This window comes from Xyrauchen texanus, chromosome 14, assembly GCF_025860055.1.
Source record: "Xyrauchen texanus isolate HMW12.3.18 chromosome 14, RBS_HiC_50CHRs, whole genome shotgun sequence".
Taxonomy (NCBI): Eukaryota; Metazoa; Chordata; class Actinopteri; order Cypriniformes; family Catostomidae; genus Xyrauchen; species Xyrauchen texanus.
The window spans coordinates 39,016,982-39,074,923 of NC_068289.1; the positions used below are offsets into that span (position 1 = coordinate 39,016,982).

The 57,942-nt window shown below is 40.2% G+C and overlaps 1 long non-coding RNA gene across 2 annotated transcripts; it reads right to left on the reverse strand.

Annotated features, from left to right (window-relative positions):
* Window positions 1-11,546: 11,546 nt before the first annotated feature.
* Window positions 11,547-32,288, reverse strand: LOC127655392 (uncharacterized). Of its 2 annotated transcripts, none has more exons than XR_007972034.1 (3): window positions 32,166-32,288; window positions 19,664-19,731; window positions 11,547-11,845 (listed from the first exon to the last, which is right to left on the reverse strand). It is a non-coding gene; the product is annotated as an uncharacterized LOC127655392 (long non-coding RNA). The 2 variants fall into 2 exon arrangements; XR_007972033.1 differs by lacking the exon at window positions 32,166-32,288 and adding an exon at window positions 26,495-26,617.
* Window positions 32,289-57,942: the final 25,654 nt, after the last annotated feature.

The following is a 57,942-nucleotide window of genomic DNA, read 5'->3' on the forward strand; positions in this document are numbered from 1 at the left end:
ACTGTTTTTGGAAAACAGGATGAAAGGAACAAATGACCAAAAAAATAATCAACATCCTTAATAGTCAACGCTCACATGTATTATATGATCTATAATATAGTTCATGTCTAATAACCAGATTTGGGTGAACTAACCTTTAAATGTTACTGTACACTGCATCCTATGAAGTGTGCACTAGTCAGAAGAGATGTAGCACCCTCTGCTGTTCACAGAAAATAACTTGATTCTGAAAGTTTTCTTAAAGGATCAAGAATTCCCATTATTTCCAGTCATGCCAATGCAGCTCCAATCTTCTGGAATGGAGAAATACAGATTTCTCAAAAACATGTCAAGATTACAATCAAATCTGACAACACTAAGCTGCTTTACCTAAAATGACACATTATTTCCCCGGCTTGTATAGTTAATGCGCATGCGCGTTCTAAAGTTGATTGACAGGTGATGTCTGTATTTAAAAGGTGATTAGCTCTTTTACATGTAAGGCGGGACTTTCTACAGCCGTTGACCGTTGGGCGCTCAGAACTTTTTGTATGGGTGTTCCAATTTCTCCAGAAGTGGCCCGTCTCTGCTAAATCATCTCTGGCTGGAAGTAGAGAGAGGAAAGATATGGAGGGGAGCACCTGAGCGTGAGAACCGGTGGGCCTCTGACATCCTGGCATATTCCAAAACTGAGTTTTGAACTTGTGGGATTAATGTCTCTTATCTACTCTTGAAGTAGTCCGGAAACGGCCGATGTCTCTTCATCGCGCATGACAATTGTAAAGGTAGACTGTCACTGTAGTTTTAGCGCCTTGATGCGGAGAGAAATGCGTGCTGGTGATTGGTTCATTTTTAATCAGCGTGGGCTACGTTGAAATGTTGCTGCTCATGGTTGTTGCATTGGTTTAACCCTTGTGCAGCCTTCGGGACATTTTTGTCTTTTTCATTTTAGTTTTTTCGATCATTTTGGCCGTGCTAATGGCAACAACATACATTTCGCCAAAGGATTGTATTTTGGGGGGGGACGTTTGATATTTCCTATAATACATCTATAACACACTGTGAACACAAAATAGTCACACTCGGGACATTCAGGACACAAAGATCCCCTTTGAAACCCATTAAAACTGCAGTATTTGATCCCAGTGCCATTAAAGCATAAAATCATGAATTCTATTATATTATGTTCATTCTGGAGTCCTGGCTTCAAAATAAAAAAATATATATATACTCCTCCAGATGGCGCCATTTTTCTCATGTTTATCCTATGGAGCTTTTCCCCTATTCACTGTTTACTGTATTATAGAGACCTGCAGGACAACTGAATACATGATGCAGATACAAGTGTGTGTGTGTCTGTTTGTGTGTGTGTGTGTGTGTGTGTGTGTGTGTGTGTGTGTGTGTGTGTGTGTGTGTGTTTGTGTGTGTATGTGTGTGTGTGTGTGTGTGTATTCTCTGTTTACTGTATTATAGAGACCTGCAGGACAACTGAATACATGATGCAGATACAAGTGTGTGTGTGTCTGTTTGTGTGTGTGTGTGTGTGTGTGTGTGTGTGTGTGAGTGTGTGTGTGTGTGTGTATTCTCTGTTTACTGTATTATAGAGACCTGCAGGACAACTGAATACATGATGCAGATACAATTGTGTGCATGTGTGTGTGTGTGTGTGTGTGTGTGTGTGTGTGAGAGAGTGTGTGTCTGTGTCAGTGAGATGTGTGTGTGAGGTGTGTGTGTGTGTGATAGAGAGTGTGTGTTTGTGTGTGAGATGTGTGTGTGAGGTGTGTGTGTGTGTGTGAGAGAGAGAGAGAGTGCGTGTGAGAGAGAGAGTGTGTGTTTGTGTGTGAGGTGTGTGTGTGAGAGAGAGTGTGTATGTGAGAGAGAGTGTGTGTCTGTGTGTGAGGTGTGTGTGTGTGAGATGTGTGTGTCTGTCTGTGTGTGTGTGTGTGTGTGTGTGTGTGTGTGAGATGTGTGTGCCTGTCTGTGTGTGTGTGTGTGAGGTGTGTGTGTGTGTCTGTGTGTGTGTGTGTGTGTGTGTGAGATGTGTGTGCCTGTCTGTGTGTGTGTGTGTGTGTGTGTGTGTGTGTGTGTGTGTGTGTGTGTGTGTGTGTGTGTGTGTGAGATGTGTGTGCCTGTCTGTGTGTGTGTGTGTGTGAGGTGTGTGTGTGTAAAACAACAGTGGCATTATGTAAGCAAACTGGTATTTAAAGGGTTAAATCCTGAAAATGAATGAATATTTGGTAGTTATGATCAGGACTGATGTTGGTTAAAAAAAAAATCATTTAAAGTGTAAAATAATATTAATATATAATATTATTATGGACGTTTTTTGACGCTGACATTTTTGTCCTCTAAGGTCCTCTGATATATATATATATATTTATACACTCCCTATAACCCACAATTAATGCAGTAACACTTTTCAAAAATATTATAAATCATCAGATATATCATTAAATACATTATATTTAATTTTATATTATGTATTTAATATTTTATCAGACTTCAAAAGTGATCCGATCGAGTGTGTCGTTTGAGTCTGAACCAGACGAGATGTCCCGTTCATGAATCAATGCACTGGTAAACTCATAAACAAAATGATAAAACGAAGATCTGCTGACTGACTGAACAAGAGGAGGAATATCTGTTCGTTCAGATCGGCATGTTAGTCAGTCGGGATCTATTCTATTGATAACAATACTCAGAAGCCCCACAGGACAAGTGTACAAAATATTGATGATAAACCAATGTCGAAATTCAAAGGATGTGTTGTCCTTCAACATGAGCCTGTTAGAAGAGATGATAAAATCTGGAGTATAGATTAGGCAGGCATGTTAACATAAGCCAACACAAGCACAACAGATGGCAGAGGAATATGTTTGTGTGCTCCACTGAAGGAAAGAAACAATCAGCTTTGATATTATACTGCACAGCTGTGTCTCCTCTGCGCAGGGGCGTAGAGGCCATTAGACATTTGTTATATATATATATAAATATATTATAATAATAATACAGATAATTAAAGGTGCAGTATGTAAGATTCAGAAACCCTTGTTATTAGTGACACCTGTGGCCGTTAAGTGAACTGCAGCCTCGTGCAGTGACACACTCCATAGTGACGCGAGCGAGTATCCAAAACTATGGCGTAATGTACAAAGAGCCTGAACGTGATCCACCGACATCCTGCTGACAGATGAGGCAAAATTTAAAATTACACTTTGTTATGATTGTTTTACTACAAACTTAGACTAAACTAAAACTACTTATCTGCTAACACAGCACACTGATATACACATACAGCCAGGGCTGGACTGGTAATCTGGCATACCGGGCATTTTCCCGGTAGGCTGACGCAATTTGGGCCCGATCAGGGGCGGACTGGCCATCGGGAGAAACAAGCGGGCCGGTGGGTCGGCTGCGAAACGGGCAGAATGGGTCACGACAAGCTAAAATGAGCCGCCGCGTTGTGCAGAACGGACCAAAAAACGGCGCCGCGATATGCAGAAAAGTACAGCAATCCTTATGGCACTATATTTCACATGTTTGCAGTTATGTAAGTTTACCTGTCGTATAAAAATAAGCCAATTCAGGGTCGGTTTTGATACCCAAACTCGAACGAAGGTCCCTCCAGGAATGAAATGCCCTGCCGATTCAGTGGATACATTTTTTATTTTTTTTTGGCTTATACCTCCTGCACACTACATGACTTTCAGAGATGTCAGATCGTGGTGCCGTTCACATTACACAGCTGTCTGTCTTGTCACTGAAGTCGTGGCGTTTTCAAATAACACGAGGAATCGGCGACAGGGGTGAACACATTAAAAGACTTTTCACTATTGACGAATCCCCGACGACTCTTCCTGAAAGGCAAATTACGTTTCACAACAGAGTACACGCGAGAAGTGATACGATAGATGAAAACAAATGCATGATCATATGCTGTGAGAATATGATGTGTATGTTTTTAATCATATATTTTATTGGTTACAATATGAAAAAGAATTGCCGATTTCTCTCCCTCTCTTCTCTTCTCACCCGGTTGTGGGACAGTTCAGAGGAAACATCAAATAGTCGTTGGTGCTCCTGCCAATGTTCCTCTAATTTATCCTCCATTTCTTCAGTCCAATGAGTCTTTCTTGATACCGCAGCCGCTAGTTGATTTTCTGTTGCAGGTACATCAGGACTCCTCCCACTGAAACTTCCCGCCCCGTTTCTTGCTCTCTCATTGGCTGTAGCTCAACGCTGCAGTTGTATTCAGTCAAAACACATTTCACATTGCACGGTTTGGAGTCGCAGACTGGTCCAGATATGTAACATTCTAGATATCTCGCGACGCGTCGGCGCTTCTCTCAAATCGCGTATTTTGATAATTCATACATTGCGTTCGGCGCTCACGCGAGCGAGCTCCGATTTCCCTACGATTTCGGGCTTTTGTTGGCGATCTCCACAAAACTGTCGGCGAGTGAAAATCAGGCCTAGAATCATGTAGTGTAAACTCGACATTACTCTGAGTTTGTGAAGGAGTCGGTGTTGTGCTGGGAGTCAAATCGGTTCCGTTGCATCATAAACGTACCGTTTTTAGGTCGCTGTCAAGTTAATGAAGTTTGAAACTTAAAAAAACACGTCTTGAGATCTCTGCGTTTGTATTTGCGCTCCATCAAGCTGTTTTGAACACAAGAAGGCGTCCTTGTGCTGTCTGCTGAAGGGTTGGTTTGCTCTCTGTATGAGCTGCTCATTGCCTATACAGTGAGTTTCGCTTACTGCCCCCTGGAGGACACAGGTGGTACTACAAGCTTGTATTGCTCAGGTATAGGGAATATTCCTTATCACGATCTTGGGACATGAATAATTGCGTACATTTGTGTATAAGTAATAGTACTAAATTAACGTGCTAAATCTACAGCCCTAATTTTAGCCTTTTAAAAATGAACAAATCATTGTATTCAATAAATCTATATGTAAGGGATAATGTACAGTCAGCTGGTTGTTATTGCACAATCAACCCTGACAGGGTGATCAGTGAAAGATTTTGCTGCTGAATACTCCACCACTTTGCCACACAATTACTGGTAAGTGAAATGTAAACATTTACCAGCCAGTTGCCAAATGTATACATTTTTAGTTAGGCGGCGGGAACATAAAACACATGGACAGTGCAGCCGCGTGCACTCTCTCTCTCTCTCTCTCTCTCTCTCTCGGACTGGCGCCTCCAGCTCCCCTTTATCTCGCTCTCCCGCTGATCAGCTGATTCAGCGTTGGACGTGCACCCCAGCCACGCCCTCCTCCTCATCACATACACTACATTGTGAACAGGAGGTCTCATCCAGGTACTGAACGGGCTCAACGCTGGCTTAGTTTTAGTGGGTCCCATTTTAGAGCTATAGAGTGATATGGCTGATATGTGTTTTGGAATCGGTGAGGATTTAGCTTGAAATCAGGGCAATTATTCCAGTAAAAGTGTGAATTACCTTTTTTTAATGAGTGTGAGGAACATGTCCCCCACGTCCCATTTGGCTGCTACACCCTTGCCCCTGTGTGCCATACTGCAAATCTGTAGCCTTCCAACAGAAAACATGTCTGCCAGCCCGGATTAATCACATGGAACTATAAAAGACAAAGTCAAATTTCCAGTGTGAGGAAGAAAAAACATTTAAATCTCCTGTCGGTCATTCACAATAATGAATCATTTAAAACACTCATTATGAATGAAAACCGCTTTCTGAATCGGAGAACATGAGTGACCTTCTCCATCATTCTGTCACTCTGAGCCAGAAACACATTTTGAGTTTTATGATCGGAAGGAAAAAGGAAAATCTCGGCTTTCTGTTTCTACTCCAAATGTGTTTCTGGGTCAAAGTGATGATGGAGACGGTCACACACTGGGAAAATAGCAGTCCATTTCACACTTTAAAGAGCTCTCAGTAAAAAAATAAAGTAAGAAAAAATTTTAATAGATAATGAGATAATGAATATAGATAATAAAATATAATATATTAAAATAAAAATTTTATAAAAAAAATTATCATAATAAAAAAGATTATACATATATATTATTATTTTATATATATATATATATATATATATATATATATATATATATATATATATATATATATATATATATATATATATATATTACACAGGTATATATAATAAAATATAATATATATAAAATAAAAATTTTATAAATAAAAAATTATCATAATAAAAAAGATTATACATATATATATTATTATTTTATATATATATATATATATATATATATATATATATATATATATATATATATATTACACAGGTATATATAATAAAATATAATATATTAAAATAAAAATGCAATAAAAAATAAATACAAAATAAATAAATAATACAAAAAATTATAATATATATATATATATATTTATTATTATTATTGTTGTTATATATATATATATATATATATATAATATATTAACATAAAAAAATTAATAAAAATAAATAATAATCATCATTAAAAATATATATATATATATATATATATATATATATATATATATATATATATATATATACACATACATACACAGGTATATATAATAAAATATAATATATCAAAATAAAAATGTAAGAAAAATAAATACAAAATAAATAAATAATAATACAAAACATTATAATAATATATATCTTATTATTATTGTTATTTATATATGTATATATAATAAATATAATATTTTACAATAAAAAATGATAAATGTATAAAAAATAAATAACTAATAATAATAATTAAAGTATTATATATATATACATACATACATACATACATACATACAGGTATATATAATAAAATATAATATATTAAAATAAATTTCTTTATTAAAATACAAATTAAATTAAATATAAAAATAATTTTAGTTAATGGTGAAATAATTAAATTGTAAAATAATTAAATATATGCTATAAATTGCTTTTAAACAATTTGAGCTCATCAACATACACAGCTGTGTTTGCATTTAGAAGACAATTTTATCCTTAGCAATGGACAAATTAGGCTTTTGAGTGGCCGTCAATACAGAAAGGTCTCATTATGATATTAAACCAGTTTCTGACTCTAAATCTGAGAGTGACCTGCTATATCATTCTGTCACTTTGACCCAGAAACACATATTTAGTTAAGTTCGATGGCTGATCGATGGATCGGGTCATATATGGAGCAAATCGAAGCCTGTTTCACACTTTTAAGGAATGTGAAAATATATCTATATATTCAGTCGCTGGTAAAATGATAACTGACTTCATCAGAGCATACAGCTATTGAACGGCAGTCAATAGAGAAAGCTGCTTTACTCAGAATGGTGTAGGTGTGAGGTCAACCAGCACGGGAAGGGTGGATTGAACCTTCAATTGTCATCGATGCTTCTTTCCATTAATGGAGTCTTTATTGAAATCATGTAAGGATAGAAATTAACTATAAAAGTATCACTCAGTGAACATTCATCAGGGCTTTTCTTGGCAGCGAGGGTCTGTGTTCTCTTCATCATAACTTTAAAGTGCACACTGCATAGAAAACATGATTTAGCAATAGAGTTCATGATGCCAGCAACACTTTTGCATCAGAATGTCTTAAAACCTCATACCATAAAATATGCATGTTTTAAAACCTCATGGTACTTCAGTAAATGAGACCCAGTGCGATATGTACTTTTAGTGATGCAGACCACCCAAGAAAATGATGTTCCACCCGAAAAATTCAATCATGACTGATGCTGTACTTACATGACAACATTGCTCAAAACACGATGGAGAAGCAAGAACACCCAACATCAGCATTATAACATTGTCAGACTCGATGAGTTCATCTGTAGCAGTTTTCTCTTCAAATAAAGTCTAATTAGTTTTCTTTCCATCAATCATGTTTTCTTGGGTGACTGTTGTAGAAGACTGAACTTACACAATATATATATATGTGACATTCAAGACTTCACTAAACAGTTGCGCCACTTTTGCACGTGGTATTTCAGCACAACCCCCCCTCAATCTAGTTTAATCAATCTCTGCATCTTGAGTATTTAAACTACATCAATGTCTTTCCATTCCACTCACAGAAAAAGATGATTCCTGTCGGTCATTCACAATAATGAATCATTTAAAACACTCATTATGAATGAAAACCGCTTTCTGAATCGGAGAACATGAGTGACCTTCTCCATCATTCTGTCACTCTGAGCCAGAAACACATTTTGAGTTTTATGATCGGAAGGAAAAAGGAAAATCTCGGCTTTCTAACCATTTGATTATTCTGTTTCTACTCCAAATGTGTTTCTGGGTCAAAGTGACAAAGTGATGATGGAGACAGTCACACACTGGGAATATAGCAGTCCATTTCACACTTTAAAGAGCTCTCAATGAAAAAATAAAGTAAGAAAAAATATATATATATATATATATATTTATTTATTTTATCACATTTATTAATTTATTTTATTACATTTATTTATTTAATTTAATTAAAATGTAATTATTAAATTACATTTTATAAAATAAATAAATTATTAAATTTATTTATTTTTATAAAATGTATTTATTTAATTTTATATTAATTTAATAATTAAATTTAATTATTACATTTGATTTAATTTAATTTAATTAAATAATTAATACATTAAATAAATAAATAAATTAAATAAATGATATTTATTATATATATATATATATATATATATATATATATATATATATATATATATATATATATATATATATATATATATATATTATAATTTATTTATTTATTTTAATAAAAATTGTATTTATTTATTTTACATGTACATGAAATCCTTAGCCATTTACAAATGAGGCTTTTGTATGATAAATTATGTTCACTATAGATTGTGCTTCATTCACAAAACTCCTATTAACGCCCGAGGAAAGCAGGCTGTGAGTTTTATTCACAAAATAAATGTTGTTTCCAGTTTCTATCGATCGTGGCAGTATTAATTAATCTTCTACTGAACATAAAGTCATGAATATTTAATAACATTCACTTTTCCAAGAGAAGAACTCCACAGAAAACAATGTGTGAATAAGATGTTTGAGCGGTTTGAGCATCTAAAACACTAGACAAGAGGCGTCCCGCATTGATAACTATCAAGATACTGGATGGACTAATACTGGACCGTTGGCTACTATGTACCAGTTGACTATACATGTACATCTAAAAGGAGAGTGAATATATACTGCACTATTTGGGGTAAATTGCCCAACTCACTACCTTTATTCACGTGCGACCTCCACGTGCGACCTCCACGTGCGACCTCCACGTGCGACCTCCACGTGCGACCTCCACGTGCGACCTCCACGTGCGACCTCCACGTGCGACCTCCACGTGCGACCTCCACGTGCGACCTCCACGTGTGACCTCCACGTGTGACCTCGTGTCCACATGCGTGGATGTTGTATTTTGGCTTCACTATACACAACGTATAATTTACATTTATTTAATCCGACTGATCTCAGTTCAGGAGACTCTGTGCTGTCAGTCATGAGTCATGTAGCAAAACAACAAACCGGAGATCGCAGAGGAGTTTTAACACTGAAACCTGTTTGAGTCTAAAGATTAGAGTCTCTAGTTTCATCCAATATGCCATTTTAAACATTTCAGCGATTTATTGCGAAATGGCACGCTGATAAACACAACGTACACTACTGTGTACTTTAGCACATACTTTCCTTAGAAATCCTAAATTTACATTGAGAATAAATCGGTTCATCCAAAAGCTGAAAATGTGTCTTTCAGAGGCTTTATATGGAGTTATGATGAAAATAAGATGCATTTCAAACTGTTCTGAGACCAGTGCAGACAGACAGCACACTGGAGGTTAAGTCATGCACTAAATAGGGAGCAAGGGAGCATCCTATATCTCTCCTATAACTGTTCTGAGACCAGTGCAGACAGACAGCACACTGGAGGTTACGTCATGCACTAAATAGGGAGCAAGGGAGCATCCTATAGCTCTCCTATAACTGTTCTGAGACCAGTGCAGACAGACAGCACACTGGAGGTTAAGTCATGCACTAAACAGGGAGCAAGGGAGCATCCTATATCTCTCCTATAACTGTTCTGAGACCAGTGCAGACAGACAGCACACTGGAGGTTAAGTCATGCACTAAATAGGGAGCAAGGGAGCATCCTATATCTCTCCTATAACTGTTCTGAGACCAGTGCAGACAGACAGCACACGTTAAGTCATGCACTAAATAGGGAGCAAGGGAGCATCCTATAGCTCTCCTATAACTGTTCTGAGACCAGTGCAGACAGACAGCACACTGGAGGTTAAGTCATGCACTAAATAGGGAGCAAGGGAGCATCCTATAGCTCTCCTATAACTGTTCTGAGACCAGTGCAGACAGACAGCACACTGGAGGTTAAGTCATGCACTAAATAGGGAGCAAGGGAGCATCCTATAGCTCTCCTATAACTGTTCTGAGACCAGTGCAGACAGACAGCACACTGGAGGTTAAGTCATGCACTAAATAGGGAGCAAGGGAGCATCTTATAGCTCTCCTATAACTGTTCTGAGACCAGTGCAGACAGACAGCACACTGGAGGTTAAGTCATGCACTAAATAGGGAGCAAGGGAGCATCCTATATCTCTCCTATAACTGTTCTGAGACCAGTGCAGACAGACAGCACACTGGAGGTTAAGTCATGCACTAAACAGGGAGCAAGGGAGCATCCTATATCTCTCCTATAACTGTTCTGAGACCAGTGCAGACAGACAGCACACTGGAGGTTAAGTCATGCACTAAATAGGGAGCAAGGGAGCATCCTATAGCTCTCCTATAACTGTTCTGAGACCAGTGCAGACGGACAACACACTGGGGGTTAAGTTATGCACTAAATAGGGAGCAAGGGAGCATCCTATAGCTCTCCTATAACTGTTCTGAGACCAGTGCAGACAGACAGCACACTGGAGGTTAAGTCATGCACTAAATAGGGAGCAAGGGAGCATCCTATAGTTCTCCTATAACTGTTCTGAGACCAGTGCAGACAGACAGCACACTGGAGGTTAAGTCATGCACTAAATAGGGAGCAAGGGAGCATCCTATTGTTCTGGCATGCACTGGATAAAGCTCCTTCATCAAATCTAGTTTTCTGGAGGTTTTTATTCAATGTTATGTCAGCAGAACGATCCAAAACACTTTAAATCTCTCACAGCCTCGTTTTCATTCCTGTCAAAAATTAAACACGGTCCATGTACTTTCAGTTAACACGTTGCATTTTATTGTAAACATTTGTACATTGATATAAACTGTAAATATAATCAATAAATGATTATTACTCTACAACACATTACTTTGAATGTTTGATGTTGATCAATAGAGGTCAGTGTTTCTACATCTAATGCACTTCAGCCACAAAAATGATCATGTTTGTTCTTTAAAAAGCAATACGAATTGTTTTTGTTGATGACTACAAATGTTCTCATCAATATGTGTGAGCATTCATTTTGTTTACTATGAACTTTATCTAAATAAAAAGTTTAAATCAACTCTTCTGTAAACCTTACAAATAACACGTCCTCATGCCCAGAAGAAAGTGTTATTGCTCACGGGTTGCTCAGAAGACTTAATGTCGTTTTTATCTGATTTGTCTCAATGTTTCTACTAAAATTCCCCAGGTGAAATCAAAATGATTGGCCATTTCATGAATGTCAGCTAAAAATGAGAGGAATTAGAACGGTCCAGACGTATTTCCGGATCCTTTCAATAAAGTCTCTTTTTCAAGGTACGTCAGTCCAATTGGCGGCTGTTTTTGGCCATTTGTTTTTGCTCCAACTCGCGCCGGGGTTCCGGGGTGAGGGTCCGGACTCTCCCTGCTCCATTCCTGGACCTGTAAAGACACCAGCAGGTAGAGACCGGACCAAAATATTGTGGCAAATCCGAGCACAGTCTGAGACATGCTGAGATTTTATCTCATTGTTGTCTTGGAGGAACAATAGAGACATTAAAGAAATCTCTGTTGTGTGAAGGTTAAACCATGTGTTGTATCAAATCAAAGGAAACATTAATTAACCAAACACATGAAGTTAATCATAAACAGGGGCGGGTGGCTGGTGGGAGCACCGGGTGGTTTCCCGGTGGGCCGCTGGGTAATTTGGGCCGGCCCATTGCTGTGCAAGTACCGGCCCATCCTACAGGCGATATAGGCGGCCGCAGACCCCATTACAGAATGATTATTAAAAAAACTCTATAAGGTAAAGCCAATACAACGGCTTTCATTTAGAAAAACGGAAATGACTTTTATTTTGAAATTCCTTACACATCATAATGCATTTTCGTATGTGCGCATTAACTCGCGTGAACATCATTATTTGACAAACAAATCACAATAATTGTGACAACCAAAGACAACTTATGAAGTACAAGATGAGCTCTGAATAATCATTAAATGACAAATAACTGCAAGTTACAACAAATAAAATACAAAATAAAATAAAAAAACAGCAATCTATAGCAAATCTGCAAACAGTAAAGATATGAGCAGTACATTCTACATTAATCATTTGCATAATTGATTCATACCGCAGGGAGCTGAAGTGTGACTTACTGAATAATGTTCACACCTGATAAAAATGTAGGAAATAAGTCATGAAAAATATTACTTTGTGTGTCTTTGAGGCTTACTTTGTTTAAAGGATAGTAGAAACTTCACTTTTTCTCAAGATTAATCTGGAGAAGGAGTTAAAACACTGCAGATATAAAGACAAACTCACATAGAGTGAAAATATGAGCAATTATTCTGCGAAATATATGCAAAGTTCTACACTTTAAGAGGTGTGTTTATTTTGTTTTGACATGACTAGCAGTCAATAGAAATGTCAGATTTTTTTTCAGTCAGGTTTTAATTTATTATCTGTTGGTATATGATAGAGTCCATGATGCCATGTATCATGGACTCTGGGACAAGATGTCCAGGACCACTGGGAGAAAAACAGCCCCAGAACATTAAAGATCCAGCACCATGTTTAACCATGGGCATTGGGTACTTCTTCATCTCTGTGTGCGCCAAACCCATCTCTGGTGTTTCCTGCCAAAAAGCAATTTTTTGTTTCATCTGACCACAGAACCCGTCGCATTTGAAGTTCCAGTAGTGTCTGGCAAACTGAAGATGCTTGAGTTTGTTGTTGGATGAGAGCAGAGGCTTTGGCCCTCCCAAAAAACTGGTGATGTAGATATTATTTTTTAGACTTTCTGACCCCAAGACCCAACTCATTTCTGCAGTTCTCCAGCTGTGATCCTCGGAGATTCACTGTGTGTGGCGGCAATATAGACACACGTCCTTTTCCAGGCCGCTTCTTAAGATCTCCAGTTGATTGGAACTTGTTAATTATTGCCCTGATGGTGGAAATGGGTATTTTCAAAGCTTTGGCTATTTTCTTATAGCCACTTCCCATTTTGGGAAGCTCAACAACCTTTTGCCGCACATCAGAGCTAAAGTGTGACTTGCTTAATAATGCTTACGCCTGATAAAAATTCAGGAAATAAGTCATGAAAAATATTACTTTGTGTCTGTGTGAGTCTTTGAGGCTTACTTTGTTTAAAGGATAGTAGAATCTGGAGAAGGAGTTAAAACACTGCAGATATAAAGACAAACTCACATAGAGTGAAAATATGAGCAATTAATCTGCGAAATATATGCAAAGTTCTACACGTTAAGAGGTGTTTTATTTTGTTTTGACATGACTAGCAGTCAATAGAAATGTCTGATTTTTTTCTATACAAAAATTTTAAATTGAGCCGGAAAATGAAATCACTGAGCCGGTGTGTTATGTTGTGGTGTGTTGCTGGGACGGGTTTGGTTGGCCGCTCCGGGCCAGAAAGTCCAGGGTCACTTTTTAGTCCCAGTCCGCCCCTGATTATACAGGTCAATATACAGACCAAATCAATTTATTTCCCACAGAAGCAGAACGGCTCTTACCTTCTACAAGACAAAATACTTTCTGGATGAAGACTATCAGATTTCCTTGGAGAGAGACTGTGGGTTATTATTATATTGAATTATCCGTAGGAGCCGGTGAAGGTGGCCGATAACATGGACTTCATTCTGACCTATGAAGTAGCGAATGTCACGGCACTGAAACGCTGAGATGTTTCTCCTCTCTGCTCAGCTGCTGATCGTTCAGAAACACAATGAGCTCTCGCTGGGCTCAACGTTCATGTCATTATCTAATAGCAACAACTGTGAAAGCACAAGCCTTTGAAACTGTTGGACACACCTACTCATTCTTCATGATTACTGTTATTTAATGAAATAACACAAATGGAAATATGGGAATTCTGCAGTGACCAAAATGTGAAACTGTCTTATATGTATTTGACCACCGTTTATCTAGATCACAAAGTTGTATTTGTTGTTATGTTTGTCTTAATCCATTTCTATTTATCTTTCAGGTCCACAGAAATCTTCTGCAATTAAAGGAGTAGTTCACCTAAAAAGGAAAGCTTTCGTTATTTACTCACCCTCATGTCGTTGCAAACCAGTATAATATAATTTTTTCTGGAAGACAATAAAAAGCCATCATAGAAGTACCATTAAAGACTCATAAAAGTGTTTTAAAAGTAGTCATGCACTATAATGCAAGTCTAATCAAAGAAAACTATTATTTATTTATTTTTCTTTCCAATTTGTAACGCCCAATTCCCAATGTGCTCCACGTCCTCGTGGTGGCGCAGTGACTTGCCTCAATCTGGGTGGTAGAAGTCGAATCTCAGTTGCTTCCGCGTCTGAGACCGTGAATTTGCGCATCTTATCACGTGACTTGTTGAGTGCGTTACCGTGGAGACGTAGCTGCATGTGGAGGCTTCACGCTATTCTCCGCGGCATCCACGCACAACTCACCACACGCCCCACCGAGAGCGAGAACCACATTATAGTGACCACGAGGAGGTTACCCCATGTGACTCTACCCTCCCTAGCAACCGGGCCAATTTGGTTGCTAAGGAGACCTGACTGGAGTCACGCCCTGGATTCAAACTCACGACTCCAGCGGTGATAGTCAGCATCTATACTATCTGAGCTTGCCAGGCCCCCCAAGCGCCCTTTTTAAGAGCGCAATCATTAGGCACAACTCAATGCATTAAGTCGTGAGCGCAAAGTCAGTGAAGTTTTGGTATTTTTGGGCAAGCATGCGCCAAAGTCTAGGCGCAAGTGGGTTTGGCAACACACACATCATGACTACTATTTACAGTGATTGTATCGGAACGCACGTCACTCCTACCGGTCGATACTGATTATGAAATAATAAATACATTTATTGAAACACAGTATCATAAATTAAAATTACACTTCAAACATAACAAAAATATAATAAAAATAACTAAATGGTCAATAAAATCATACTAATTCCAAACATTTTACTCTCTCCAAATTCTTCCACCGGCCCCTTTTGCAGTGACTTAAAAATCCCTCAACGACAACAGGTAGCAAAATATGAATTAATTATTGATTATAAATACAATTGCACATATAAACATAATGCTAATAATTGTAAAATAAGCAATAACCTTTAGATAGTTTAACACAATCTCATAATTATTCACAACAGTGATTGAAGAGACTTAATTTAATGTTCAAATACATTTTCATGATCTGAACTTTATCACCACCTGCTGGTGAAATCTCCAAACTGCAAATGCAGGAACTGAATTTAGACTTTGCGCCGAGTTAAGACGTGGTATTGAAACGTCTTAGCGCAACATCCAAATTATTAGGAAGATAGCGAATTGCACTTTGAGCCACTTTATTTACATTCAATACACACACAGTACAGTAACCTCCCTCCCACCCATGCCCACCCATGCCCACTTGTGCTTCGCGCTGGCACGAAAAATCGGATAACGCGTTGCACACGGTTGTGGCGTGTAGCGCTGTGCTTTGTGCACTCACGAAAATAGTGCTCTAATTAAATTCTATATTTGTTTTTTAATTGAAACATGTAAAAAAATACTCTTTAGCTAAGTATTATTTGTGATAATGTTATCATGTATCAATCCTAAAATAGGAAACCTTGTCATATTTACTCGCTAATTTGAGTAAATTGTACTTAACTTTTCGAATCTGGTGTTCCCAGCATGCTTAAATAACGAACGAGCTTTCATGGTCTCACTGTTTGCAAGTATATTTTCACAACTATTATTGAAGATTTTGCCATTACCTTTGGTATCGTCTTGTTTTGTTACATCTGATGTTCATTTTCAGACTCAAAATTATGCATTTGTAATAATAAAAACCGAATCTATTAATTGTTACCATCATTGCGTGTTGAGGTCTTCATGCACAGCTCCGAATTGAGATCCCGTTGCTTGTAACGCAAGGTGACGTTGTCTAATTATGTTCCTCCCTTTGGAAAGCTACCATATGTCAATAGGTACAATATATAATGTGTTAATAATAAAAGTTAGCTTTTTTTTATAGTCAAGACCAATAATTACCATTATTACTGCAATTAAAACAAACCATTATAACCACTGGTGACCTGTAATGGATCAAATGTGTCCCACCAAAACATCATAACTTACGCTAAATCACAATTTGTTCAACTTGAAAATACTAAATTAGACTTTCAGATCGAATTGTTGTTTTCTGATTGACTGTTTAACTACTGCAGTTTCCAGTCTCTCTAGAGGAGCTCTCGTGCATCACGTCCACTTATTTAAATTGCCTTCTAAAGGCCAGGACTTGGATCAGAACAATATCCTTTGGCTTTGGCTCTCTGGCCCCCCTCTATCTCATTTATTTTTATGCAGAGTTAGGACAGCGCTTTGGCACTTTTCCACCGTTAAGGTAGGCAAGAGGCCCGGCTCCTGAATGCTTATGATGAATCAGTCGATTTCAGTTCAATAAAAGTGCACAATTGCTTCATTCTACTCCATTTGGCTTCGGCAGGATTTGTGGGGTGACGGGGGGCACCCCATTCTTTTTTAAGTAAGTCATGTTGTTTGGTTGAGACAATATACACTAGTGAATAAATAATGAAATGGTCTGCATCTAATTACTGCACAAAAGCTTTATTATAACCACAGGTATGTCTGCATATCCGTCCTTAAAGAGAATTCCAGGGGAAACTCGACGGAAATTAATTGACTCCAAGATATTCAGGAAAATGCAGGAAGGTCTCTGTGCAGATACTTTCTAGAATGTTTACATAAAGCTGGTAAGTATTTTGTACTGATTATAACTAGACAAGTTCATTCCACTTTTGATGGTCAAGAAGGAAGAAACTTCTAGATCTCTGGACAGAAAGGCCCCCTTCGTGTGGAGAGTTCAGAAATCTATCCGTCTGGAGCCCAGCTGGACAGCAGCCTGCAGTTTGGTATTTGGAGAAACTGAATTAGATTCTGGTAGCTATGTTTTACTATTTTGACCTAGGCCAGTAGGGTGAGATCTTTTGGGGGGGTGGTTGACCCTGACCCTGACCATTAGGGTGGGTAAGGTACTCTTGTTTCGCCATCCAACCAGGGAAGGGGGTGTCAGATGTTTCAAGGTGGCTGAAGGAGAATCTAACCCACCCTATCTTTTAGGGTAAAGATTGGGTTAGGGTTGGGTTTAGGATCAATACAGATGTAATTTAACGCAGGTGCTTTAAATGTAAGCCGAGGCAACTGGCCATCGGGAGAACTGAGACTTTTTCCAATGGGCCAGCCACGAAACAGGGCCACGATATGCCAAAGTGGGCTGCGATATGCAGACGGAAACAGCAAAACACATTGCCACAACGCCCCCACCCCCCCTCGGTTTTTGTTCCCAGTCCACCCCTGAATGTAAGCACAATGCTGCACCACATATGTACAGCACATAACAAGTACATTGTATCAAATGCTTAAAGGAGAAGTGTGTAATATCTGCACAACTAGTGACACCAAACGGAATTATAAAAATGACTGTTTTCAATTAACCTTTGCCAACACCTGTGTGGCAGGGCGGAGGGCGGGCTGGGTCGTCATTCTGCACACCCGACTCCTAATCAAGCTAATTAGCACTTGAGAGGGATAAAGGCCGACCAAAGATGGCAGTGCGACAGTGAGAGAGACCTGTGTGTGTTTGTCTTTTTGGTTCAGTTTTATATTAAACTATTATTTATATCATCAAGCCGGTTCTCGCCTCCTCCTGTCCATTAATCCCTTTACACTGGTGCCGAAACTGGGGAAGTGCAGTAGTGGAGTTCTCAGCGCTACCATTCACCCCAAAGGAGCAGCCGTGGCCATCCGCCGTAGGACGGAGGAGCTCGGCCGCCTGGAAGCAGAGGAATGGCCGCCGACCGTGAGGGGAGTAGGGACTCCCAACCAACCGCCTGGAGCAGTTACCGCTGCCAGCGGCAGGGGAGACCCCTACCGTCCGGCAAAAACGTGGCGGGGTGTTCCATGCGCCTGGGGCCGGAGGAATGCCTCTGATCCACCCAGGGAGGCACGGGTGTTGTCCGTTGGAGGGTGAGATGGAGGAGTGGCCGAGGACCAAGCTACGGTGTATCGGAGAACCAGCGAGTAAGTGTTTTTTTCTCTCTCTCTTCCACTGCCACTCTGTGTTGGCCTTCCCTCTCATTTTTTAAACGTTTTGTTAATTTAGCACGATCGCTGTTACGCCGTGTAGGTGCCACACTTTTTTTTGTTTCCCTCCCCTTGTCCCCTCCCTCATCCAGGTAGACGTGGGTGACCTGCTGGCAAATGGAGCAGAAGGCACTCCCCTCCCCAGGGAAAGGGGGGGGGGGGGGTGTACGTCATGCCAGGGGCTCCCCAGCCTGAGAGAATGAGGAAGGAATGTGGCTGGGCGGAGGGCGGTGCCGGGTCATGATTCCGCATACCTGGTCCCTAATCAGGCTAATTAGCCCTCGAGAGGGATCAAGGCCGATCGAAGATGGCAGTGCGACAGAGAGAGAGATTTACGGACAGCTGTCCGACACCTTTGTGTGTTTGTCTTTTTGATTCAGTTTTATATTAAAACTATTATTTATATTATCAAGCCGGTTCTCGCCTCGCTTTTGACGTGACGTGATTGACATGTTACAGTGACGTCACTTTTTCCTCGCTGCTGCCATATTTGTGACCATCAGCGGGAGGAAACATTTGAATATGTCTGATCTTAATCATAACACGAAGCAAGTGCATGTTGCATCTCAGCGTTGCCGAGAGGGCCGCTCGTGTACATTAACGTGAGTGTTGCTCTACAGTCCATTCTCAATTCTCTCGAGTGGAGCAACGGTTTGAAGAGTATCTCTCCGAGCAAGGTTAGGTAAACCGTAGACATGCTTACAACTAGTAACCCGAGTAGCCTACATGTCATTAGGTATGTTCAATGATCACTCGCTTCCGCCACGTTGGCGAAGCATTCCTAGCATGGAGAATGTTTCCGGTTAATGTTGTTTTAAATCAGAGATCTTAAGCTTGACGCCCTCATGCGTTACGAGATAAGGAAAGAGTCAGAAGCTTGACTAATGACAGTCTTTAGAAATCGATTTGAATTACGTTGCTTTATGATTTACCACCAGTAAAATCACTGTGAATATCTACTGCAGATTTTGGAGAGTAATGAGTCGATCAACAGCAGCATGTTGGATGCATTTGTGGTTTGTGTTGCAGAAGCAGGTGATTTGCGGTCATTCAGTCATGAAATAACTAAAGCCTGAACAAACAGCTGGTGAGAGAAGAAGTTCACCTTCATGAAGTTGCCCGTAATCTGTGTGACATCTCGTGGGTTTATTCATCTGGAGGTGATCGCTCGACCTGAAAGGAAAGATGAGATCATATTCACACAACTCGCTAATCAACACAATTACAATTAAACTGCTTTACTTTCAATCTAATTCAGTCTGAAAACAGAGAACTGCAGATTCCAGTAAGAGTTTGGATTTCAGGTGCTTCACTTTTCTCTTTCTTTCCTTCTTTCATTTTCTTTCTTTAATACTTTCTTTCTTCCTTCCTTCCTTTCATTCATTCATTCTTTCTTTCTGTACTTCTTTCTTTCATTCTTTCTTTCTCTCTTTCTTTCATTCTTTGTTTCTCTTCTTTTCTTTCATTATTTATTTTTTTCTCATTCTTTCTCTCTCTCTCTCTCTCTTTCTTTTTCTCTTTCTTTCATTCTTTTTTCTCTTCTTTTCTTTTTCTCTTTCTTTTCTTTCTTTCATTCATTCTTCCTTTCATTCTTTGTTTCTCTTTCTTTCTTCTCTTTTTCTTCTTTTTCTCTTTCTTTTCTTTCTTTCATTATTTATGTTTCTTTCTTATTCTTTCATTCTTTCTCTCTTTCTTTCATTCTTTCTTTCTCTATTTCTTTTTTCTCTTTCTTTCTTTTCTTTCTTTCATTTTTTCTCTTCTTTTCTTTCTTTCATTCTTTCTTTCTCTCTTTCTTTTACTCTTTCTTTCTATTTCTTTCATTCTTTCTCTCTCTCTCTCCTTTTACTCTTTCTCTCTTTCTTTCATTCTTTCGCTCTTTCTTTCTTTTTTCTCTTCTTTTCTTTCTTTCATTATTTATTTTTCTTTCACATTCTCTTTCTTTTTCTTTATTAAGAAAACGTTTTTATAAAAAAAAAACGAATTATTAAAAATATATTCAAATTATTTAATATTCTGTACAAACATTAATACATCTGACATTTTAATTAGTTCATTTAGTAGACGCTTTATCCAAATCAAATTGTATGTTCAAGAAAACTTGACTGAATTTTGAATAAACTCAATAATTTGTCAAATTTATTTCAGAGAGAGTGATGAAGGTCATCCAAGAGTGTGTGTTTGAGTTCTTCACATATTTTCACAGTAGTGTAAGTATTCGTTATTATGCGAGAGTGCGTTTATGAAAACCTCATGGAAGTAATTACGGTGACACCAAAAGAAATGACCTTGTTTGGTTCTGCTGTTGTCATGGGGGTAAATACATTTCTCAAAACTACACTGGCTTGTCAAGAACCTGTTGGCTCATTTTCAGCGTTCGTCAGCGTTTCATGCACTTGATTCTCATCCCCTGACCTGACCTCTCATGCACAATGCAAAACATCCACCACTCCAATAGAGAGTTTACAAACAGCAATGACCTTCAGTCATCTTCCAGGAGGGTAAACGAAAAGACACGTATAGTCTGAGATTGAAATTGCACACACAAATGGGAAAGTACGAGCACTTTTTTGTCTAACTAGACAGTTTCAAGGCCCAAAGAATCTGCAATAACACATAAACACACACACAGGTTATTATTTAGTCTCTCTGTGACTCTTTAACATGATGGCAGTGATGTGTTTTCTCTCCTGTTGCATTAATTTAGCATTAAAGTGAAACAATACTTGCCTTTGTGTTTTTGTTTAGCAAAACAACGCATCGACTACAGTAAAACTTAACATGCATCCCTGCTTGTAATGGGCGGAAAATATGTGCTGGCACCAGATCTGGCCTTAATTGTGTCTACACATTTACACACTAGGTTTCCTGCCATCCTGTAAACGGAGCTTTCAGCCAAACTTTCTAGTTAGAAACACTTTTCTTGCATTATCAGGAGGCCTGGCATCTGAGCCGTGGCATGACCTTATTCCACACAGAGGTCATTGAACTCCTGCAGATATCAGTGCTCTGAACTATTTGTGAATCAGAGATTAAATTAATATCAAGAGCAAGTCTCAAAACCATTTAGAGTTTCACTTCAGTGTAATACAGCTCTGCCAAATCAAACTGACATGAGATTCATGCAATGCATCAGAGAGACAATTACACAGATTGTACTTCTGTTTCTAACTCATTAAGGGAATGTTCGTTACAAGAGAAAAGAAATGCCTGAATATCATGTGAGGAGCTATTTGAACACTGACCGTTTAATTTTTGAGGGAGTGATTCTGATATTTATTACCATGGTTTTGGCGTTTTTGTATATTACTATGGCTTACCATGCATATAATGGTTAAAGTATGGTTACTCTAGTAAAAGCATGGTAAATTAATGGTTTTACTACAAATATCATAGTTAGCCCTTAATCACTGTTTGGGTCGTCCCAAATCAATGCTGTTTATTTAAATAAAAATGGTTTCCTTGGGGGTCTCAGCAAGTATTGACGCTGACTATCACACCTGGAGTCGTGAGTTTGAATCCAGGGCATGCTGAGGGACTCCAGTCAGGTCTCCTAAGCAACCAAATTGGCCCGGTTGCTAGGGAGGGTAGAGTCACATGGGGTAACCTCCTCGACCCCACATAGGAAACGAATGGCTGAGACTATAACACAGAGCATGTCAAATGAAAATCAATAAATCAGAAAATGCAGAACACAATCCCACAAATATGAAGGGGTGAGACTATAAAAAATGCACAATGCAGAACACACACTCACACACTCTCTCTCTCTCACACACACACACGCACACACACACACGTGTTGTGTTTCCATGTTTTATGGGGACTTTCCAGAGACATAATGATTTTTACCCCCTAAACCCAACACATCCCCTAAACCCGACACATCCCCTAAACCCAACACAACCCCTAAACCCAACACAACCCCTAAACCCAACACATCCCCTAAACCCAACACATCCCCTAAACCCAACACAACCCCTAAACCCAACACAACCCCTAAACCCAACACATCCCCTAAACCCAACACAACCCCTAAACCCAACACATCCCCTAAACCCAACACATACCCTATACCCGACACAACCCCTAAACCCAACACAACCCTTAAACCCAACACATCCCCTAAACCCAACACAACCCCTAAACCCAACACAACCCCTAAACCCAACACAACCCTTAACCCAAACACATCCCCTAAACCCAACACAACCCTTAAACCCAACACATCCCCTAAACCCAACACAACCCCTAAACCCGACACATACCCTATACCCGACACAACCCCTATACCCAACACAACCCTTAAACCCAACACATCCCCTAAACCCAACACAACCCCTAAACCCAACACATCCCCTAAACTCAACACATCCCCTAAACCCAACACAACCCCTAAACTCAACACATCCCCTAAACCCAACACATACCCTAAACCCAACACATACCCTATACCCGACACAACCCCTAAACCCAACGCAACCCCTAAACCCAACGCAACCCCTAAACCCAACACATCCCCTGAACCCAACGCAACCCTTAAACCCAACGCAACCCTTAAACCCAACGCAACCCCTAAACCCAACGCAACCCCTAAACCCAAAGCAACCCCTAAACCCAACACAACCCTTAAACCCAACACAACCCCTAAACCAAACACAACCCTTAAACCCAACACATCCCCTAAACCCAACACATGCCCTAAACCCAACACAACCCCTAAACCCAACACATACCCTATACCCGACGCAACCCCTAAACCCAACGCAACCCCTAAACCCAACGCAACCCCTAAACCCAACACATCCCCTAAACCCAACACAACCCCTAAACCAAACACAACCCTTAAACCCAACACAACCCTTAAACCCAACACAACCCCTAAACCCAACACATCCCCTAAACCCAACACATGCCCTAAACCCAACACAACCCCTAAACCCAACACATACCCTATACCCGACGCAACCCCTAAACCCAACGCAACCCCTGAACCCAACGCAACCCCTGAACCCAACGCATCCCCTGAACCCAACGCAACCCTTAAACCCAACGCAACCCCTAAACCCAACGCAAACCCTAAACCCAACACAACCCTTAAACCCAACACAACCCTTAAACCCAACACAACCCCTAAACCAAACACAACCCTTAAACCCAACACATCCCCTAAACCCAACACATCCCCTAAACCCAACACAACCCCTAAACCCAACACAACCCCTAAACCCGACACATACCCTATACCCGACACATACCCTATACCCGACACAACCCCTAAACCCAACACAACCCCTAAACCCAACACATCCCCTAAACCCAACACATCCCCTAAACCCAACACAACCCTTAACCCAAACACATCCCCTAAACCCAACACAACCCTTAAACCCAACACATCCCCTAAACCCAACACAACCCCTAAACCCAACACATACCCTATACCCGACACAACCCCTAAACCCAACACAACCCTTAAACCCAACACATCCCCTAAACCCAACACAACCCCTAAACCCAACGCAACCCCTAAACCCAACACATCCCCTGAACCCAACGCAACCCTTAAACCCAACGCAACCCCTAAACCCAACGCAACCCCTAAACCCAAAGCAACCCCTAAACCCAACACAACCCTTAAACCCAACACAACCCCTAAACCAAACACAACCCTTAAACCCAACACAACCCCTAAACCCAACACATCCCCTAAACCCAACACATGCCCTAAACCCAACACAACCCCTAAACCCAACACATACCCTATACCCGACGCAACCCCTAAACCCAACGCAACCCCTAAACCCAACGCAACCCCTAAACCCAACACATCCCCTAAACCCAACACAACCCCTAAACCAAACACAACCCTTAAACCCAACACAACCCCTAAACCCAACACATCCCCTAAACCCAACACATGCCCTAAACCCAACACAACCCCTAAACCCAACACATACCCTATACCCGACGCAACCCCTAAACCCAACGCAACCCCTAAACCCAACACAACCCTTAAACCCAACGCAACCCCTGAACCCAACGCAACCCCTAAACCCAACGCAACCCCTAAACCCAACGCAACCCCTAAACCCAACACAACCCTTAAACCCAACACAACCCTTAAACCCAACACAACCCCTAAACCAAACACAACCCTTAAACCCAACACAACCCCTAAACCCAACACATCCCCTAAACCCAACACAACCCTTAAACCCAACACAAACCCTAAACCCAACACATACCCTATACCCGACACATACCCTATACCCAACACAACCCTTAAACCCAACACAACCCCTAAACCCAACACATCCCCTAAACCCAACACATCCCCTAAACCCAACACAACCCCTAAACCCAACACATCCCCTAAACCCAACACAACCCTTAAACCCAACACATCCCCTAAACCCAACACAACCCCTAAACCCAACACAACCCTAAACCCAACACAACCCCTAAACCCAACACAACCCTTAAACCCAACACATACCCCTAAACCCAACACAACCCCTAAACCCAACACATCCCCTAAACCCAACACATACCCCTAAACCCAACACAACCCCTAAACCCAACACAACCCCTAAACCCAACACATACCCCTAAACCCAACACAACCCCTAAACCCAACACATCCCATACCAACCCCTAAACCCAACACAACCCCTAAACCCAACACAACCCCTAAACCCAACACATCCCCTAAACCCAACACAACCCCTGAATCCCAACACAACCCCTAAACCCAACACAACCCCTAAACCCAACACAACCCCTAAACCCAACACTAACCCCTAAACCCAACACAACCCCTAAACCCAACACAACCCTTAAACCCAACACTACCCCTAAACCCAACACAACCCCTAAACCCAACACAACCCCTAAACCCAACACAACCCCTAAACCCAACACATCCCCTAAACCCAACACATACCCCTAAACCCAACACATCCCCTAAACCCAACACAACCCTAAACCCAACACAACCCCTAAACCCAACGCATCCCTAAACCCAACACAACCCCTAAACCCAACACAACCCCTAAACCCAACACAACCCCTAAACCCAACACAACCCCTAAACCCAACACTACCCCTAAACCCAACACAACCCCTAAACCCAACACATCCCCTAAACCCAACACAACCCCTAAACCCAACACAACCCTAAACCCAACACAACCCTAAACCCAACACAACCCCTAAACCCAACACAACCCCTAAACCCAACACACCCCTAAACCCAACACACCCCTAAACCCAACATAACCCTAAACCCAACACAACCCCTAAACCCAACACACCCCTAAACCCAACACAACCCTAAACCCAACACTACCCCTAAACCCAACACAACCCCTAAACCCAACACACCCCTAAACCCAACACAACCCCTAAACCCAACACATCCCCTAAACCCAACACATCCCTAAACCCAACACATCCCCTAAACCCAACACATCCCCTAAACCCAACACAACCCCTAAACCCAACACATCCCCTAAACCCAACACATCCCCTAAACCCAACACAACCCCTAAACCCAACACATCCCCTAAACCCAACACATCCCCTAAACCCAACACATCCCCTAAACCCAACACATCCCCTAAACCCAACACAACCCCTAAACCCAACACAACGAAGATACCAAAAGAGCTTTATTGTGACCAACATGGAGAGGAAACGGTTGTTAAAAGCAACAGCAGCAAAATAGCGCCCTCAACTGACAATTGTTCTCATTTTAAATGATTGACATGAAAACTCACCAATTTCTGCTCATTTTAAATAAACCAAAGGAACTGTAATTGGTGAGTTTTCATGTCAATCAGACGGTCTCTTCCTGTCCAAGTAGGCGGGTCTTGGCCAGAACAAGCCGGAACCAGACTTACGCTGATAGTCAATAGTTTGGTTATGCGAGACGTACCTTGGGTTGACGGAGCTGAAGAGCTGTCACATGACCTCTGCACTCTTCTATCAGTCACAGTCAAGTGTTGCAGTGTTGAATGTTGACTTCCCTCGTTTTGCAGGTGTGCCTCATATATTCATCCATGCCACTTAAAGAAGACTGTCACTTAGTTGAAAAATGTCAAAGTTTCTTCTTCATTCACTCAGACAGCAGCAATGTGCTCAGCTGTTAGAGTAACCAGATGTGCAGAATGTCAGGTCCATCATTTCTTCTCGTTTATTCCAAACAAATTGCTTGCACATGGTCTGAGTGCTTTTGTCCCAGCAGCATTCGAAGCACTCCACATTTTTTACTCATTAAGCATGAGGAAGAGGACACTTGTCAGTTTGATTTATTAGCATACCTTTGTGATGACTACAAAGACGACTTTCACTGCTCGATGTCACTGAACGTCAGTTGAACAGTCGCTGGCAAATTAGTTCCAAAAACGTCAACGCGATCGCTCGCCAGTGATTAGCCGAGTTGACCTTTAAAGACAAATTCAAGTTGCTCTAGAAGAAACATGAGCTCACATTTTCACCCTTTGCGGTCAAACGTTTTTCCACTGTCAATAAGATGCCAGGTTAAATTATTGAAGAACATCTGGACTGGGTTGTCTATTTGTCGAAGATGTTTCATCACTCATCGGAGTGGATTCATTCATTGGACTCAGAGTCTGGAAGGAGGTGCTCTTGTATTGGCTCAAACAGTCGAAACCTTGAAGCGATTCTTCCATCTCATTCTATGATTTTTAAGTTTTGATAGTAGGTTCTGTGCTTGCGATTACTTCCACTAGCAGGACGCACTGTGGATTTGATCTTAATTAACAACACAGCTACACTGAACATGTGTGGTGCATCGCAATGTGTCAAACTATATCGCTTTTATCATAACCAGTGGAGCTGCACACAGGTCACTGACAAATAAGATCATCCAAAGTGATAAAATCGAGAAATTCAAAAATCTAGTTAAAACAAGTGTCAAGTTCGCAGAAACGTAATCATTGCAGGGTGTCATGCACCTGTTTTTTGAGGGGGCACCAAGGCCAACCTTGGGTCAACCTTGGGCCAACCTTGGGTCAAGCTTGGATCAACATTGGGTCAAGCTTGGGTCAAGCTTGGATCAACCTTGTGTCAACCTTGCGCCAACCTTGGGTCAACCTTGCGCCAACCTTGGGTCAAGCTTGGGTCAAGATTGGGTCAAGCTTGGATCAATACTGGGTCAACCGTGGATCAACCTTGGGTCAACCATGGATCAACCGTGGATCAACCTTTGGTCAACAGTGGATCAACCGTGGATCAACCTTTGGTCAACCTTGGGTTAGGGTCGCTTAACCCTTTTTGCTATCTTGCCACCTCCTTTGTGCATTTTCCATACACAACACAGAGGCGGTGCAAAAGGTGCCAGCACAAATGCAACGATGCCCACAATTGCTTCAGCTCAATAAATGATGAAAACATGTAGCCTATCTTTGATTGAGGCAATTACCCTGATGGCAAGCGTACATCACCTAAACGTCAATTTGATGTGTGTTTACATCTGGACGACGTATTTCTTATTTTGTTTGCTCTTCTGAAATACTTCTATAAGACATTTCCATGTGGATGTTCATCAGATGTCTTTGAGACGTTTATGATTTTGAATGTTTGTAATTCTGGTATTTTTAAGATGTTTAGCAGATGTTAAATAGATTGTTAATTAGATGTCACCGGCCACCTTTATCCCTCGCGCACCCCATCAGACTAATCGGGGACCGGGCGCGCATCGTTCCAGCCTGGCCCCACTCGCCTCCGCTCCACACTTACATATAGACATCTCTGCATATTAAACTGGGATAGAAGAAAGTATATGATCAACGAGCTTTAACATTGATGCTAGAACTAGTCTAAAATCTAACTTGCATATGGCTGGTGCACTAGCTCACTACTTACTGAATACTGCAAAGTGTATACTGCATATTGCCTACTATTTAAAAACAGCAGGCTTAATCTTCATAAACATTTCCAACAACAGTATGCAACACTTTTGCCAAGTGACCTCATCATGTTGGATGTGAAATTTAAGAGGCTATATGGCTAAGGACCAGCTTAGACCATCTATAAACCAGCTACCATAAATCAAAGTAACAATCTGAGATGATGTGTAGCTTCATCTACATCAAGTCATCGTCAGTCACTTCCAGTGTTGCTCCCACAACAACCAAATTAATTCATGTAAATAAGCTTGAGACAACCAGGTCCACATTGGAGACCCAAAACAAACTCTTCTGAGGACGCATGTAAACATAATTGGTTTTAAGGGGTTTTATTCACAGTATGTTTGCTTTGGAGAGTTCTTGGTCCACCGTTGCGTGTTAAGGCGGTTTTAAATGACAGAAAAATACAATTGGCTCAATTTGAAAATCAGCACAAGTTCTAAATTGCACAATGCCAGATCTTTTTTTCCTTTCCCACTAAAAACAGAAAATCGGTTTTGCTTCTTTGAGTTAAGAGATTAAGGTTTGGACTGAAGCTCAATCTGACATCTGTGTGGACTTACACAGCTGGCAATGATGTTGTGTGCCCGATCCCAAAGCATCTGCCAAAGAGCTATTGTTTGAAATGGAGGAAAAATTCCAGAGATCAACAACAATAAATCTTCATTTCAACACAAACTCTGTATTGTCTGTGGATGAGAGGACGAAGGAGTAACAGCAATACATTGATAAACCAGTGCATCTTTTTTTTTTGCATTCAATAGTGAACTGCAGCATTTGCTGTATTTATTTAATTGCTATAGGAAAACGAAAAGGAGACAATTCTTCCGGCTGTAAAATTGGCCACTCACTGTTGCTCACTGGTGAACACGCAAGATATAACATCGAAACTTGAATCGATAGAAATGCTCTGAAATGGGAACTTTAAACTAAGAAAGTAGAAAGACTGTCTGCAGTTCTGCGATGCATTTAGATGCATGATTATTTCACATAGGAAAAGAAACTTCCTTTAAACATCAATCAACCTGCCGTCTGTTCAATTACCGGATTTGATCTGAGATGTCGGACATAAAGAGATGTTGCCCTGGGCGTTCCAGGCGAATATGCCAAACATGTGGGTGCAAAGAGGGGGTGAGGGGAAACTTTTAAACATCCATGCTGATAATGAAATTGGACATCTAAATGAAACTCGGTTGTGTGGGTAGCGTTGCCTGAAGAAGGTCATACGCTTGAGCAATAGCCATAAAAAGTTATCTTTGTGAACAGCAGGAAGTTCATTCACATTCACATTTGATTAGTAAACAAAGGGACCAAAAAGGACCAGTGTTTGGGGAGTATCTGACTAAAAGTAGTGACGCTACAAACTTAACTACATTTGTGTGATGCTGGTTGAGTCCGTTTGTTTGGACAGGACATTTAAATGCATGGCATTGCACATGCTTTTAGACCTAAATAAGAGGGTGTTTCTTCTCCTTCATGCACTTTTATCAATGTGGACCTTTTGCACACTCTCACTGGTTGATTTAGTTGATTTAGTTAGTCTATTAACGATGTTGATTTCCGTTAAATGCTTCGACTGGCGCAGCGCCAAGAAAAGTGCCTCTGCTAAGAGATCTCTTAAAGTTTTTCACTGAAAACTGTTTGGGTGTAAAGAATAGTCTCTCAAGAGTCTCGCTGTCATTTGCTGCATATCACGGCGCCGGTTTGTGGCCCGTTCTGCATAACGCGGCGGCCCATTTCAGCTTATCACGTGCCATTCGGCTCGTTTCGCAGCCAGCCCTTCTCCCGAAGGCCAGTCCGCCTCTGGTAACGTCTCAAAAACATGAATAATCAACACTCCTGGAAACATAATCAACAATTTGGTGTGAAAAAAAAATCTGATTTCTATAGCTTGGTGTTATTTAAAAATAAGGGGAAAAGTGATATCTCCCTCGATTTTTTTTTTCGTTTTGTCTCACATTTCATCTCAAGCATGCTCTTCATCGACACGTTTGTTTATTTACACTACAAGTACACTAACGTTTGAAATCGGTTTGTTTAAATACAGATCAACCCTTGGGACATGAAAGTGCTGAATTTCAAGAAACACGCAGTTTTTAGTTTATTCATGTTTCAATTGATCATGGTGGGGGGTGGGGGGCTCTTTGCTGTCCAGGACTGGTTTATGTTGGTTAGTAATGATCTCGTTCTGGTTTGGAACGACATGAGGGTGCGTAAATGACAAATGATGACAAGAATTGAATTTTATTTTAACAGAAATATCTCGGCTTGGCTAAGAGTCTCTCGCATTCAATACATGCAGCCTCTCTTGGATATCACATGATGTTTTTCATCTTTTCGTGATATGCGGGTGGGTGTGTGACCTCCCATACTGTGATGATGATACTGCAATGAGATTCTGGAGCATCTGTGAAGAGTTAAAGCTGAGTAATTCAGTGTGAATTACTAACCCTAACCCTAAACCTAACCCTAACCCTAACCCTAACCCTAACCCTAAACCCAACACTACCCCTAAACCCAACACAACCCCTAAACCCAACACATCCCCTAAACCCAACACAACCCCTAAACCCAACACAACCCCTAAACCCAACACAACCCCTAAACCCAACACTACCCCTAAACCCAACACAACCCCTAAACCCAACACATCCCCTAAACCCAACACAACCCCTAAACCCAACACAACCCCTAAACCCAACACATCCCCTAAACCCAACACAACTCCTAATCCCAACACAACCCCTAAACCCAACACAACCCCTAAACCCAACACAACCCTTAAACCCAACACTACCCCTAAACCCAACACAACCCCTAAACCCAACACAACCCTTAAACCCAACACTACCCCTAAACCCAACACAACCCCTAAACCCAACACAACCCCTAAACCCAACACAACCCCTAAACCGAACACATCCCCTAAACCCAACCCATCCCCTAAACCCAACACAACCCCTAAACCCAACACATCCCCTAAACCCAACACAACCCCTAAACCCAACACATCCCCTAAACCCAACACAACCCCTAAACCCAACACATCCCCTAAACCCAACACATCCCCTAAACCCAACACAACCCCTAAACCCAACACACCCCTAAACCCAACACATCCCCTAAACCCAACACATCCCCTAAACCCAACACATCCCCTAAACCCAACACATCCCCTAAACCCAACACAACCCCTAAACCCAACACATCCCCTAAACCCAACACAACCCCTAAACCCAACACATCCCCTAAACCCAACACATCCCCTAAACCCAACACAACCCCTAAACCCAACACATCCCCTAAACCCAACACATCCCCTAAACCCAACACATCCCCTAAACCCAACACATCCCCTAAACCCAACACAACCCCTAAACCCAACACAACGAAGATACCAAAAAGAGCTTTATTGTGACCAACATGGAGAGGAAACGGTTGTTAAAAGCAACAGCAGCAAAATAGCGCCCTCAACTGACAATTGTTCTCATTTTAAATGATTGACATGAAAACTCACCAATTTCTGCTCATTTTAAATAAACCAAAGGAACTGTAATTGGTGAGTTTTCATGTCAATCAGACGGTCTCTTCCTGTCCAAGTAGGAGGGTCTTGGCCAGAACAAGCCGGAACCAGACTTACGCTGATAGTCAATAGTTTGGTTATGCGAGACGTACCTTGGGTTGACGGAGCTGAAGAGCTGTCACATGACCTCTGCACTCTTCTATCAGTCACAGTCAAGTGTTGCAGTGTTGAATGTTGACTTCCCTCGTTTTGCAGGTGTGCCTCATATATTCATCCATGCCACTTAAAGAAGACTGTCACTTAGTTGAAAAATGTCAAAGTTTCTTCTTCATTCACTCAGACAGCAGCAATGTGCTCAGCTGTTAGAGTAACCAGATGTGCAGAATGTCAGGTCCATCATTTCTTCTCGTTTATTCCAAACAAATTGCTTGCACATGGTCTGAGTGCTTTTGTCCCAGCAGCATTCGAAGCACTCCACATTTTTTACTCATTAAGCATGAGGAAGAGGACACTTGTCAGTTTGATTTATTAGCATACCTTTGTGATGACTACAAAGACGACTTTCACTGCTCGATGTCACTGAACGTCAGTTGAACAGTCGCTGGCAAATTAGTTCCAAAAACGTCAACGCGATCGCTCGCCAGTGATTAGCCGAGTTGACCTTTAAAGACAAATTCAAGTTGCTCTAGAAGAAACATGAGCTCACATTTTCACCCTTTGCGGTCAAACGTTTTTCCACTGTCAATAAGATGCCAGGTTAAATTATTGAAGAACATCTGGACTGGGTTGTCTATTTGTCGAAGATGTTTCATCACTCATCGGAGTGGATTCATTCATTGGACTCAGAGTCTGGAAGGAGGTGCTCTTGTATTGGCTCAAACAGTCGAAACCTTGAAGCGATTCTTCCATCTCATTCTATGATTTTTAAGTTTTGATAGTAGGTTCTGTGCTTGCGATTACTTCCACTAGCAGGACGCACTGTGGATTTGATCTTAATTAACAACACAGCTACACTGAACATGTGTGGTGCATCGCAATGTGTCAAACTATATCGCTTTTATCATAACCAGTGGAGCTGCACACAGGTCACTGACAAATAAGATCATCCAAAGTGATAAAATCGAGAAATTCAAAAATCTAGTTAAAACAAGTGTCAAGTTCGCAGAAACGTAATCATTGCAGGGTGTCATGCACCTGTTTTTTGAGGGGGCACCAAGGCCAACCTTGGGTCAACCTTGGGCCAACCTTGGGTCAAGCTTGGATCAACATTGGGTCAAGCTTGGGTCAAGCTTGGATCAACCTTGTGTCAACCTTGCGCCAACCTTGGGTCAACCTTGCGCCAACCTTGGGTCAAGCTTGGGTCAAGATTGGGTCAAGCTTGGATCAATACTGGGTCAACCGTGGATCAACCTTGGGTCAACCATGGATCAACCGTGGATCAACCTTTGGTCAACAGTGGATCAACCGTGGATCAACCTTTGGTCAACCTTGGGTTAGGGTCGCTTAACCCTTTTTGCTATCTTGCCACCTCCTTTGTGCATTTTCCATACACAACACGAGAGGCGGTGCAAAAGGTGCCAGCACAAATGCAACGATGCCCACAATTGCTTCAGCTCAATAAATGATGAAAACATGTAGCCTATCTTTGATTGAGGCAATTACCCTGATGGCAAGCGTACATCACCTAAACGTCAATTTGATGTGTGTTTACATCTGGACGACGTATTTCTTATTTTGTTTGCTCTTCTGAAATACTTCTATAAGACATTTCCATGTGGATGTTCATCAGATGTCTTTGAGACGTTTATGATTTTGAATGTTTGTAATTCTGGTATTTTTAAGATGTTTAGCAGATGTTAAATAGATTGTTAATTAGATGTCACCGGCCACCTTTATCCCTCGCGCACCCCATCAGACTAATCGGGGACCGGGCGCGCATCGTTCCAGCCTGGCCCCACTCGCCTCCGCTCCACACTTACATATAGACATCTCTGCATATTAAACTGGGATAGAAGAAAGTATATGATCAACGAGCTTTAACATTGATGCTAGAACTAGTCTAAAATCTAACTTGCATATGGCTGGTGCACTAGCTCACTACTTACTGAATACTGCAAAGTGTATACTGCATATTGCCTACTATTTAAAAACAGCAGGCTTAATCTTCATAAACATTTCCAACAACAGTATGCAACACTTTTGCCAAGTGACCTCATCATGTTGGATGTGAAATTTAAGAGGCTATATGGCTAAGGACCAGCTTAGACCATCTATAAACCAGCTACCATAAATCAAAGTAACAATCTGAGATGATGTGTAGCTTCATCTACATCAAGTCATCGTCAGTCACTTCCAGTGTTGCTCCCACAACAACCAAATTAATTCATGTAAATAAGCTTGAGACAACCAGGTCCACATTGGAGACCCAAAACAAACTCTTCTGAGGACGCATGTAAACATAATTGGTTTTAAGGGGTTTTATTCACAGTATGTTTGCTTTGGAGAGTTCTTGGTCCACCGTTGCGTGTTAAGGCGGTTTTAAATGACAGAAAAATACAATTGGCTCAATTTGAAAATCAGCACAAGTTCTAAATTGCACAATGCCAGATCTTTTTTCCTTTCCCACTAAAAACAGAAAATCGGTTTTGCTTCTTTGAGTTAAGAGATTAAGGTTTGGACTGAAGCTCAATCTGACATCTGTGTGGACTTACACAGCTGGCAATGATGTTGTGTGCCCGATCCCAAAGCATCTGCCAAAGAGCTATTGTTTGAAATGGAGGAAAAATTCCAGAGATCAACAACAATAAATCTTCATTTCAACACAAACTCTGTATTGTCTGTGGATGAGAGGACGAAGGAGTAACAGCAATACATTGATAAACCAGTGCATCTTTTTTTTTGCATTCAATAGTGAACTGCAGCATTTGCTGTATTTATTTAATTGCTATAGGAAAACGAAAAGGAGACAATTCTTCCGGCTGTAAAATTGGCCACTCACTGTTGCTCACTGGTGAACACGCAAGATATAACATCGAAACTTGAATCGATAGAAATGCTCTGAAATGGGAACTTTAAACTAAGAAAGTAGAAAGACTGTCTGCAGTTCTGCGATGCATTTAGATGCATGATTATTTCACATAGGAAAAGAAACTTCCTTTAAACATCAATCAACCTGCCGTCTGTTCAATTACCGGATTTGATCTGAGATGTCGGACATAAAGAGATGTTGCCCTGGGCGTTCCAGGCGAATATGCCAAACATGTGGGTGCAAAGAGGGGGTGAGGGGAAACTTTTAAACATCCATGCTGATAATGAAATTGGACATCTAAATGAAACTCGGTTGTGTGGGTAGCGTTGCCTGAAGAAGGTCATACGCTTGAGCAATAGCCATAAAAAGTTATCTTTGTGAACAGCAGGAAGTTCATTCACATTCACATTTGATTAGTAAACAAAGGGACCAAAAAGGACCAGTGTTTGGGGAGTATCTGACTAAAAGTAGTGACGCTACAAACTTAACTACATTTGTGTGATGCTGGTTGAGTCCGTTTGTTTGGACAGGACATTTAAATGCATGGCATTGCACATGCTTTTAGACCTAAATAAGAGGGTGTTTCTTCTCCTTCATGCACTTTTATCAATGTGGACCTTTTGCACACTCTCACTGGTTGATTTAGTTGATTTAGTTAGTCTATTAACGATGTTGATTTCCGTTAAATGCTTCGACTGGCGCAGCGCCAAGAAAAGTGCCTCTGCTAAGAGATCTCTTAAAGTTTTTCACTGAAAACTGTTTGGGTGTAAAGAATAGTCTCTCAAGAGTCTCGCTGTCATTTGCTGCATATCACGGCGCCGGTTTGTGGCCCGTTCTGCATAACGCGGCGGCCCATTTCAGCTTATCACGTGCCATTCGGCTCCGTTTCGCAGCCAGCCCTTCTCCCGAAGGCCAGTCCGCCTCTGGTAACGTCTCAAAAACATGAATAATCAACACTCCTGGAAACATAATCAACAATTTGGTGTGAAAAAAAAATCTGATTTCTATAGCTTGGTGTTATTTAAAAATAAGGGGAAAAGTGATATCTCCCTCGATTTTTTTTTCGTTTTGTCTCACATTTCATCTCAAGCATGCTCTTCATCGACACGTTTGTTTATTTACACTACAAGTACACTAACGTTTGAAATCGGTTTGTTTAAATACAGATCAACCCTTGGGACATGAAAGTGCTGAATTTCAAGAAACACGCAGTTTTTAGTTTATTCATGTTTCAATTGATCATGGTGGGGGGTGGGGGGCTCTTTGCTGTCCAGGACTGGTTTATGTTGGTTAGTAATGATCTCGTTCTGGTTTGGAACGACATGAGGGTGCGTAAATGACAAATGATGACAAGAATTGAATTTTATTTTAACAGAAATATCTCGGCTTGGCTAAGAGTCTCTCGCATTCAATACATGCAGCCTCTCTTGGATATCACATGATGTTTTTCATCTTTTCGTGATATGCGGGTGGGTGTGTGACCTCCCATACTGTGATGATGATACTGCAATGAGATTCTGGAGCATCTGTGAAGAGTTAAAGCTGAGTAATTCAGTGTGAAGATCAAAAATGGCATTATCATGTTCAGCTGCAAACTGAGAGTTTCATCGTTCTTCGGCCCTGCAGGATCTGAGTCAAAGCAGCACATCTGAAATCTAATATTTCAGAGTCAAGAGCAACTTCATGGAGCGCAACATGTGCGTCAAACCACACGAGATCTCATCTTTATTTCCCCTCGATCTCCTCCTAAACATCTATAGTTGAGCAACCACAGGTCAACTCCATAACAAGTAACATAATAGACTAACTGACGTAAATGAAAGGTGCTCAGAATGATGTCTTCAACGTCGGCATCAGTCAAGCGGCTCTTGTTCTGTAAAAGTAAGAGAACTGTTACGGTAGTAAAACTTCATCTGACAGGAATTTGACTTTCATTGCTCAGGAGTTCGCCACAAGACTGTTACAGGCCAATTATCTGCATGTAAACAGTCAGTTAGCACACTTAACGCAAATACTGCATGTGTGACCATCTCCTTCCAGTCAGTGTTAAAGGGTTAGTTCACCCAAAAATGAAAATGATCCCATCATTTACTCACCCTCAAGCCATCCTAGGTGTATATGACTTTTTTCTTTCAGCCAAACACAATCGGAGTTATGTTAAAAAATATCCTGCCTCTTCCAAGCTTTATAATGGGAGTGAATGGTACCTTAGATTTTGAAGGACAAAATAGTGCATCCATCCATCATAGAAGTAATCCATACGGCTCCAGGAGGTTAATAAAGGCCTTCTGAAGCGATGCGTTTGTGTTAGAAAAATATCCATATTTATAACTTTAAAAACTATAATCACTGGTGGTAACGGCCGTCCACGCGTTCACAAGAGAGTCGAGTTCCGGCGTATGATGTAGGCATAGTGTAAGCTGCGGAGTGAAGTGACGAACGCGGAAGCGCGCGTTGTTTACAGCAAAGGAAAAACGCCATAAAGAAGTGAGTTGTTTTAGCTTTACTGTAGATTTGTATTAGTCTTAAAATGTTGCGTTCGTGTGTCTATTGTCATTCCAATCGTCCATTCATGGCAGCAAACACTCTCAGCCGCTGTTGGCATTACCTGCATGAGCACCACCTCGTCTCCCGAACTCTCCGTCTACCAGATTCGTTTGTTTGTGCCACTGCAGCAGCCGCCTCCATCTCCAGGAGTTCCTGCTTGGTGTACCCCAGTTCAAACAAAAAAATCTCCTTCTCTTATATCCAAATCCTCCGACATTTTTATTAACCCCCTGGAGCCGTATGGATTACTTCTATGATGGATGGATGTGCAATTTTGTCCTTCAAAATCTAAGGTACCATTCACTCCCATTATAAAGCTTGGAAGAGGCAGGATATTTTTTAAGTAATGAATGAATGACTCTGGACAGCACAAATGTGGATCAAACAGGCCTCTTTCTTTCTTTATTCTGCATGAATAATAAAATCCTCCAAAACATGGATTTTGGTGGCCTTACCCCCAATATTTGTGCCAGCCCGCCAGCAAAGGGTAATTAATCTCAGCCTCATTAACCAGCAGAGACCTGAGCGTGAAGGCTGTGTGCATTTTCCGTACCATTTTTAGTAGATTTTCTGCACCTAATAAACATGCAAACATAAATAAATACATTTCTAGAGCAAATGGTTTTCCTAAAAATGTATGTCCACATATGTGGACAGCGGGACTATATTGTGAAAGTTTACATAACTCCAAGCTACAGAAAGTCAGATTTTTCTTATCAAATTATGTTTGCAGGAGTGTTGATTATTCATGTTTAAGAGACGTTACAGACATTACATCATAAATTAGCATAAGTAATTCAGTTTCGCAGTAATGTCCAGCATCATCCAATCACGGCCAAACATGTTAAAGTGGTAAAAGAGTGAACTTACTTAACCGCATAGAGAGATATAGGATGCTCCCTTGCTCCCTATTTAGTGCATGACTTAACTTCCAGTGTGCTGTCTGTCTGCACTGGTCTCAGAACAGTTATAGGAGAGCTATAGGATGCTCCCTTGCTCCCTATTTAGTGCATGACTTAACTTCCAGTGTGCTGTCTGTCTGCACTGGTCTCAGAACAGTTATAGGAGAGCTATAGGATGCTCCCTTGCTCCCTATTTAGTGCATGACTTAACCTCCAGTGTGCTGTCTGTCTGCACTAGTCTCAGAACAGTTATAGGAGAGCTATAGGATGCTCCCTTGCTCCCTATTTAGTGCATGACTTAACCTCCAGTGTGCTATCTGTCTGCACTGGTCTCAGAACAGTTTAAGATGCTCCTTATTTTCATCATAACTCCATTTTTCAGCATTTGGATGCATGCATTTATTCTCAATGTGAAAATTATTAAAAACGCTTTAGTAAAATGCCTCTGCCAAACGAATAAATAACATTAATAATTTTTAGTTCATGAAAGATTGTGTGCAGGTGGTATGTTCGTGAATTATTGACTTTGGGTTAAGGATAACAGGTGGAGGAAATTTGTTATCAGCCGCTACAGTGAAAATGGCGTTTTCTCAGAGGTGAGCCGATCTGAGAGTTTTGGCAGGTCAACCGTGAGCTGTACTTTCATGATCCATAATCCCATCTGGTGTTTGTCCCCGGCGAGAGTCATAAATATGTCCAGCTATGATGTGACAGTCCAGAACAACACACCAGGCCCCTACAGACCCCCATACATCACACACTCACTCAACACCTTCACAGCAATTAATGCTGATTTCTCCGACACCGTCGCAATGGAGCGTTCCGGAGTTGTGCTCCATTCAGAATTTAAATGGCAACTCCTTTTATATTTGAACTGAGGTGCAGGTGGGATACAGAACTGTAATTATAATTTGAGGATATATAGAACAGCAGTAAGGGTAAGTTTCAAAAATGCATTTCATTTTTCAGGATGAAACTGTATTTATGAGATGCAATGAAAGTGATTGTGCACCACTTGCTTCTTCTTCACTGATAAACAGTGTTTACATTAAACATTTCTCCATCATTATATTTACAACATGTAGTGTTGTTTCATCTTTTATTTTCAGTGGTTACAATCCACAATATACTTACAGATGCTGTCAATTATTGTCTCCACATGTTCAAACATTCAATAGTTCATAAGCTATGTGTTTCATCTGCTTATCATTAAACTATGACTGCCATTTTTATATTACACCAGAAGAGTTGGAATCGGATCAGTTCGGAAAATTGAGCTGCTCTTTACTTTGCGTCATGGTCCTAAAATAATCTTTTGGGGAAGTATTAGCTCATAAAATAGATCTGTGTGTGTACAGAGCACTTCTGGGTAGATGATATCAGAAATGTAATCGGGTATTGATTACAAATTACACCATTTCAATTGTAATCCGTTATGTAATTTTTTTAGATTACTATTTTTAGGTAATCTACTCTGATTACTTTTGGATTACCCATTGCGTATTTTGATGAAAACCTAATCATTCATTTTTAAATATAATAAGTATCAACTAACACCCCTTTTATTAAACATATTGAACACGGAATCAAACTGAAACTTGCTATTTGTCAGTAGCTGAGCAAAACTGGTGCTTTACAGGTGGTAAAAACAACGTTACTCATGCTAGAAGATAATACATAGAATACTTATTAAAAAGAGAACATATTTATATGTGTTATACAAATATAGAGAACATACAGAACCTCCAAATGCTTCTTAACATTGGATGTGGAGACTTTTCAATTTATAATTGTTGTTAGGCAAAGATTGCATTGCACAGTTAATCCCTTATTGGATGAGCCACGAGCAGTTGTAAACACACCTCTGAACACTTATTCTATATCAAACCACGTTTCTACATTACTTGGCAACCATAAATGCGGTTTACAATAGTTTTCTTCCAAGTGTTTCTGCTTTATTTTCCATTAAAAATACCTAAATATTCATAAAACAAGAAAAAATGTCTTGACCCAAAATGGGATATGATATTAAGTCTCATTTTCAGAGAAATCGAACCAAATTTGGTGGAATTTATGCTTGTAACAAGAAACAACTATTCGCCAATGCAGTAGGAAAAATAACGTTGTTTTCCCTTTGAATCAAGGTTTGTTTGCTTACCCCATTGGCAAATAGATTTGTCTTGTTATAAGCATAAACAATAAAGACAACAAGACTTAATATCTTACATCAATCTACTTCTCAAGTAAACATATCTTAGATTAATGAACTATTTTACATGGCAGATTATTACAATTATTATATTAATAAAAAAATTTTTATTGCAATTATTTTTGAAAGTTGGCCTTTAATATATTCCTGTTGCTGCCGTTTTCTAAAGAAATTAACTCCGCGAGGCCATGAACAGAGAACCAAATTTCTCAAAATTAAATCATTTGTTTTACTCACAGACAAAAATATAGCGAGTAACAGCTAAATATATGTCTTTGACAGTTATGTTGGTGTTGCTTATATGCAGCGTTTTTGCTTATAACTTCAGAAAAAATAAACGGAACATAAAATATCACATATCATTATTTAGAGTCAGTGATTATCTTTCAATCGAGTCCACACACAAGATAATCAGATGTATAGATCATTAGATAATCCACATGAAGCACAATGTTACATATGACCACCAGGAGATGGCGCCAAATACACGACACAGACTCAATGATGACTCAAATGACACAGAATGAAACCTTCCTTGTTTTTTGTCGAGTTATTTTTGTTGAGTTATATTTCACTGAAACAGGAAATATAAAAAAAAAAAAAAAAACCTTCAGAGCTTAAGGGTTAAATAAACTGTTAAATATTTAAACACATTTTCATAGTCATGGTTACCGTTATCGGCATGTCACTCAATCCCAGTGGGCGTCACCTTTCAAAAAAAGTTTTTGTTTTGGAATCGTTTTTCTTTGTCAACAAGTGCTAGACGAATGTCTTTGATGTCCATTGTGACTCAATTTTTGCATTATAGTATTCTGAAAAGTTTGTCGCCCCCATGAGTTCTGTGGTTTGTTAAATTAACACTAATGCATAAATTACTTAAAGTACAATGGGATAGTGCATATATGTGCTTATGTGTAAAGTATGTATCTGGCCTTAAAATGTATTTAAAATCCCTTTTAAATGATTTCTTGTGTCTTATGGCTTAATTAAAGCCTTTGTAGCGGATTATCCTCAGGACTCGACATGCTAAACCTGCCAGTACTTTTCTTTGAAAGATTTTTCCAGCTTGTTTTGTTTAAGGAGTTTTTTTTCTAATTCAAAGAATGGAGTAAAGAAAAACATCCATGACAGAGTTGATTACGTCTCGTGCAGAACTCGACCCCCGCGACCCGTTCAGTGTACCAGAAGCACCACTCGGGCTTCCCTCAGAGCTTCAATGACCTTTGACCTGCCTTAAAACTCCGTGACCATCCAGCGGCGTGACTACACAGTGTCCGTGGAACACGATACGAGTCTATTCTTCTGGATTGTTTCTGAACTACTTTACATCCTTTTTGAGGCAAAGCATCTCTGCACTGAACATCTGTGAAATAAAAGTGACCTGCTTGTAAGAAAGACTCATTTTAAGTCTTCTGAAGTGAAAAACAGGCTAAAATTTAAGTCATTAAGTTGCCTTTTAACATCATTATGCATCATCTAACATTGCAACATTGCAAATGAGATTTGTGTAAACGTAAATTTAAATCTGTTTTCACAAAGCTAATGTATGACTTCAGAAGACTTGGAATTATTTATAATTGTCACAGAATTAATTACATCCCCTTAAATAAATGTTTTAGAGCAAATAACCTCTAATAAGTGTGAAAAGTCGACATACCTGCTGCAGTATTTCCAGATAGCTCAGGATGTTTTTTCTTGGTGAAAGAGCTTCAGATAATGCCGTCTCAGGGGACTTTCAATAGAGGCCTTATTGACCTCTGACCTTTGCCCTGGAGGGGGTCAAGAGGCTGTTTCAAATGTAAGCTGCTTTGATTTGACAAAATGACCCTAAAGACCCAAAGTCACTATATACAAGAACTTTACCAGGAATTCATATTGTGACAGGGTGAAAAAAGTGGTGAATGTTTGTTACAGTGACTATAACATGGTAAAGGGGTGTTCTTAGTGTGCCTGAGAGTGGCTTAAAGCTTTATTTTTAAGAACTGCCTTATTTTAATAACATTGCATATTGCTTTAAAAATGGAAGCAATGAAGAGTTACATTTAATAATATAAAAAAATGGAAGAAACAACAATTATTTTTGTAAGAAATATAGTTCATCACTCTAGATATAGGTGGTTTACGGTTGCCATGGATTTTAATATAAAATATTCTGTCACAGGTGTGCATTAATTAGCTTTTATATATTTTTTGGGGGACTTTCTCCCCTTTTCGCTCCAATTTGGAATCCCCAATTTCCAATGCGACCTAAGCAACCAAATTGGCCCAGGTGCTAGGGAGGGTAGAGGTTTGTTGCCCTACGCAGCGGCACAGGGTAGCGTAGTGACTCACCTCAATCTGGTGGTGGAGGATGAATCTCAGTTGTTTCCATGACGTCAATCCGCGTATCTTATCACGTGGCTTGTTGAGCACGTTACCGCGGAGACGTAGTGCATGTGGAGGCTTCACGCTATTCTCAGCGGCATCCACGCACAACTCCCCACACGCCCCACCGAGAGCGAGAACCACTAATCACCACCACGAGGAGGTTAGCCCATGTGACTCTACCCTCCCTAGCAACCGGGCCAATTTGGTTGCTAAGGAGACCTGACGGGAGTCACTAAGCACGCCCTGGATTCAAACTTGCATATTGTTAATCATATACACTGTCTGCAACAGCACTAGGTTTGTGGTTGCACAATATCATTGTGTTTTAATGTTACCGGCCAATAACGATAATCTAAAATGGGCAAAATATCAGCTGATCAATACATTAGTTGTCACACTAAATATAGAACGGAATATTATGAAACATAAATTAACCCTTTAAGCTCTGAAGGTGTATTTAAAGATGTCATGTTTCATTGGCATACCCAAAATTAAAGGCTGATAACTCAGCGAGTCAAGAGTTTGGTATCATTGTAATAAAAACGTTTAATATTTTTTAATGATAGATTATAATACTCTCAGCCTAAGAAAAATGATATTCAGAAAGAACAGTCAGAACTCCTTAAGAGGAATTTCAATGAACTCTTTGAAACAGGGAGATTGAAAGTTCAGTCGTCCATCAGTGGACCGCTCCCAGCCTGAGGGACAAATATGTTTTCTCAGTTGCCAAGTCTAAACACTTGGCTGCACAAAACCTGGACTACCTTGATAACTTCAATCTTTTCTGGAGTCAATGAGGGCTATTTAAATCAGAAGGCCTTCACCCAAACAAACTTGGTGCAAAAGTGCTAAAGGATAATATCTACGTTTCCCTCCTTCATCCATCCGCAACCTGCACAAATCCACTCCACCTGGATGGCACACAAACACCACCGTAGAGTCCGGATGACCATAGGATTGCACTTCAGCACCTGGATGGACATTTGAATGACAAATACCTCAATATCACAGTGAAGACCAACAACATGGGGCTGAGTGCCACACGCAGAACATACTACAGTCAGACTGTGATGACTTAGAACTGCTCCAAGATACAGGACCCAAGGACGATTTCCCCGGAAAAAAAAGCCAAGGCAGTCTGTGGCAGGGCGGAGGGCGGGCCGGGTTATGATCCTACACACCCGGTCCCGTATTAGGCTACTCAAGCCTTCGAGAGGGATAAAGGTTGACTGCAGAGTATCGTGCGGGAGAGAGAGATCATTTACATACATGTCCGTCATGTGTGTGTTTGTGTCCTTGTTTTAAGTTTACCAATTAAACTATTATTTATATTGTCAAGCCAGTTCTCGCCTCCTCATTTCCACTGATTCGTTTACAGAGCCAAGATAACAACAACAACATACATCAGCCTCCAGAAACACCAGAGCCACAGTCTCTGTCACCACACACCTCCCTCTCATCAACATCCCCACTTCTGAGCTTCTCTGAGAAAATGGAGGAACTAGTGTATCCTGGTTGGAAGCTCTCTCCCACAAACCAAAAAATGGCGAGCCCCTCTACCACCAAAGCCTGCAGGCCCAGCTTACCCTCCCTCTGAGAGAGCTCTCCGGCCACCCCCACAACACAAGGTGTTAAGCTAGAATTAAGCTAGGGGTATGGAGGGATGCTCATAAAAATAATGTGGGACACAGGAACTCCAACTGGGAGTGTGCTGGATTGAATAAGACAGAAGCAGATACCGTGAAAATGACAAGTGACAAATGTATACACAAGAAACAGTAGTTTTGATGTAGTGAAATCCCAGAGTTGCTATATACAATATATACAAAACAAAACAGTTTGCAGAACACAGGGAGGAGGGACATGAGCGGCACCAAATCAAAGAACAAAACAAAAACGAACGTCCAGCAACTCAACAACAAAAACAACAAGTAATGTTTATAAATGGTAAATGGTCTGCACTTATATAGCGCCTTTTTAAACTTAACGGTATTCAAAGCGCTTTACACTGTGACTCATTCACCCATTTATACAGGCATTCATACACCAATGGCGGCAGAGCTGCATGCCATTGGGAGCAACTTGGGATTCAGTGTCTTGCCCAAGGACACTTCAGCATGTGGAGTCATGTGGGCCGGGAATCGAACCCCCAACCCTGCGGTTGGCAGCCGACCCACTCTACCACCTGAGCCAAAAAAAAGCAAACAATCGAAGTTTATCACAAACAACTAGTCAAGACAAAGAAAAATAGATGTTGATTTACTAGTAGACACAAGCCAAAGGAATAACGAGTGGAAGGAGATCTTCGTTCCTCGCTAACCCGGGTCTTTATTCGCTGGGAGCGGTTCTTGATTGGTGCACAGGATGAATGATGCAAGAATGGCAGATGATGATTGATAGGGAGAGTGTCCAATAACAGGTACTGAAAGATGTGACGACAAAGAAACAGAGAGTTGTATTCTGTTTTTTTTTATATACACCTATACTCTAGACGGAGCATAGGCTATAATATTTTCGGTTCCCTTTAATGATGGATTTGAATGATGAGACCACCTCATCAGTCTCTGTTTCTGGTTAGACATACGGAACAAGAATGTAAGTGGATTATGATGAGTGTACACAGTTACAGGAAGATTGGAGGAGCCAATGTAAACATCAAAGTTTTGTAGAACCAACAACAAAGTTAAGGCTTCTTTCTCAATTGTTGAATAATTAACCTGATGTTTATTGAATTTGATAGAGAAATAACAAACAGGGTGATCAATACCCTCATATCCTTCCCTGCATAAGTACAACACCCACATTACTGGCATCCATGTCCAACTTAAAAGGTAGGAAAAATTTGGAGAGGCTAACACTGGCGCACTTGCTTAACAACGCCTTAATATTGTCAAAGGCATGCTGACACTGTGTAGTCCACACAAAAGCCTTCGTAGGACTGAGCAAGTCTGTAAAGGTTGCGACAGAAGAAAAATCCAGACAAAAACTTCTGTAATATCCAGCCATACCCAGAAATCTTCGCAGTCCTCTTCAGGTAGTTGGTATGGGAAAATCTCTAATGGTGGAATTTTTTGCTTCCACAGGGCGAACTTGACCTTGACCTATCTGTTTACCTAAGTAACAGTAGCTTTTCCAAATCTCACATTTGGCAAGATTCAGGTTCATTGAAGCATCTTCTAGATGCTTAAACACAGTTTCCAACAAGCACACATGTTCAGGCCAATTAGATGAGTGAATTAAAGTCATCCAAGTAAGCATTACAATTCAGAACTCCTGCTAACACTGGATTAGCCAATCTCTGGAATGTGGCAGGTGCCAATCTCTGGAATGTGGCAGGTGCCAATCTCTGGAATGTGGCAGGTGCATTCTCTAATCCGAAAGGCATTACATTATACTGTAAAGAATGGTCAGGTGTCACAAAAGCAGGAATTCCTGAAGCACAAGGGGTCAAAGGAACTTGCCAGTATCCTTTGAGAAAGTCTCATTTACTGACAAATTCCGCAGACAAATTGTCACTACGATCTTCCATTCTCAGTAACAGAAAAATATCTGGTACCTTTACAGCATTTGCACAGCGATAATCAGTACAAAAACGAGCTGCACCATTAGCTTTCTGGACAAGAAGACATGGTGAACTCCAAGGACTAATTGGCTGTGCATTATTTACATTGATGTCATGCAAAAATAGCAGGAAATATATTTAACAAGATTGACAATATCTTCCTTCTGATTTGCTGTAAGATGTGTAAGAAAATGTGACAAATCTGCTAGTGTTTCAGAATTCAGCACACTGCTGCGGAACATCACGGAACTTCAGATCATCAAGGTCATCAACATGCTCAGGAGAATGTGTACTCCCCTCACAGGCAACAGCTATGGAACAGACAACGGGCCCTTCATCTCTTTTAGTAGAGTGTTCTGTCTGGGAGTCCTCTCTTGAATGATTAACTTTAAGCATATTAATGTGGCATACTCTCTTCTGACGTTTTCTGTAAGGTGTCTTGACCACATAATCGGTTTCACCTTTTCTCTCCAGGATCTCATACGGACCAGAACATTATGCAGACAATGCTGATTCAGGAATATGCAACAATCCCAGCACTTTATCTCCAACTGAAAATGATCGAGAAACAGCAGAGTTATCATAAATTTTCTTCATGTTTTTCTGCACTGCCTTTAAGGATTCACTTGCAAGATGGCAAGCTTTATGCCAGCGTTCCCAAAACTTGCTCACATAATCAAGCACATTGGTCTTCACACTACCCTTAATCCCTAAAATTTGTTCTTTCAGAACTTTCAATAGGCCTCTCAAAGGTATGTCCAAAGACAAGCTCTGAAGGACTGAATTTGAAAGATTATTGTACTGTCTCACGAATAGAGAATAAAACCAATGGAACTCCCTCGTCCCACTCATTCCCTGTTTCCATACAATACTTCTTCAGCATAGATTTCAATATTTGGTGCTGACTTTCAGGGTGGTATGCACTAGACACACAATGGGTAATATTGAGTGACTTTATCACCTGCCAAAAACTCACAGAAAGGAAGTTTGTTCCCTGGTCAGTTTGCACAACTTTAGGCAATCCGAAGGTAGATAAAAACTTAAATAAAGTTCTTACTCAACTTCGGCTGTAATTTTGCATAATGGGATAGCTTTAGGGTATCTAGTAGCAGCGCACATGATAGTCAGTAGAAACTGATTACCTGATTTCGACCAAGGCCAACACAATCCACAATTACATGTTCAAATAGTTCACCAAGAACAGGAATCAGTAATAGAGGTGCGGGTGGAATTACCTGATTAGGTTTTCCCATGTACTGACAAACATGGCATGTATGACAGTAATCCACATCATCCCTCTTAAGACCATGCCCAAAAATGTTTCAAGATACGATTGTATGTCTTAAATGTCCCCAAATGTCCAGACAACTAATGATTATGGGCAAGTGACAAAACTTGCTGTCGATAAATAGTAGTGTTAGAGCCATCTTAATTTTTCTTTTGCATTAGAGTAGAATATTTCTCTCATTACTTACATGATGATGAATCCATTTACCTTTTGTTATTCTTTTGAGCTGAATACCTGCCACAAGTAGGAACTACTACCTACACTACATTCCACTCTTACTCCTTAGTAGTTCTGGAATGCCATTTCCTCATAAGCAAGCCAACTTCAATCACATATGAAGCATCCTTCTCTTCACCATTAACAGCAGACCTGAAACATTTTAACGGAGAAGAATCATTTTTCTGAGCTTCAACAATTTGTTCATGAGTCACAGACAAGATTAAAGGCCTAAACTCTGTAGTTTCCTTCCTTGGAAGATCATCTCTGGGTTGGGTTTCAGCAATCTCAACAGGTTCTGTATCTGTACACAAAAAAGAATCAGACAGTAAAACTTGGTCCAATTTCTTTGACTTGGCACGTGTCACAGCACAAGCGTGAAAGAGGCTAGCATATATGTTAGCTAAATCATCAGAATCAGAGTAATTGGAACATCTAGCACTCCCAACACAGGTAAAACTATACCTCCAACTAAATCATTACCCAAGATATAAGATATTCCTTTCACTAGTAATGTCAGACAAACTCCTGCCTTTACTAATCCTGTCACTATACCCTACACAAATCAGACTGCAGATAAACGCGATGCAGAGGCACCTTCATAATCTCCATACTAATGCCCTGCACAAGCATACTGGCACCAATTGATGATTGATCTGTAAAAGGTAACACATCAGCACACAAGAAAGCCTGTGCAGCTCCCATGTCACCAGTAAGGGAAATTAACCCTTTCAATAGAAATGGTTTGTAAGTGGGATCTGGCAACTCTTCAGTCCGTCTGGAATTCAAATATTCAGATACAGTATTTACCAGCGCCACCTCTTTCTGCTGCAGTGTCTGTTGAATTTTGCGCTTCAACGTCAAGCAATCAGCTATCACATGTCCTGGCTTGTGATTTGAGACTGGCTTTCCCAGCTGTGGCTCAGGTGGTAGAGCGGGTCGTTTGCCAATCGCAGGGTTGGCGGTTTGATTCCCGGCCCACATGACTCCACATACCGAAGTGTCCTTGGGCAAGACACTTAACACCAAGTTGCTCCCAACGGCAGGCTAGCGCCTTGCATGGCAGCTCTGCTGCCATTGGTGTGTGAGTGTGAGTGTGAGTGTGAATGTGTGTGTGAATGGGTGATTGGGACACAGTGTAAAGTACTTTGGTAACCACTAAGGTTAAAAAAGACCATTTACCATTTGACCATATTTCATTAATCTGTTTAGCCTGTGAAAAGTGAACTGACATGTTGACTGGGGAATTCTTTTCAGTCTGGGCAACAGTAAACCCATTTTTATGCATAAGAAAAAATTAATCAGCTAGTACTGCAACTTGAGATAAAGTTACTACTTTCTGCTCATTTAGATACAGCACTATGCGACACACCATTTATCAAACAATATTCCTTTTTCTCATGCGAATTCAACAAAAGTCTGGCTAGCATTTTTCTTACGGTTACGAAATTTCTGCCGATAGGCTTCTGGAACTAACTCGTATGCACATAGTACTGCCAATTTCACAACGTTATACATCAAGCCATCTTTCACAGACAGAGTAGAGTAAACCTCAAGAGCTTTACCTGACAGTTTACATTGCAATAACAAAGACCAGGCATTCTTTGGCCAACCTAATTACGTGGCTATTCTCTCAAAGGCATTGAAGTAGCTATCCTCTTTTGCTTCTCTGAAGTTCGGCACTAAAGCAACATGCTTGCTTACATCAAAAGTAGTTGAGGTCGAAACTACTGATGAATTAGCACCACTGTCCGAGTGGAGATTTTATGGGAGAGCAGAGACTCATCTAACCTTCATCACATCTGTCTCAAGCTGATGAAGCTTATCCTCCTTCTTGGCTTCAATTTTGAGCCTGTGGATCTTGAGACGGAAATCAAATTCAGCTTGGCATACCTGACCTTGCTCTTGCACCTCCATATGGAGTTTTACAAGTCAAACTTTTACTTTCATTTCCCCTTTTGAACTGGGGGTACTTGGTGAGAATGGCTCAAAGGGTGGTAATACTGCTCTGGCTTCAGCCTCCAGCCACAGCTGTCTCTTCCTCTTTTCCCAGCTGTTTGCTCGCATGAATTCTCCACTCTGGTCTGGGAAAGTGAAGTAGGCCAGTTTGGATGAACAGTTGAAGAGAGTAACAAAAACGAACGTCCAGAAACTCAACAACGAAAACAAAAAGTAATGTTTAACAGAGTAAACAAAAACACACCAAAAAGCAAACAATCGAAGTTTATCACAAACAACTAGTCAAGACAGATGTTTCTAGCAGACACTAGCCAAACGAATAACGAGTGGAAGGAGATGATCTTCGTTCCTCGCTAACCCGGGCCTTTATACGCTGGGAGCGCTTCTTGATTGGTGCACAGGAGGAATGAAGCAAGTATGGCAGATGATGACTGAAAGGGAGAATGTCTAATAACAGGTACTGAGAGATGTGATGACAAAGAAACATGGGGAGAAAAACACAACTGACAAAACACAGCTCTAGGGATGTAACACAAGGGTACATCTCGTCCTTCTTCTGCTCTTGATGAACAACAAACAACTTATAACAGCTCTCAGTGATATGTGTCGGGTCCCCACTACGGTAGCAGCAACACTCACAAATGTTTACAGAACAAGCGGGAACCCGCTTTGCCAGAAGCTTTTTCAATATGTGTTATTGTTAAGTGATAGGAGGAATAAGGCTTTCTTAATATGTATGGTATGCCGATCTAATCTGTTGCATATTAGACATCAATCCGACATTACTGTGGGGCTAATAACACATAATGTAAAATGATCACTTTTAAACATAAAGTTGTTTTTAATCAATGACCTCATCACCACAAACAACTGGGACTAGATGTTTCGAAATGAGACTTGGTTATATAACAGCTGCAGTGCAACTGTCCTCAATGAATCAGCCCCTCCAAACTGTACTTTCATGAGTGTCTGCAGAGCTGTTAGGAGAAGTAGAGGATTAGAGGCAATATTTAAAGATGTCTTAAATGCAAGCAAGTGTCACTTGGTGATTACTTGACCTTTGAATATCTGCTAAAAGTATTCTGCTAAAAGGTGCTCCACGCATTCTATTTATAAATATTTACAGGCCTCCAAAATACTCTGTTATCAACAACTTCCTCTAATTTGATTTTGCAGGGGATTTCAACATTCATATAGATAATCCAGAACACAACACTGCCAAAGAACTCAAAACAGTATTGAACAATTTTGATCTGACTCCACATGTAGAAGGACCCACACACAATTGCAGACACAATCTTTTTTATATGAACAGTTTTTATTTAAATCGAAAAGCAGGATTACACAAACAGAGCATACACACAAAATACATTTATAAAATGAAATGTCCCTCTCCCTGAACACCAACCTATCGGTTATATCAATAACTGCCCCATCACCCAACACACAGAGTCTGTGACAGAACAGTATTTGAGTGCACAAAATTCTGGACTCTCAACCAAAGCTCCACGAATCCTAGGACAAGACCAGAAAGCATGGGTTATACCTCCATCCTACAACTGGCATCGCCAGCAGGTGGGTGTGTCTTTTAGACCAAGCATATACAATCTAGAGGGGAATCAATAGAATCAATGCAAAATCTTTAAATGCATCAGATGCACCCTTGCATCTCTAGATGCAGACTTTAAAATCCTAGCCCACACTCCCTCATCAAGTACCAAGTATAAATCTTTCTCTCATACTCTCTTGATAGAAGTTAAAGCTCTGTCCCCCAGACTCTGAATTAGCAAGGAGTAATACACCGATGCCTCATGAAGTTTTCCAAAAGCAGTAATCACCTCTCCCAGAGTATCTGCCGCTTTAGGGGGATGTGTGCTACTCCCAAAAATAGTACAGAGCAGGTGGCGCATCTGTAGATACCTACAGAACTGAGATCTGGGAATCCTAAAATGTTGAACCATATTTTCAAAAGATCTCAACACTCCACTCTCACATAGGTCACGGAGTGTAGTAACCCCCCTCAGTAGTAACCAGACCAGCAGAAGGGGGACTTATTAATATGTAATTTGGGGCTCAGCCATATGATTGAGGCAACATTTAAATAAATGTCAGAATTAAACACTCTGGACACTTTTGTCCATACAGACTGCAAATGTGTGATTTAACTGCTTCACTTAGTTTGACAGAAAGGCTTTGCTATGGTGAAATAGGAGCAAGAACTTCCCGTTCATTAGAAAACCAGGGAGGGGCTCTCTCAGGTGGAAGCGACCAATGATCCAAATGTCTGAGACCGAATGAATACTAATAAAACTAAATCTTGAGTAGGCTTAACCCACCTTTGTCAATCAGTCAATGCCATTTATTTAAATGTAATCTAGGACGCTTGCCATTCCAAATTATAGATTTTGTTATGCTATCAAATATCAATGGACATCTACAGTGAGAGATTGTAGCAGGTAGTTAAAATTTGGAATACAATTCATTTTAATTGCATGAATCTTCCCAAACATAGATAAATGTAATGAAGCCCACTTCGCTCGAAAACCTTTTATTAAGGGGTCAAAATTAACTTGGACAAATTTGCTCGGAATAAAATATGAAAATACTTAATGCCCTGTTTGGGCCACTGGAAGGCACCCAGCTGGAACGTTGTTACAGTGCAGTATGCTGCCAGAGCCAAAGCTTCAGATTTAGACCAATTAACTTTGTAACCCGAGAACTTAGAAAAGGAGTAAATAATTCTATGGAGGCAAGGCATAGATCTAATGGTTGGAGACGAATAATAAAATATCATCTGTGTTCAGCGAAAGCTTATGCGCCACACCTCCCTTAGAAAATCATCTTCCCTTCTTATCATGGCTGCTAATGGTTCCAGAGCAAGACAGAACAATAATGGGGAAAGAGGGCAACCCTGCCAGGTGCCCCTATCCAGAGTAAATTAATCTGAAATGAATCAATTTGTTTGTACCGCCACTGTCTATAAAGCAACTTAATCTATACAACAAAAGCATTCACAAACCCGTATATTTCCAAAATCTTAAAAAGTAATCCCATTCTAACATATAAAACGACTTTTTGGCATCAAGTGAGATGGCAGCGACTGGAGTCTGATCATTCGCCACTGACCACATGATATTGATGAAATGCCTAATGTTATCAGAAGAGCTGTGGCCCTGAATAAGCCCCACCTGATCTATTTGTATAAGAGCTTTCATAACTTTACTTAATCGGTTAGCCAGAATTTTTGACAATATTTTTACATCTAGATAGATCAGGGAAATTGGACGATAACTCTTGAATTGTGGATGTTTACTTATCAAAAAGAAACAAAAAAGGCGCCCAGCTTCCACAGACAGTCAAGTGTATGCTCAGCGAGTCAAGCTCACTTGGGGGCTAATATGAAAATCACCAAATGGCTTACCTCATTGTCTCTATGAAAGACAATGCTTGCTGTGGGCATGTAAATATTTTACGGCCATCCTTAGTATCCATTCTCAATTTGGCCGGAAACATCAGTGCAAAAGCGATCTTCCGCTGATGTAAAAGTTTCTTGTATTCCTTGAATCGATTGCGTTTCTCTCGTCGAATTCGCACAGTACGGGAACAAGAAAATGTTGGAGTTTTTCCAAGAAATCTTTCCTTTGCTCCTTGCCTCGTGCAACATGAGATCTTTATCAAATGATCTCAGAAATTTGGCCAGAATTTACCGGGGCATGTCTCCCTCAGCGGATCTCCGAACCGGAACCCTCTGAGCTTGTTCGATTTCCAGCTTATGGCCTGTTATGTCAAGTAGACTCGGGAAGAACTCGTCTAGGAATTTCACCATATATTTGCCTTCTTCATGCTCAGGAATTCCAACAATTTGGATGTTGTTTTGCCGATTATGATTCTCCATATCTTCCAACTTTTCCCAAACATGTTTCAAATCTGCTTTGGATGCTAGCGGATTAGCAGCTAATTCCCTCTTCAATGACTCCAGATAATCGATATGTTTCTCGACATCCCTGAATCTTGTAACCAACTCAGAATTTCAGAATAGAATTTCACCTCCATGGAAGTGATCGATCAACCTATTACAGCAAGATCCTCCAAGTCGGCTACGACCTTTGTCAACATTACAGACATGCTGGACGGTTGCAGCTGCATTTCTCCTGCCACACTGTCCAAATTGAGTCACAGGTCTGCGGCCGTCTGGGGTATCAGCTTGAGCACGTAAGTGTCTTTTAATATCTCCAGAGCTCGAGGAATCTGAATTCTTTGACATGTTGTCTTCATAGAACAGTTATGTAGCAGGGTGTTTCGAATCTCACCGGTTCATGACATAAAAAGATTTTAATACTAGCAAAGTGCACAGAGCTTGCCGTTCACATGTCTTACCGCCACATGGCGCCACGCAACCCCTGCGGACACACTACTGATCTGCTCATTAGTAAGGATCTGAACATTTCATCCACTTTTATTAAGGACATTGCTCTATCTGACCATTTCTGTATTTTCTTTGATTTCATGATTTTGAGTAAATTGATGGCAAAACCCTGGAAGAAATAGTACAGCATCTTAAAACGTCAATCTGTTGTTCTGACCCACATAAAGTTTCAAAAATGTTTTTAACCGTCAGAAAAAGATCTGTTAGAAATATTAAATGCGTCACTCATTTCAGATACATTTCCGAAGTTTCTGAAAACACTGAGTTGTCAAGCCCCTTCTTAAAAAGAACAATCTAGATAACTCGATATTGAACAAACACAGACCAATTTTAAATCTTCCTTTCATAGGCAAAATCATTGATACGGCAGTTTTCAATCAGCTGAACAAATTTACATTTACATTTATGCATTCGGCAGACGCTTTTATCCAAAGCGACTTACAGTGCACTTATTACAGGGACAATCCCCCCGGAGCAACCTGGAGTTAAGTGTCTTACTCAAGGACACTATGGTGGTGACTGTGGGGATCAAACCAGCAACCTCCTGATTACCAGATTACCAGTTATGTGCTTAGACCACTACACCACCACCACTCCATTCTTAGTCTCGAATGGATACATGGACAATTTCCTGTGTGGTTTTCGTAGCATCACAGCACAGAGGTGGTGCTTATAAAGATCCTTAATGATTTTCGGCTAAATACTTATTCAGGTAAAAAATCAGTGCTGGTATTATTAGATCTCAGTGATGCTTTTGACACCATTGACCACAAAATACACCTAAACAGATTGTTAAAATTGGTTAGGGCTCCCTGGGACAGTCCTCAGCTGGTTCAGGTCTTATTTAGAAGGGAGGGGTTACTATGTGAACATAGGTAACTATGAATCTGAGTGGACATCCATGACGTGTGGTGTCCCGCAAGGCTCAATTCTTGTACTGCTCCTGTTCAACCTGTATGTGCTCCCATTTGGCCAAATTATGAAAAAGAACCAAATTGCATACCATAGCTATGCAGACAATACCCAAATCTATCTAGCCCTATCGCCAAATGACTACAGCCCCATAGACTCTGTGCCAATGCATTGATAAAATTAACAGTTGGATGAGCCGAAACATCCTTCAGTTAAACAAAGACAAGACAGAGGTCATTGTATTTGACATCAAAGGTGACATTTATAAGGTGAACACGTACCTTGACTCCAAGGGCCTAGACAAAAAAATCAAGAAAGGAATCTTGGGGTCATTGGAGTCAGACCTTAGTTTCGGTAGTCACATCAAAACAATAACTAAATCAGCCTACTATCATCTCAAGAATATAGCCAGAATTAGATGTTTGGTATCCAGTCATGCATTCATCACCAGTAGGGTGGACTACTGCAATGGACTCCTCACCAACCTTCCCAAAAAGACAATCTGCACCTGCAGCTCGCTTCAGAATGCTGCTGCCAGGATTCTCGCCTGAACCATTAGGATCAAGTCAGTTAGACATACAGAGGGTTTTCTCAAAACAAGGTAAGACAGCATTTAGCCATTATGCCACCCGCAGATGAAACCAGCTTCCAGAAGAGGTAAGATGTACTCCAACAGTAGCCACATTCAAATCAAGATTAAAAAACGCATCTGTTTAACGGTGACATTTACAGACTTAACACTGTGCTGGACTTACTGATTGCACTGCATCATTTTATTTCTGTATTATTTTAATTTTTCATTCACTTTGATAATTTGTACTTATTTTAAAAATTCATTTTATTACTTTTTAATATCATTTCTTGTTCTTAATTAGTTTTAAAATGTATTTTATCTTGTATTTCCTTTATCATTTATATGTAAACCAATTTGAATTGCCATTGTGTATGAAATGTGCTATATTAATAAACTTGCCTTGCCTAAGAAACTGATGAAAAATCAAAAAAAAAAACATTTCTTATTTGTCATTATATATCTCTGGGTGTAAATAAGGCGGGTCCAAAAAACTGCTTTTGTTTTGTTCTCAATCATGTCGACTGTATCTGAGAACATTTTTGTGATGATACGACAAAGCAATCAAAAGTTATAACGTTTATAACTTTAATAATAAAATAATTAATCATAGTGACCAAAAACATCTCCAAACAAATAAAAGATAATAATTGTACATAAGAACTAATTACACATGCAAACACAACAATGACTAAAGGTTTGCATAGCATGCACACATGATTTTAGTCATGAGATTTCACAGAATGAGTTTCATTCTGTGTCATTTGAGTCATCATTGAGTCTGTGTCGTGTATTTGGCGCCATCTCCTGGTGGTCATATGTAACATTGTGCTTCATGTGGATTATCTAATGATCTATACATCTGATTATCTTGTGTGTGGACTCGATTGACAGATAATCACAGACTCTAAATAATCATATGTGATATTTTATGCTCTGTTTATTTTTCGTGAATTTATAAGCGAAAATGCGGCATATAAGCAACACCAACAATAACTGTCAAAGACATATATTTAGCTGTTACTCACTATATTTTTATCTGTGAGTAAAACAAATATTCTGGTTGTATTTTACTCTTTAAGAGCTTTACAACAATATATGACACATGAATATTTGATCAGTCTGATGTTTTTATTGAGTGGAATAATATGCACAGTGCACATTTGTTTTTAGAAATGATCAAAACGGACACTTCTGATTTGTCTTAAATTTCAAAACACTTGTTCAGTTTTGGTCATAATATCTACATGCAAAGTAGATCTTCTAAACTTTCTAGCGATACATTATTAATATTTTCAGGATTATAGTTTTTTCTCATGAGCCCATCTGAGATTAAAGGATTAAATGTTATATAATAGATAAAGTTCATTATATTCACTATTTAGACCTTTTTGTCATCTTGTTATATATGTTTGGGCCTGGGGCATTTTGACAAGAACCCTGGTTCATTTCCTGCTTTAATTAACCCCTTCACATTTTTCCTATAACAGCAATTCAGTGGAAGCCATGCAGGTATTTTTAATTAAATAAAGAATTAACTTGATTTTATAATTGATGAATCCAGAATCCAGGTTTTCCCTCATCGTTCTCGATGAATATTTTACTTCAGCTGTGCGATGACATCATGAGTGATGCTGTTAAAGTCATTAGGATTATGACACATTTCTCAGTTGGTTTGCCAAGCCTATATCGTTCATAGAGCTCAAATGATACTGCAGCAAATATCACCTTTCTGGACGGTCAAAATAAAAAAAAATTAAAAACGAAACCAATGACAAAATGCAAAACAATACATTACAGGCCCTATTTTTGCACTACGTCTTAAGCGCAAAGTCAGTGGGCATGCTGCATGGCCATGAAGTTTTGATATTTTCGTGCAGGAATGTGCAAGGGGGCAAGTAGTCTCAGCCTCAGATGGCAACCCAGGGACCGCCCACAGTCC